A 64959-nucleotide genomic window follows, 5' to 3' on the forward strand; every position below is an offset into this window, starting at 1 on the left:
AAACATAAATTCAAAACTACATATTTATATTCAATTATTTGATCTGTACTTATTCAAAATTTTTTAAACAATGAATTAACTTCTTTCTTTTCTTGCTTGTCTTGACACACAGAGAGTTGAATTTAAACTGAGCTGGCAACTGATGTGTTCCTTCATTTTGTATAACTTACTGGACAATAGATGTGTAAATGGATATTTGCAAAAATAAGAACTATTTCTGGCTCAAATCTAAAAAAAGGACAGGGGGTTGGGACTCTACAGCTGAAGTTTGAGAACTGAATGCAAACATTTGTGGCTAAAAAAAATCTTGAAAAAAAAATGATTTGTAGTAGAAAATAATAGATTATACCTGTAACTTACGTCCTACTTGCATCATTTCCATTTAAATTTTGACCTTTCAAATGCTATTTTTGCACTCAAAAGCCAGGATCTGCATAAAAACTTGATTGAGTATTGAATAACATGAACGTCATGAAAGTCAAACCCTATCCCAAACAACCAACTGCTGAGCACCGCTGTACGTTCCAGAGAGTTTCGTTGTTTCTCCAATCACGAATCAACTTCAACTCATCCAAATTTCGCCCATCAGAAAATTCACGAATTCAGAACATTTTTTCTGGCCTGTACCAGGGCCTAATCGTCTGGCCATCCCCGCCCTCACTTTTGCCGCCTGACCGCCAACGATTCGCCCTGGCTCGCGAGGTTGCGAAGAATTCACTTTTCGTCAGGGAGAGCTCTTTTGACTTTGATTGGTAGTGATGACAACCACGTTAAAGCATCATTTAAGGTTGAGATTTTGATGGCCTCCAGTTTGATTGGTGTAGAGTGAATGTTCAGGTTTTCGAGCTTTCGTGAAAAAACGAGGTCTTTAATTTGATATTAGTGTAATCGAATTTACTGGTGCTTGCGACGTTCTGATTCACTTTTTTTCTGATAAGGCGTAACTTTGACGGATTGTTTGAATTTGGAAGTCTCGCAAAGATTTCGAAAACGTTGACAATTCTCAAACCACCAAGCTTCAAATGTGACAAAAGTAATCGCCGTTCGTGGTCGGTTACAGCCCTTGCCTTACGCGGGTTCTTAAATCTTAGGCAAATGGAGGGTACAGTATGTGCCGCCCTTAAGGGTACCTTTTTGGATCTTCAAAGTTCCGCTAAGGGTAGAAAAATCAGAAAATCAAAATTCAGTCCCACTAAGGGTCAAAGAAACAGGAAAGTTTCAACTTTTTACCCCTGGAAAGATCAAAATTTGGTCAAAACTGGTCAAGTTTTTCCCGATAAGGGTCGTAAAACTCACAAAATTTTCCTTTGTTTTCTTTCTCCTTTCTATTTAGTCCCGGTAAGGGTCCAACCAAGGTCAAAAGTCGTCAGCTCGCCCCCCTCCCGTCAGCTTGTACCCCTAGTACCCCCCCCGGATTTAACGGTAAATGCACAATACACTGACTGGGGGAAGGCTCTAGCATTCTCGAATAGAACTTTGAAATGGTTGATCCAATACACATAAATATATAATCGACTTTGAATTTGTCGGTTCTGGTTGTTGCACCCAAGTGACGTTTATATCATATTTCCAAAAGTTGGAAATATTTTGAAAATATGATATTTCAATGAATTTCAGATTTGGGATACGAGGGGACGAAGTTGGTGTGAACATCAAAATTCGAAACGTCAAAAAAGAAGATGTTACAAAGCAAAACAGATCGAAACAGTTTCGCTCCACCTTTTTCATCGGAGCCGAACTACTGGTTTCGCTGCGAAACGAAATGAATGAACGAGGGTTTGCTACTAGTTTTGAAAAGGCGACTTTTGTTACCATCTGGTCTCGATTACCCGTAGTGTTTTGGTTTAGAGACAAAAAGGAACCAGAAGAGCAAAACAAAAATCCAAACCTCAGGTTTAAATATTTCAGATATTTTGAAAACTTTTTTGGATAAAAAAGAGCTGGTAAATTCAAATTAAGTGGTTCATTGGTAAGTTTAATTATAAAATGGCTTTTAATAGCAGACCATCACCTATGCTTTTTAACTGTCCGTTTGTGCAGTTTCTAGAGTATAGACTTTGAAACTCCTCTATCCAGGAGGATGGCTGATTAAAAGGGGAGGATAGGACAGGAGGAGTCCTTTAAGGGGCTGCCGACAAACGACTTTCCTTTTTTTTAGCGGCCTGAGGCCGTTGAGGTTCAGACCCCCTCCCCCCTACGTCTTAGCGGCCAAAAAAATTCTTCAAAAGTAAATACTTTCACTGGTCCATGGCCGCCATGTTCTTTCGATTCGTAATCCTCAAAGTTCTTATTCTTTTCGCACGGAATGAACATGTGGTTTTGAGCCGTGACCTTTCAATTTTGAAACTCCAAGCCCCGTGGCAAGAGACCTTTTTTCAAAGAGGCCACCCTGTTGAATAATTATGTAGTCCAGCAGAAAAACAATGATAAAACCATGCATAATTATTACAATGTGCATGTTACAGTAATTATGCATGGATCTATCATTGTTTTTATGGCTGGACTACATAATTATTCAACAGGACGTCCTCTTTGAAAAAAGGTCTAGTCACGTGATCAGTCATTTTTCTTGTCGAAGCATTAATTGGTGATCAGGAATAAGGTGAATGTTGTGTGGTTTTTTTGGTCTAAGACTAAGCCTTTATTCTTCACAGGTTTAGTCCAGACCCAATCAATCGAACTTGTCGAACCAATCGAACAATCGAACTAATCAAACTCCATCGAACGATTGAAGTTTGATTAAAAAAATTAATTAACTCTAAGATTTTTTATAAGATTGTGAGTGTTCGATTAATTTCGATCAATGGGTTTCGGTTGGATCAGTTTGATAAACCAATTTTGTTCGACAAGTTTGTGCTGCTCCGCCACCGTATATTAACTTTTTTTCAAAGCCAATTTCGGAATGTAAATCGGGAAATTACTTCCGATAATAACTGATTACACTCTTTTCATCCTGTATCCTTTTAGCGCCAGAGGCGGTTTGGTGGGGCGTAGTATTCCGCCACTCAGCCGCGCGCAAAATCGCAACAGACAGTTACATCAATATGCCTTCTTACCTGTCTTTAAAAATATAAATAAAAGTAATCACGGAAAAGGAAGCGAAAAAAAAAAAACATAAGTGTGAGAACAGAGTAATCAAACTCGTTAGAAAAAGTACCATTAGAAGTCATAAAAAATCAACCTGAATAAATGCAATCGAAATTCCAGAGAACTTCATAATTCCCCAAACACCATTACATTACTATGTCAAACTCCCATCACATAAATTTTACAATTACGTCAGAGTAGACTACGCTCGCCACCGAAGAGGTTTATTTGGAAAGGGTAATTATATTTTATTGTTTGCTTCTTTCTTAAAGATTCGCCGGGTTGGAAAAGTATGAATTTCTTTGTACATATATTACCTACCCCAAATATTTAGGAGGCTGAGTTTTAAACGAATCGTCAAGTTGAAACGAACGATAAATGTATCAAGGTCTGTTTTATTTACCCCCTGGTGACTTAACAAAAGAGACTTAACTCAATGTTACAATCCAATTATTGAAAGTTTGTCTCAGCCTTTTTATAATAAGCGAGACATACGTTCTCTGATTACGCAATTTTCATATTGACATTTTCGAGGCATTTTGATGTAACTGACAGAGTGGCTACGGACTTTATTCCGGATAGAAAAATATCCAGGTACAATAAACGTCAAGCCGTTAAGTCCGGGAACTGTCGAAATGGCAATCGCATGCCATTTCCCATTTTTAAAAACTTTTTTATCGGCATAGACCTTTTTTTAAAGAGGCAGCCATGTTGAATAATTATGTACTCCAGCATAAAAACAATGATACAGCCATGCATAATTACTGTATCATGCTTATTCTAAAAATTATGCATGGCTGTATCATTGTTTTTATGCTGGAGTACATAATTATTTAACATGGCTGCCTCTTTAAAAAAAGGTCTCTTGCAGTGACCCCCTCCCACCCCTTACAGCCAAAAGCCGTTAAAAAAAAGGAAAATTGTTTGTCGACGGCCCCTAAAAAAGCTTAAACTCCTATATCTATCAGGATTAGAAAATATTTTGCCAAAACAATTGCACTAAACTTCAAAGTGGATCCATGGAAATGCGTTAATAAAAGATATACTGAACTCTAAAAATGTGCCTGAATACCGTCAACTGCTCCAACTCAGTCAGAGCCTCCTTGGTCTTTTTTAACATTAGTTCAGCTAGAATAAAAACATACCTGATCAACACAGCCACACCTTCTGTCTTGCGTTTACTCTTTCCTTCCCAACAACTTTCGTTTTTGGTTATGTAGGTTTTAAAATCCACAAGTGATGAACCTCTTGTAGCTTTATCTGAATAAATCTGGTTGAAAACCTTCTGTCAGGTTTCATTCCATACGTTTTTTATCCACGTGGTGAACCGGTTTCCCCGATTTCCCGATAATTAAAAATTGGAACTTTCCCGTGGGCGCAATTGGGCGTACCGCCATTGCGAAATATTTTTCGTAAAAATCTACTGTATTCTAACGCTAATATAATCTGGATAGGAAACAAATATTAAATTTGATCCTTTTTTTGTTCGTCTTTCTAAATTTCACGATAAAGAGAACTATTTACAGATTATTTTCTATAACAGGCGTTGAATCGACATTGACATATTTAATGATGTCATAATCAATGCAGTGCATTTTTGTCAGCGCCGTGCATATTTTGTCAACATCCTTTTCATTGGATAAATACCACTAAAATATACAAGATAAGTAAACATAAATTTATTTTTTAGTGCTCTATACGATGATCGGTATTTTTTTGGAATTCTATGTTTAGATTTTTCTACCCAGCCCCGTTGTTATGTACGCGCCTGCCCTGTTGCTACGACCTTTGTTTGAAATCAAAAGCAAAACCAAAATAATTTAGCACACACTGCCGTTTGCGTAATATCGATAAAGTGAAAGGAGGCCCTGACTGCTCCAACTTGGGACAAGTGTACACAACAACATGGGACTTTTCCAGACAATCTCAATCGAACGGAATCGACGATCGAACCAGTCTAACCAAATCAAACGCAATCGACCGATTGAAATTTGATTATCGGATACAATTGAACGTCAAAATTCTGGGTAATATTCGATTGGTTCGATTGTTGTTCGACTGGTTTGATTGTCGTTCGACTGCATTTGATTGTTTGGGTGAAACAAGGCATGTCCCAAATATATTTTGCGTGACGCGCACCGCTTCCCATTATTCCTTAACTTTCATATATAGCTCAAAAGAATTGAATCAACCAGAGGATTTCGAAAAGGGTCATTTTTTTAACAAAGATTAGTCACTCTAAGGGTCGGGTCCTAGTCGAACGCAATCGAACAGCAATCGAACAGCAATGGAACGCAATCGAATATCAATCAATTCTGAAAATTGTGATAATATTCGATTGAGATTCTATCGCGTTCGACAATCAAACTTCAATTGGTCGATGCGTTCGATTTGGTTGGACTGATTCGATCGTCGGTTCCGTTAAATTGAGATCGTCTGCGGACTTGTTGATATCTGGCCTGCCCTGTATTTTCACTTACTGTACCGTTAAATCTCTTTGACAACAAATTTTTTTTGATAACTCCACCAAGTTTATCAATCATACTTTCTGTCATTAATGACAACGTGTCACAATAACTTTCACTGGTACCGCACCACGTTATCCTCTAAACTCCCCCACCCCCCACAGATAATGTCAAGCGATGTACTGATGTATACCTAAAGTTGTAGCCATTTTTCATCAAAGTTTTCCCGTTCCGTCGCAAAGTCTGTACTTGGTTGTACCCGTGCGTGTATGTGTTCTTTTAACTAATGACCTTTATTTAAAAAGAAATTAAAAGCTCCACTTGGCGCTTGGCGCTAGGTCCGTGCCATGCTTTAGGCATACCACCTTCTTTGCCCACTTGTGTGATGTGGTTCGCTCGATCGTGCAAACAATGAAAATCTGATGTAATGATATCATAGCGCGAACCAATGGGATTATGTGAGCAGCAAATTTTCATGTACTTCATACACGAATATGTTTTCGAAAGCTTATAAAGTATAGTGTGGTTTGTGTTACAAATATCCGCGATTTTCACAAAAAGGTATACCTTTGATTTCTTATAATGTCAAACCTAACTTTTGAAAACCCCCCGCTCATAACGTCAATTTGACGTTTTGCGTTGTCAAATGAATATGGACGGCTCCCCTAAAATGGCCGGCCCAATAGAGAATTAGAGAACGCCCGCCGCCTATCCGCCTACCGCCCGATGAGATTAACAAATAGCGAGTGTGTAACTTGCCACGCAAGTGACGTCAAACGCTCACATTCGTGCGTGTTCCACTACATATTTTGATTTAAAAGCCAGTGCGAAAGAGAAATCGTGTATTTTTTAATATACGGTTCATTTAACTCAAATCAAATGACTTTGGAGGTTCTGTGAAATGGTGGTGGAATGGCCGTCCCATGTTGCGTAAGATAGTCCCAAGTTGGAGCAGTTGACGGTATGCCCTTGCCTACCTTGTTATATAAGACATTCCTTAAAAACTACAATGTATTTCCCTGGTAGGTGATATAAACAAAGGGCCATTCCAGAATTTATCTGTAACTGGGGGGCGGACGACACAGTCTGACAGGATTTCCTAGGGCCAAACCTTTCAACAAAATTCAAAATTTCCAAAATGAGAGAAGAAAATGTATGAATTTCCAAGGCAATTGAATTAAAAAAGAGTGGAATTTCCAATGCATTTTGCAAAACTACATGGATTTTGATCAGGATCGCTGATGACAACTAGAATTTTCCGACTATGACCTGAGCAGCGAGTTTCGACATTTAAAACAGGCCTTTTTGCAGTATTATTAAAATAAAAGGAAACACCATAACTCTAAATTTGAGTCAAAGAAAAAAAGATAAAAAAATTCACTCCATTAAGAATTAGTGAATAAGTGAATAAGTGAATAAGGAAATAAAAACTAAAAAGAACGGTAGATGCTGTGAAATCCGGCAAAGACAGCACAAAACAGGGTTGCGATCAACCTGGCACTCTCGACTCGAGAAGTGTGAAGTTCCTTGTTGGTGAAGAGGAGACCACTGGTTGATGACAAAAATAGTGCACATCCAACCAAACCTACGCATGATCATAGGATTGATTTCAGCTTTGGACCTAGGACCGGCTGCACATGACAGTGAACGCTGGGTTCCCATGTGCAGCTGAGCAGGTATCAATCTGTTATTTTATCTCCATCTATTCCTTCCTGTTGTTCCTTTCTTCCCTCTATCCTGTCCTGATGGCAACCACCAGAAAACTTAAATACCCATGTGGCTCCTGCAGCAAGGCTGTAAAAAACAACGATATGTCTATTGCATGTGATTCTTGTCTCCAATGGCACCATTTTCAATGCACAGGAATGAGTCCTCTTATTTTTAACATCTATGTAGAAAATGACGATCTTGAATGGTTGTGCTGCAAGTGTGGACTTCCAAATGTCAAGAACTCAATCTTTGACAACTCGTTATCGTCAACATCTTCGAACAGTGACGATGAAGAGGATGATGTACCACCAAAAAAGAAACGAAAATCCCTTCGAGTGGTGACATGCAATTTTCAAAGTATTTGGAATAAACAATCTGCTCTGAATAATTTCTTGCTAGACAACAAAATTGATGTTCTTATTGGATGTGAGTCTCATCTTTCATGTAATATAAAGAACTCTGAATTTCTTCACAAAGACTTTACAGCACATCGGAAGGATCGTTCTGATGGGTTTGGTGGAGCAATTATTATCTATAGAAAAGAACTCATGGCAGAACAAATCAACCACGAGAGTTGTGAAGTTGTTTCCCTGAAAATTGAAACTTTCCAAAAGCCAATAATAATTACTTCCTACTACAGAACACCTAGTAGGGAAATTGATATAAAAGGTATTGAAACATTGGCTTCAATTTGTAAGAAATATAAAGATAATCCTGTATGGATTGGGGGAGATTTTAATCTCCCAGACATTGATTGGGCATCCAATAGTATAGCTGATCACCAATATCCCAAGAAACTAAATGAAGCATACCTTGAATTATTTGATAAAGGTAACCTTGTGCAACTTGTTGATTTCACAACAAGGGAAAACGCTACTCTTGATATTCTCCTGACTAATCGTCCAACATTCCTTGAAAATTGTGAGCAGTTGGCTGGCTTTGGTGATCATGACACAGCAATTCTAACTGACATCATCTGTCATCCACAAAAGATCAAACCTGTCCAAAGAAAGGTATTTGTATGGAAAAGAGCTGACATTGCTTCCCTCCGCAAAGATATTACTGACAACCTTGCCAAGATAACCTCAACGGAAACTGTGGAAACACCCATCAATGAACTCTGGGAAAATTTCAGATTAATCCTTGACAATGCTCGAGATAAACATGTCCCATCAAAGTTCACATCTACCAGATATAGCCAGCCCTGGTTTAACACCGATTGCAAAAGAGCAGTTAAAAAGAAAAAGAGGCGTTATCGTGTGTACAAGAGGACCAAGCTTGAAAAAGACCGAGAGAAATATAAATCCGCTGAAAAGGAAGCTAGAACCAAATGCAAAGAGGCATATAACAACTACATCAAAGAAAACATTCTTGATAGTGATGGTGATTCAAAAAAGTTATTTGCCTTTATTAAATCTAAAAAGTCAGATGTCATTGGAGTCAGTCCCTTATTAGATGAAGGTATTATCCACACTAACGATAAAGATAATGCTGAAATTCTTAATAAACAGTTTGCTAGTGTCTTTTCAGTTGATGACGGAACTACCCCAGAAGTTAATGGACCAAAAAGCGCTGCAATCATGCAGATCCACATCACCAAAAATGGACTTCTCAAACTTCTCAACGATCTCAACCCATCCAAAGCCAGTGGTCCTGACAGTGTTTCGGCAAGAATCTTAAAAGAATGTGCCAATGAAGTAGCCGACGCTCTCATCTTAATCTTTTCAGCCTCGATGAAACAAGGCAAAATCCCTGATGAATGGAGGAAAGCAACCATTTCTCCTCTCTACAAAGGGGGTAACAAAAACAGAGCTAAGGCAGAAAACTACCGTCCAATCAGCCTCACTTCAACTACTTGTAAGGTTTTGGAGCACATAGTTCACAGCCATGTAATAAACCACTTGGAAAGTGAGAAAGTTCTCATTGAATCACAGCATGGCTTTAGAAAGCGCAGATCCTGTGAGACACAACTTCTGCAAACTGTACATAAACTTGCTAAAAGTATGAATGATAAAGAACAAGTTGATAGTGTATTGCTTGACTTTAGTAAGGCTTTTGATAAGGTGGTTCATAGAAAACTCATGATAAAGCTAAGACACTACGGTGTCTGTGGAAACATTCATGACTGGATATCAGACTTCCTTTCTAATCGCACCCAAACCGTCGTCGCCAGAGGAGCTACATCAAGCTGTAAAGCTGTGACATCAGGTGTTCCACAAGGTACTGTTCTGATGGGCCCACTGCTTTTTTTAGTATACATCAACGATATGCCCCATGTAACAAGCTCTAAACTTGCACTTTTTGCAGATGATTCTTATCTGTATCGCCCAATATCAACCAGTGCTGATGCAGAGGAGCTACAAAAAGACCTATCAAATCTAACAAAATGGGAAAACGATTGGCAGATGGAATTCCACCCAGACAAATGTAAGATCCTAACCTTCACTAACAAAAGACTCACTGTTGTAGAATCCTACAACATACACAATATCAACCTTGAACTGGTAGAGAAGGCTAAATACCTAGGAGTCACTCTAACTAAACGTCTTACTTGGAACTCTCACATTAATAATGTATGTGCAAAAGCCAACGCTGTTCGATTCTTCCTGCAAAGAAACCTTGTTAAAAGCAACTCCGAAACTCGCTTAAAGTGTTACAAAATCTTTATTCGCCCAATCTTAGAATATGCAAGCACAGTTTGGGACCCTTCCAATAATAATGCTCTACGAGATAAAATCGAAATGGTCCAACGAAAATCGCTGCGATGGATTTATAACTCCTGGGATTATGATGTCAGCCCCACATTACTAAGAATCAAATCTAAATTAAAGTCACTTGAGGATCGTAGGTCAATTGCCAAACTAAAGATGTTGCATTCCATTTATCACAGGACGAAAGAAATAGATCCATCCAGAAAATATCCCAAAACGTCAACGCTGCTCTACCTTACGATTCATCCAACCACACGGCAGAATACAAGTATATAGCTCATCATTCTTTCCAAGTTCAATTTGCTTATGGAACCGTCTACCTGATGATATTGTGAATATTGTAGAATGTGATAAATTTGAAGAGAAATTATTATCCATAAATTTTAACGAATTTTAAGAGTTACTTTATAGCCAAATTTAGGTCTTTTTCTTTCTTGTTTGAAATACTTTTAGTTTTTCTCGCCATGCATCGTTCTGTGCGTCTCTATTCTAATCCTTATTATTCTTTAGTCATAAATCTTAATCCTCTGATTTTTAGAACGAAGTTTTTACTAATACCAAGTTGTATATTTTTTATAAATATATATTTTATTTTATACCTTTTTCATATAATCTATACTTATTTATAGTATGCCTATAACAATTTATATCTTTAGTTAAATCCAGAGAAATCACATTCAGCTTCAATATACTACTAGACTTCTCGAATCTGCCTAAATCTAGCTCTTTTTTATCTTAGTCTTTTGATTTTAGAGTTTTTAATTATTGAATAAAGCATATTTTATTTTATTTTATTTATTTATTCATTATTCATTTACTACTTTTTATTCAATTTAATATTATCATTTTTATTGAATTGTACACTATAGTTGTTTTATAATCTGTAAATTACTTAATATTTTTTCATTTATTTATTTTTTGTTCCATTAGCGAAAATAGCTTGTAAAAAGTTCATGCTAATAAAGAAATAGAAATAGAAATAGATCGAAATTTCTGACCACCACTGGTACCGTAAGTTGGTCTAATATTGACATCCCTCATCTAATTCCGGCACCCTTCTTTAGAGACAGGAATAATATGAAAGCTTGAATCACTGATTGAAAATTGATTATTCCTCTGTGACCACTAAGCCAAGAAAAACAGTTTCAACCTTTCTATCAATTTCAGCTGATAAAAAGGGTGTTGAAATTAGAGGAGGGATGTCGACATTAGACCAAGTTACAGTAGGGGGTCAGTCGAAATTTCAAAATCATTTTCATAATGTCAAACCTAATTTAATGAAAAGCCCTTATCCTCAGAAAAAAATGAGGGGTCACTTATCTTTCAACCTTTAGTAGTTTTAAAAAAATCTGCGCGGGAAGTTTGGGGCGAGAGTGTTTTTCCGTATTGCGAGCCATAGAGACCGGGGTCACTATACCATTAAACTTCCCTTACAATGGAGCAGATATAGATACACAAAAGATAATTGCACAGTATGAAAGAGGAGAGGAGATGGGGAGAGGGGTCCTTGAGGAGAAGTACGTACGCTCATAATTTTTCTTAAACTGTCTTTTTTGAGAGAAAAAACGCAATATTTTCACATCAAAAAATTATTTTTGCGATTGTTATTTTTCATTTCTCCTTTGGTATTTTTATTTATCTTATAAGATTCTTTTAATTTCTTGAGACTTTATTATAAATACAATACACCTCATCAGAAATTCCACAAAAACAATCGCGCTAAAATGGATCCGTTGAAATTGGGAGGTAAACATAAAATGTTAGCGCAAGTAATTCCTGTGTAAAACAAGAACTCATTTGCTTATATCTGGCTTGTTTATATGTTCCTAAAAATACACCTCATTTCAGTGAATTTGAAAAAAACAACAAAAAAACGAAGCTTTCAAGATGCTAGCAGAAGCTATAAGAAAGAGAAAAACAACAACTTCGTTGGTTCTTCAGTTGATTTGGAGGCTCTTTTGGCATCAATATTTTGGGTGTTTTGTAAGGATTTTTGCCGGAAAACCGCGATATCGCGCAAGTGTAGCGTAGCAACAACGCAAGGAGGTGGAATTTCTGATGAGGTGTATTGGATACCTACATATTCTATTGTTACATGAGTTTAAAGTTTCAACTTTGGTTAGGGGGGTATACTAAAAAGCGTACATAAGCTGAAAAGGAGAGTAAAAAATTTGCCATTTTTGAGCGTACATACTTTTTGAATGGTCCCCCAGGGAAATGAATTTTGAAGTTTCTGTCGATTTAAAGATGGGGTATTTGTGTACTTTTTTTTTCAGCTATATAAATTACATTAAAGTTTTAAATTTCTTGGTTTTTGAATTAATGGTTTTCAATAGATGTTGACAGTCCTCTAAACATTTGTTCAGAGGAGAAATGGCTCATGCAAATAGTAATAGAATAAACAAAGTTTTTGTGCAGCGGGATTATTCTGAAGGAACAGCAGTTCAATTTCAAAAGAAATTCCCTTTGGAATTGGAGGGTAGAATCTCAAGGTCATCATTTGAACAGACAGTCCAAAAAATAAATCAATTTTTCACTGAAGCAGAAAAAACTGATGGAGCTTCTTTATGTAGGGGTTGTTGTGCCTGTTTAACAGGCTATTTGTTATATTTTTGTGTTGATACACACTATGAAAAATGTATGAAAAAGTTAGGGCAATTTATTCACGAACAAAATGAATCATTGTACAATCCTAAAGGATTGGCAATTGTTAGTCCAATGGAAAGAGGCTTGAGGGTTATCGAAATTGAAATTTTATGAAATTGTGGGCTCATTTTGTATTGTTTTACTTGGATTTGGATTTTAAATGGATGTAGTTGTTATCCAATCAGATCTTTGAATGGTTTGAATGAGAAAATGGGAAGTACCAGAGACGTTTTATTGGGAATGATTCATGACTAAATAAAAAAGTTACATCTTTTCTTTAGCAACTTTAAGCTACTCAAACTAAATTGTAAAAAAACAATATGCTTATAGCTTTATTGTAGTTTTTAGTAATTCTAATTGTATCTTTTTGTATGTAATTTATTTTAGAATTTCTTTCTTTCATTCTCTAGCTTTAAATGTTTTTCATTGACCCTGATTGTTGCCAATGAGATTGTGTGAATATTGTATTGCTTAATAAAGAACTGCTGTCACATTTTTTTTAAATGGTCTTAGATTGCAAGGAAGTCCAAATTTAAAAATTGGTTTACTCGTATAAATTATAAGACGTTTCTTAATGTGCTATGGCTTGCTGTATGGGCTAAATGTTGTTTCTGGAAAAGCTTCACCCCCCTTTTTTTTTTTGTACATCAGTTAGATGCAGGTATAACATACTTTTTTATTCACATATACTTGTATATTTTATTTGGAATATTATAGCTAGAATCTCTCTTTAAAATAATTGAAATTTGATAAATTTGCATCAAGTTGAAAGGTTTTATCAGTTTAGTTTCTTCTATTATCTCAAATTCCTATTATATTTTGTGTTCAAGCTGTTGGATTTATTTTCTGGAAATTCTAAAGCCAATCTCTAAGAAAATACCTTCTTTTTTATATATAAAACAATATACATGTAATAGTGTTTAATTTTAATTGTTATGTTTAGAATTTCATATACTCTCTCACTGTTTTTCCTGCTTATCCCATTGTCTTACTGATCCCTAACCTTGACAGGTGGAACTGCATTATAACAACGAAAGTGTATCCAAATTTTTAGAAAATAGTTTGCCTTGTTGTTTTCATTTCTGCTAAACAATTACGGTATTTGAATGTTTTGAAATTGAAACATTTGAAAATCTGACATAAAATAGAAATCAACGAGGCATACTAGTTAGTTCTCTATAAATTGAAAACACTTTCTCAGGTAATATACAGAGTTAGCCTATCTAGAGAATAAATGAATATGATATCTGTGATTATTTTACTATCAATGATTCTCTTTGTTTTGTGGTTTTTCAGTTTTTTTCATGACAATAAGATCATGATTTTTTGGTTTTATTAAGAAATGAAATTTTATGAAATATTGTATTTTTCATTTTTTTTTTCAAAATATTTTAAACATCAGTTCTTGATTTAGGTTTTGATATAAAATTTCTCTTGTTGAACACTTTACTCAATTCTGTTTATCTATTTTTTCTTTAGTTAAAATAGTCCCTATTTCAAACAAAAATGATAAATCAGCAAAATAAAATGATTACATAACTGGTGTATATTGATTGTGAATTTACTATCATCATCATGTCTGGAGACGATCAAAAGTTGATGTCAGACCCAAAATACAAGCAATTTATTCAACAGATTGATAAAGCATTGAAAATCTTTGAATCTTCAAGTGAATGGGCTGATCTTATTTCATGTCTTGGGAAATTGTCAAAGGTATGTTGAAAAAGGAGGTCTTCGTCTGTTATATTTTTTGTGAAAGATGTTGTGAAAAGAGGAACTTTGATATTGCAACACACTTGATTTTGTTTGGGTTCTCCAGAAATGCTATAGGTGCACTTTGTCTTTGTGGCCCCGGCGAGCCATTTTGAGTGAGGGGGCCAACATTTTTGAGATGACCATGACCATGGTTGGGCGACGAAGAAAATTTTTCACTATTTACACCCTCAAAACATCTTAAAACGATATATATTTGGGGAGAATAATAGTTTTTGTGGTTTGATTTGGTCTCAAACCAGCTTAAAATAGTAACTCTTAAAAACGTATGACATGGTCTTCCAAAAAGTGGGGGGCCATGGACCCCCAGCCCCCCTGTTGACGGGGCCCATGACATGCTCTTTCAAAAATACATAGAAACTTATAATAAAAGTATTAAATCTTCCTGCTTCTCATTTTCAGCCAAAGACTCCAAAAAAGCTATATAGTAAAAAGAGACTTTGCCAGAAATACAGTAAATAATTCGACGATTAAGTTTTTATTCATTCTGTCTTTGCATTTTCAGGTTATACAAACGTACAGTCAATTCTCAGTGTTACCAAGGAAGTTATTGATTGGTAAACGTTTAGCACAATGTTTACATCCAGCTTTACCAAGTGGTGTCCACCTCAAAGCATTGGAATGTTATAATTTGATCCTGACCCAAATTGGTACAGGGAGATTAGCACAAGATCTTTTCATATACTCTGTTGGTCTATTTCCACTGTTAAGTCAAGCCTCTATAGCTGTCCGTCCAATCTTGTTGAATTTGTACGAGACACATTTCCTGCCTTTGAAGAAAAAGTTGTACCCAGGACTATCTGGGTTCTTAGTGGCTTTATTACCTGGCATCGAAGAAGGATCAGAATTTACGGAAAGGTAAGTACTTTATTTCTTCCGTTTTTATGAAATTTAAGTTAAATCCTACCAGACCCTGAAAAGTCAGAACTTTAGACCTGAACTTGCGAAAATTGTCAAGCAGACTCTTCTCTTCCTAGTCTTGCCAAATATAAACTTTTCTATAATGTTTTTTCTGAATCGACTTCTTTATTTTATTTTTAACAGGACTACCAGTATCTTACAGAAACTATGTGACAGTATTTCAGAAGAGATCTTCTTCACCTGTTTATGGGACACCGTCTTACATTCTTCAATGACGAGATTGTCAGCTCTCCTATTTGCCATTGGTTACATTGCTAAGAAACCGGGTCAATTTAAAAATTCAATCGTTGGCAAAGAAGTCTCTCTTATGGTAAAGATGTTTATATTTTATAGCAGACAGCGCTCGACCTGCTGGCTATTTTATGGGCAAAACTTTGGACTTCATTCTCAATATTTCTCTGATGAATGAATGCTTTAAAAAATAAAGAAAATTTTTCATTTTTATATCTAATGTGATTCGACCATCAAATAAAATTAGCTGCAAATGCTATTTAATTTTATTTTTGTTTTTGAGCCGCTGCTAGTTGCATAGCTGTGAACTCAAAATTTACTAATAACCTTTCCCTTTCCTAGCATACAATTTTTTATCACTTTGTTGAGCTATATCGAGAAAAAGCTATGATCATCTTGTACAAGCAAGAGCCTTACCAGATCCTTTGGTGTTCCAATAGTCCTGGATTGTAAATAGAAATAAAAAGAAAAAATTGGTTGGTTAGAACCTTTGCACACTGGTTCTGTATTGGTCCTAGAACTATAATCCAATTAATTTTTAGAGGACTTTTGTTTTCGGATAGCCTATAATTTTTGTGCATCTTGTAATTTCTACGATATATTTTTAGTGTTTTTGATAAAAAATAGAGGTAAAGAGAGGAGGAAAATTTACATGAAATCAAAATTTTAATTCCCTTATAGTCTGTATTTTAGCTAGATCTTATAAATCAATAAGCAAAATTCTAATCCTAGTGCTCCATTTAAAAAATGGGGTCTCCATTCCGGTTGATTATACCTCTTGAATATAAAATCTAGCTAAAATACAGACTATAAAGGAGAAAAGCTTTTGATTTCATGTAAATTTTCCTCCCCTCTTTACCTATGTTTTTTATCAAAAACACTAAGATTAAAAATTCGCACATCTTTAATTTTCGCACAGCCGGCACGCGTGAAAATTAGTATTCATGATTTTAACTTAATGAATCCTCTCTCCACAGTATCGAGCTTTCTCTCAAAAATGATTATCCAAATACATAAATATAATGAATGTTTAAAATTTCTATTTTTCAGGTGAATGCATTATGTGCATCGTTGGACGATTCGAACGTTCTTGTACAACGTATCACACTCGATTTCGTCATTTCTTTCTTCCATTTCCATTCGTCGGTGTTGTCGGAAAAACACGTCGTCAAACTTCTGACGTACGCTTTAGGCGTTCTCCTCAGGAGAGATATGTCACTCAATCGACGTATCTTTCAATGGTTTTTGAACGTGAACAGCGATGGAAATCCGATCCATAAGATGGAGACAACAGATGATGAATCTGAGAGTGATACCAGTGGTAGTCGTGAAGAAAAATCCTATTTCGATTTATACGTGCATGAACCACTAACCATAGCTATTATCATCCTTTTTCAAAACATTTTGGAATCTTTGGAAGGAGCCTTTGAAGCGGATAGTCTAACGTCGAAACACAGACAAACACATTTGAAACCGTTCCGCATTTTAATCACTTTGCTAGATAAACCTGAAGTCGGGTCAGCCATTTTGAATGAAATCATGTTAGAAATTTTCCGTACTTTATACAAACATTCACAAGTTAGAAGCAAGTTGGTTGATATTAGTATACGAATCGGTAAAGATGTCAACTCTATGCATAATGAACTTATAAAAAATGCTAACCTCTTATTCAGCTCTTTAGAATCTTACTATATTTGGGAGTATTTAAGTAAAGTTCTGAGACGTTGTGTTATTGTTGACAAAGATGCTGAACATAACAAGACTTTGAAAGCGTGTACCAATGGTTTTTCATCACTGATTGATATTAAATTACCGACACATTTGGAGACTTTTCAGATCATCTCGTATTTATTGGATGTTGTATCGTTGGTAAGTCCCTTTCCATTCCTTTTTTCGGCTTACATTGAATATATCGCGTACCATTTTTATAATAGTGCAGTGGTAGAGCATCCTGCTACGGTGCGCAAGGTTGTGGGTTCAACCCCCAGCCAGGTCATACCAAAGGTTTCCAAAATGACTTTTTGATAAATAACGAGATTGCTCACGGGAATTTTTTGACCTGCATTCTGCGCGATCGTGTTTAATCGCCCACGCGTGTACGCTCTGTGAATTCTGTCTGCTGTGTACGGGTACTGTATACTAGAAAAAGCTCCTCTGCTCTCTTCATTCTTTTGAGAATTCAAGGAGATTGGAGAGTGTCCTAACCCCCCAGATGGAAATTCTATTTTAAAGGCACTAGCAGGGTTTACAACCCCTTTGCTGCAGTCCCACTAAAGATTAAAGAGTCCTGAAAATCTCGATGAGTTATCGGCTGCCGCATGTTGGAAATGATCTAAAATCACTTGTTTAAGAATTTAAATAAAATTATACAGGCCATGGCAAATAAAGAGATAATATTGTTAATCATTGTTCGATAATACCAACATCTTGAGTGGCCGAGTGGGTAAGGCGTTGATCTGTCAAATATACGTGAAAGTCATTTTTGAGAGTTCGAATCCTATACGGTGCGTTGAAGTTTGTGTTATTTTGTCAGCATTGACCAACCTTTTTCTGGTTTTATGAGCTTATGAGCTCTTATTGATATTTTTGGAAATTCCCGTTATATTTTTGAGAAACAAAAATTTTATAAGTAGTGTCACCTCAGTGCAGCTTGACGCAAGTACAGTATTTCAAAATGGAACAGGTTAGTTAGTGGGTGGAAAGTCAAGAGTTATGACTTTCCCTTCTCTTTAAAATCCAGTATTCCAAAATTTTGAACTAAAAAAAATGCGTAAAAATCGACTTTCGTCTTTTTTTATTATCTTGCAAACACTTTTTTCAAAACCACAAGTGAAAAGAAAAGCATGATTGGCAGGTCTAAAAAATGATTGACAGGTGCGGGTTTGCTCGCGCGGGTTAGAAATTCCCGTGAGCAATCTCGTTATTTATCAGCATGTCCAAAATGGTACTTGATGTCCTTCTGCTTGATGCTCAGCAATTAAGAGAAGGATCAAGGGTAAGTGGAGCCATACAGGGAGAAAGAGTGGCGCCCCGGGTAGATAGCTATCGGAAGAGGAGCCTTCGGGTCGCCTCCGACCTGAATTGAATTTTTAAATCTGTTACGGTGAATATGGAGACATAATTAAATTTACAATCTAAGAGAGGCGTTCAAAGTTGTTTTAAGAAAATCTTTAATATTTTTTATAAGAACCAGCAAATTTTGGCTAAGGCTTGGTTCTTTACTTTTCTTTCGTGATTTTTCAGTCTTAAACGTTTTTTAGATTGTCCTTTATCTACTTGGGGAAACGATACAATACTTTTCTTATAGTCATTTCTGAAATCTGGGGCCGTCGGGATTTTTCAATTTATTCCATAATTTACTCTATCATGTTTATAGTTAAAGCAGTCATTTTATTATCAGTCTACAAGTCTTTTCCCGTCTGAGCAAGGTACAAAAAGGGGGTTTCCATCTCGAATTTCATCAAAATTCTGCAAAAATCTTTATAAAAAAATCTCGACAAATTTGTTTAGTAAAATCAAATGCCCGTCTGAAACAAAAAAACTTTGCTTTGACCAATGTAATCATAATTCGTTCGATTTTTTTCTCCATAGGAAACTTCATTAGAAACGCAATCAGAACACTGGCCCAATTTACTGCGAACTGTCATCAAAGAACTGATTAAGAATTCGTCCAAACTTGATCTCAAAACAATGAGTGAAGGGATCTCATTGGTCTCGAAACTCTTCTCAAGACTTTCACCTATATTCAATCAACCGGAAATGCCGACATTCACCAGTACCGTTCTACAGCAATCACCTTCCAAAGATGGCTCTCTATCTCCAACATTGGATACTTCAGCTACCAGTTTCTTCGAGAAAGGCGGTATTAGTAGTTGTACTGACTTGTCTAAAACATTGTTTTGTCAATTTGTGAAAGAAACAATTTTCAAAAACAACTTGAACGCGCGTCTGTTGTTGGAAGACAGCGCTGGTGAATTAGATTTCAACACGTTGATTAATCAATCCAGCTCTAACAATGAGGTTGAGGAGAAGGGACTGGGATCGAAAGTAGCAGAAACCTTTCAAGTGTTTTGTCAGTATCTGGTCAAAGTATCGTGTTTCCCGTTATCGTCGACACCACTCCAAGGTTTGTGCATTTTTATTAAATTTCTTATATTGTCGTTTTTCACTTAAAACTGCTTGTTATATCTGTCGAAGAATTAAAAGGGATAATCAGATTGGTTGAGATCTTTTACATGCAGGTTTTTTCCGTGGTCTTGAGCTAAACCTGCTATTATTTTTAGTTTAATGCTTTTTCAAAGTTGAGATGGGACAAAAATCTCTAAAAATTGGTTTTCACAGACAATGTTGACAAAACAGAATGAAGATGAAAAACGAAAAAATGAAAATTTCCAACTTACTTCACCCCTCAGGACGCTATATTTACCTGAAAGAGAAAAATTAATGACTATAAAAAGGTTCTTTTAATGCTTTATTAATTAATATACTTTGAGCTTTTGTCTTTGAACTGAATATTAGAGGGCAACCCCTAGGGGACTCTTGCAACTTTCTTGGAACGCAACCTTTGTGGTTAGTCATATGTGATAGGATTTGGACAGATTTTCGAGCTTTAAGTGGCCGATCTGTAATGTCTAATGAGGTGCTTTTTGTGCCAGAAATGTATTTTTTCGATTCTTTGTTTGACTAGAGCTGAAGTCCTCTGGGGGACTTTATTACTTGAGCATGTCATTTCACCATTTTTAGACACCAAGCTAAGACACTTTTTAAAAGTCGTTCCAACGAGAAATAAAGCCTTTCTACTGAATAAACGCGAAGTCTAACATTATTTTGTGCTTAAAACTTCGGTGGTGCAAAAGGCGTAACAGCAAGTTTAGGAACGTTAAAGGGATAATCAGATGGTTTGAGATATTTGGCCTGTAGTAACCTTCTACAGTCCTAAGTAAAACCTCCAAGTATTTTGGCCTAACTATTTTCTTAAGTCGTGATATCACAATTTTTGAAATTTATACTGAAAGTGGGCTCGTACACGGTTCTTTTGTTGTAATTCTTACTAAGTAAAGAACCTTGTAACTAATTTATCTCGACTTTAGGAAGATAGTTTAGGCAAAAATATTTTGAGGTTTTACTCGGGACCGTACAAGGTTACTACAGGCCAAATATAGTAAACCATCGATGATTATCCCTTTAAAAAGAAGAAATAAAGTCTTCCCATTGGTTGATTCTGGGACGAACGTCATTTCCATCAAAAAACAATTAGCCCTTATTGATGGTGCGAAAGGTGTAACACATTTTACAATCAAAGTTGAAAACCCTGTCATTAAATAATATAATAATATATAACCTGATACGAACTCTTTTATGAGGGTACACTCTTTTTTTATAAGAACAATAAGGCTCAAAAATGCCAAAATAAAAAAAAAGTGTAAAAACACGGGTGAGCCTGGAATAGAAGAATATTATGCAAATAGAGGTTCAATTACTTAAAACAAGGTACCAAACTTGAAATAGTTTCGACCTAAAAATAAGAACATAAAAAAAGAAAATAATTTTAAATGCCAGAAAAAATAAGAACAGTCGAGCATTTATGAAAGAATTTACTGGTTCTTATTATAAAAAACTGTAATAAAGTATAATTATAACTGTTCCATCAAATTCAAACAGAATAACAGATGAAAGACTTTTATTAAATTCGGTATAAAAATGAATATAAAAGTAATGTTTTTTAGGACTTTTCAAACAGAAACAAAACGGTCTAGCAAATAGAATATAGCGTTAGCAACAAAAATGAGGTTTTCTTAAGCTTCAGAAAAGATGACGGTTGCATCACAACAAAACTATACGGCTGACTTTTTAACAAGCACTAATAATTTCGCATTAAACTTTTGCACGGCCCGAAAACAGCGGTTTGTTGATATAAGTCACCTAGGACGAGTGATAGGATTATCTTTGATTATCACGCTTGCAGTACTTGGGATAATGGTCAATATTTCTCTTAATATTCTTCTTTACATCACCAATCAATTGGAAAATCGTTCATTTAGGTAAGTTTCCTGATTTTTCTATTTTTTTTTAGGGTTTAAACTTTCAGCGATAGAGTTGGAACACCACCTAGGTAAATAGGTACAACGCAAAAGGTGACCTTGCTACAAAGTAAAATTAGTTGGGGATCCGGCCCACAGCGTCCCGGTAAGGAGCTAACCGTGGTTTCACCCGATCAACTCGCACAATATTTTAAAGAGATTTTATAAGACCTTTTTCGCTCTTATGATTTATTTTATCCGGTAGGGGTTAACTATGAATATAGTGTGTTATTGATTAAATTTCAGGTTGATATTCTATGCAACAATAGCCGAAATACTGATGAACGTTTCAAGTCTCCCGAAAAGTTTATTGATCGCTTTCCCAGAAAATCTACCATGCGCCTACCTGATAGCAGATGCCATGTTCTCTTTGTTCTCTTCGTACGGTACGCGATGCATGACGTGTGTTCTAGTTGTCGACCGATACATGCGTATAAAGCATCTACAGGAATACCACGTCAAATTCAGTACGTTTTGGTATCGGGTGACGGTAGGAAGTTACTTAACGTCTGTGTTTTGTGTAAGTTTATGTCACTTTTTGTCGAATATGTTCAATCAACTGCAATGGATCCCAAGGCTAATTACACCGTTAAACGTTATCGCTGTGATCATCTTTCTAACTTTGTACACCAAATTTACATCAAACTAAAACAGCACGTGGAAGCAAGCCGTAATCTATCTACCACAAACCAAGATCTCACCAAAATCACCAAATTCTACTTGATCTTATACCTGATCAGTAATCTTCTGATCATGTGCATTTCTTTTGCAAGCAGTCTTACCAAATCTCAAAATGAAAAACCAATGAAACAAGACACATCTAAACTTTCAACATATATCAACAGTGTTCGACGTCATTTACGACCAAATCAATAGAATCATGAGTTCTTCCACATATCTAAAAGCACGTTCACACGTTACAGTTGCCCTTTGCATTGATCGTTATCGTCAAGCTGTTCTGAAGACCTGCAGTAGACATAGGCTATTAACTATAGAAGTTGTCTCGTATCCGATTAAGTATACGCCTAGAAACTAAGCTTGAGTGCAACAAAGTACAAAGACAGTTGACAGTGCAAGCTGTTTCTTCCTGGAGAGAATGAACTTTCAAAACTCCATGTCAGAATTGAAAGTGTTCACTCAGACCCAATCTCCCTGCAAGGAGATCAAAGATTAAATGCACTGTGGGAGCAGTAGATCAAGATAGTATACATACTGTTAGAAGATGACATGAAAGCTATATAAATAAACCAAGAGGAAAGGTTTCTTTTTTAACTAAGAGTAATAGAGGCTGCTTACTCATTAGTTTTGATTCACAAGCTTTTTCCCATTGAATTGACACGGATGTGGAGCAAGATCGGTCAGAAAGAGGAAAAGAAAAACATTTTTTCACATCAGCATAATATAACAATAGGCAGAGATTGTCCTGATATGAAACATATGTCTGATATGAAACGAGAAATACTTATGTAAAAATAAAACCTTTAACAAAGTCAAAAGGTCAAAAACAAAGTCAGCAAAATAACAATCAAAAATGATGAAGTTCTGAGAGAGTTTTTTCCGAGACCAATTTGATTAGCTGTTTTACGGGCCCGACCGACCCTGAAATTCGTAAAAAAAAAAAAAATAAAAATAAAGTTGAGTTTGGTATTACATTTTTATTTTCATTGCTTTACAGACTGTCAAATTTTCAAAATTGTGGTAGTTTTTCCAAGGTTTTGAGAATTTTATGTTCAATTTTTCTATGAATTCAAGCTTTTTCAGTTTTTTTATTTTCTATTTCGCATTTTTGTCAAGATGTAGTAGTTTTTGCTGTATTTTTAGGAGATTTTTATAGGTAAAATTCTACATCTATTTTTATTTTTCCGACCCTCTTTTTTTGGGTTGTACTTGTACTCTTTTTTTGTATATACTTGTAACGTATCCTCATACATACAAGATAGACATACATCGTGTCCGATGGCATCAATCATGTAATAGAAATCGACTTTCAAAAAACATCAATTTTTAACCCATTTTCGGGGTTAGGAGTTTTGCCTGTAACTGTTGAAATCATTTTCTTTTTTAAAATATATTTTCTAGTAGGGAACCAGCCCTTAGGAACCGTGGCATCTTTTTTCATGATACTCTTTTTGCCATAAGATGTTTTGCCTGGCCTAACTCACGGTCCCCCTCTCAAAAAGTCACATGTGCTTTTGAACCGACCATATGCAGTTGCGTACCTACGAAAAAAGATCCACGGTTTTTAAGTGTTGGTTCCCTACTAGAAAATGTATTTCAAAAAAGAAAAAGATTTCAACAGTAAGGATATCCTAAGATCAAATAATAAAGGTGGGTAATAACTCCTGTAAAAATAAAGGTCAAAGATTGATTTTTTCATCTTTTTTTCCCGATTGTTTAATTTTGTCGTGATATTTCCACAGATATCTGATATAAAACGCTTAGATGGAGCTCTCTCCTCCCTAGCTGAAGCAAAAAAGCCCGCTATCTTTGCTGAAAGTAGACCACCGTAGACGAGAGTTCGGTACCTGCAATTTGATCGATCATGACCATTCTCGGGTTATACATTGAACAAATCATGCCGGTACCAAACTGTTGTCTACTTTCAGCAAAGGTGGTGGGTTATTTTGCATTAACTGCCGTTGCTTTGGATATGTAGATATGTCATTCCTGAATTTCTTTCAACGAGGATAAAAGCTTTTTTTATTTTTGATGTAAAGTATTTTGTTTGAGACAGACTTAAGTTAGGCTTTGTTTTCGTGTTTAGATTAAAATGACAGTTATTACATATGAGGGATATAACGTAGTCAGAGATAACAAATCATCTTTCAGAATGAATATTTCGGCCAACTGGCCTTTTTCAACATAAAAATGGATTTATTTGACAAGGTTTATATACTAATTCTATATACACAAGGGAAAAAAAGTGAGGGATATAAGGGATATAATATATTCTAAGGTATAAGGATGTTTTGTTTGATTCTTCTTTTTCATAGGTGTTCGTAATACAGAGAAGTCCTTTTAAATCGAACCTCTATAACTCGAATGTCTCCTCAATTCGAACAAGTTTTATGATCTCATTAGTTAACAATGCCTTTTAAATCTTACTCTATAACTCGAAATTTGTATTCCCCGTTGGTGCTCGAGTTATAGCGACTCCACCGTATAATTAAATTGATTCAGCTTCTGAAGTGATGCGATACTTCGAATAATCTCTGTTCGTTGAAATAACGTCTTGTATTTTTGTGCGATTGGAAAAGAATAACATAACATTTCTTGCCATACAAAAATAGCACGTACACAACACAATTACTTGCAACAATCAAACAATATAGAAAATCTTTATCCCCGATTCCCCGAAAATATCCGATCGGGTAACTAACCAGTAATGTCATTGTTGTCACCATGGTTGCATAAACAAGAGACATTGCGTCATTCATCGGTCCCGGTAAATTTCGCCCTCGAAACGATTGAACCAAACAAGCCATTTGGAAAAGAACCAAAGACCCGATAATAACTCTTAAGTGGAAACCAGTATTAGCAATATGATATCTGACCTGGTTCTCTTCATCTAAAAGAACATTGATCCCAGGTTTTTCAATAATCGTTGTCACATACAAAACACTGTTATTGAATAGTAAAAATATTACTACTGTGAAAATTTGTACCGCCAAAGTTCTCTTAGCCTCACCCCCGGTGATTTGAACTGTTGAGTGGAAAGCGTCTATCAACTTTTGTGATTTTGTGTAAACAAAAGCGATATTAGCGGTATAGAAGACAGATAGATTGATGCACTTGGCAATAGTTATATCGATGGTGTAGTTGTCAACAACTCCAATAAACACCAGACAGTTGAATAAAATTGCAATACAAATGGTGATCAAGTGTAGATATGAAAAGACCACGTCTGAGACTTTCACTGTCGGTGTATCACGATATCTTATGAAAATGACCAAAGTGGCGAGTGTTATTAAAACTCCAAAAGATGTCAAAGATATTATAATTATTGTTTGATTCTTGTTCAACGAAGGGTATTTGTTGGTATAAGGGTCGATACATTTTGTTCTGTAGCCATTGTCTATGTTCTGGTTACCGGAACAAGGTACACAAGGGGTGTTACCGTATTCCCGTTTGATGTAATTCACAGGACATAATACACATTTCATGCCGTGCTCTGATTTGATACTAATTGCAATATTCGATATCTTTCCATATATTTGCCGGTAGCCTGGTGTACAGTTTAAAGGTTCCATTGGAATTGTGTGTGGATAGTTATTGATTAATAATTCGGAAGTTTCGGGTGCATTGAAGAAATCCCAACGTTTACTTTCATTCCCGGATCGATATCTTCCAATTTCTGTGAGCGGGATGGTGTAATCTTTATAGTATCTATTAAGGAAAACGAACCTTTTTGACTGTTCGAGGATGCTAAGTTTCATACCACTGGTAAAAACTTGTAATCCGGGAAAATTTGAAATCATTTTTGCTAATTGATCAATATTTCCGATTAAAGTGAATACATTTGTGATAGCTAGAAAATCGCTCAGTGCTACTGGAAAATCGTCATCTATGTCTCCATTGTATTGCCGTAGTTTCAGCCGCTGATGGTTCTCTAAGCTTAGCCAATGTTTTTGGGGTGTAGTTGTTAAGTTGGGGTATCCTCTCAGATGTTTTTGTTCATGCGTTATTAAGAATGTTTGATTTTTTGATACTCCAACGAGTTGATCTAAATTAGATAGTATTAAAGACTGGAAAGGTCCGAAGAGGATTATCGCAGATTGGCCTTTGGTCCAAGATCCTAAAAGAGGAATAAGATCTTTTTCGAGAGATGAATTTCTGACATCGATTTCAATTTTCTTGAGATGGAGTTTTTCAGTTTTCATCAATTTTTGATACGTCTTCTCAAAATAGTTATGAAACATGATCGGTTTGCCAAAATGTATTGATATGAAAATTAGGTTTCTCCAATTCAGTGATGTTACAACGTGGTTAAGATAATTTGAATAATCATCAATTTGGATTTTTGTTTCTGGTAAAGTGACAACCAGGAACGGCTCGTGTTGTAAAATGTTCTTCAAAATTTTTGCAATCGTTTCATTCCCAGTGTAGCTTATAAAATATGCTAAGTTTGGTTGCGTGCAATTGTTTTGTTCGCCAGATCTATGTTTGCCATCATCACAAGACATTTGAAATTGTTCACCAAGCAAAACGTCCAATGTTCGATGTAACAGATCATCTAGGTTTTGACACTTGAATGTTAAATTGTTGTGTGTTATCTTAATGTTTTGATTTCTGGTTGACACTGACTTCAAGAAAGACCATAGATGGGGCTCAGCACAATCGGGAAATATACCAACAGCTTGATATGTTGGTATTTGACCAGAACTGATCATAGTAAAAACCATGCAGAGACAGGTCAAAAACCAAATTGTTCGTTCCATAACCACATACACCGTGTATAAAAAGACTGGTGAAAAAATTCTGAATATTACACCGTTTGCCCTATACTCAATAACCTAAAGGGAGAACGGCAAAACTTGGTTAGATTACTTTTAACGGATTTAAAAGAACAACTAATTAAAATTGGAAGCAAATATTCCTTATTATCTTCTATTATGTTTTTTAATTTTGATTATTTGAAATCAATGATAGACCATTGAAGCTTTTTTAATTTTTTCTTTGCACTTGCTAAGGCGCTAATTAAAACCATCTGAGATTCGGATGAGATTAATTTGTTGTTAGGTTTTGCCCAAATTACAGCCTCATGTTATTATCAGAGAAAAAAATTCATTGGGTGAATTTTCCCATTGAAAGTACAAGATGCAAGAAGTAGACTATTCTGCCCTAAGAGGAATGGAAGGTTTCTTGTCACCCTCATATTCGAGGATCATCTTTCCTTGATATCCGGTCCTTCCCCCCAAATATCTTATGTAAAACACTACTCTGTATTTCTCAAGCCACGGCAGTTGAAGAAAGGTAAAGGTTCCTTTCTCCTGGGGATATAATCTACCGGTTTTTTGCGGGAGGGCTGGAACCTTTTAGTGTTTGTATTCGTGCCATTACTTGAAAAAAAAAAGTAATGCACCATCTTTGCTGGGGTAGACCACAGTTCGATACCGGCAATTTGTTCAATCAAAACAAACAACCTACATGGCGAGAAGCGGATTATTTTGCTTCAGCTAGTTGCGAGGAAGATCCATCTAGTGTTTTTATCTATAGCCCTTCCTCGTAAAATTCCTCATGAAAAACGTATAAAAAAGACCATTGTTCAATATTCCGCTTGTAGGTGAGGAAGAAAACAACTCGATTCCTGATTGGTTGTTAGCGTTATTAGCTTGTTGTTGTTTCAACGATTGTTTTGATATCCAGTCTTCAGCTCTATCAACTGTATTGGATTTGATTAACGTGACGCTAACCACTAGTCAAACTAAGAAGACAGAGTCGTATAGTAAGATCACTCCACTGATATCACCAAGTAATTTAGAATGGATTCAAAAATCAAATCTGTTCAAGGTAAGACTTCTCAAATTTAGGTTTCTTTAGCTTCAAACAAGGGCTAGATGGCGTGCTCTGAGTTACAGCAAAAAAAAGTGAATAAGAAGAAAAGTATTGTTGCTATTGTTTTCTAAAACCCCCGAAGATTCTGATTGGTCAAGCGCTGAAATTCTTTTGCAATTGTTACGTGACCTAGGTAGGATTTCCTACCGAACCACGGCACACCTTTCAGCCAATACACGTTATCTAGCTCAGGTGGTTCTAAAGATCTCGTTAGACTAGATACTACTTCAGATTGTGCTTTGCTTTCTGATGATTTTGACGAGGCTGCTTCCAGTGAAGCAGACTTTAGGATACGGCAATCAGGTCTTTTTATGAATGGCCCCCGGGCTAAGCTCTCGTTGCATGATTTTCTATCTAGATTGAAAAAAGATTTCATTTCGTATTAGCCAGTACCTTCCCACAAACCAAATTTTTTCTATGTTTTATGGTCAGTTACACTTTGAAGTGTTTGTCGAGTTATCGAACTGCGCACTGTCAAATCGCGATAAAAAAGCGGTTTTCGTCGAACAGGCTAATTTAGTATCGGATATAGTGAGGGTTATTTAGCGTGTTAAATCGATCAGCTCGGTTAAACCGAGAACACTTCGTTAATTCATTTTAACAAACTGGTGGTAAATTGGTAATCTTCTGATGTGGTAATCAAAGTTTTATGCTAATTCCGGACATTGACTATACATGATATTCAGAAATAAATATCCCTATTCAATATTTCCAACTAAAATTCTGAAATTAAAGAACCTGGGCTAATAAGCTATGTACAGTCTTTTCCAAACTTAACTTTGACCACTGTAGGTGATCGCCAACAATTTGTGGAGTCGATTATTACCGAACAGATGTCAACACCAACAAGGAGCCGTCCAACTCTTCTTGCAGCTTCATAACATTTCACCTTCGTCTGGTGTCTGTGAAGATGTCATCAACAATGCTCTCGTCTCTTTCGATATTGTAAGTTTTGCACTTACCTTTATATTGGAACTAATTTTCGCGGGAATTAATGTTAGCGTTTTTCGCGGATTTTTGACGAAACCGCGAAAATTTGAACCCACAATATACATTTTTTCCAATTCTATCGCAAAAATTTCCCTAGGAAAATGAAGTAAATTTGTCCAAATAAGGGCAAAACTGTGAAAATTAAAACCTGCGAAATGCTATTTTTTCGATTATTTTTTCCAACCACGAATATATTAGTTCCCGCGAAAATTAGTTCCAATAAGAGGTAAGTTGGTGAAGTTTGAGTTAGCATATCAGTATAAAATCAGAATTCAACAATATTTCATGCTTTTGTCACCATTCGCTACGGCCTGACATGACACTGTCAGGAACGAAAAGTATTTGGTCGTGGACACCTGTCATTCCTCGTGTACAGTCTATCCGTTCGTCACAAATACTTTCCGAGGGACTTTCTTTCAAAGCGTTCTTTACAAACGCTCTCTAGATTTAGACTGATTTGCAACGATTTGTAGCTTCTTCTAAACAAGAATTTTAGTCCAGCCTAAAGTTATAAATCTGACATTGACTGCAAGTGCAACCTATACAATTACTACACGGTTTTTCATGCTGGCGCACTTTTTATGCAATGCAGTGTATTGTAGATTTTATTTCATTCTAATCTAATATAATCACTTTCTAGCATGAAAGGGAATTATCACACTGGCGTTTTACGACATTATGGCATCTGTCACGTGATTTTTACAAAGACGATAACAACAAAGCGAACACGGGAACAAGAACTATTGATAAGTAAGTCTGCATGTAAAAGACTATGTTCAGAACAGTCTCAATAACTCGAACCTGCACGAGGAACATAAATTTGTTCGAGTTAAGGAAATTTCGAGTTATGAAGATTCGTTTATAAGGTTTTGTTAACTGAAGAGACAAGAAAACTTGTTCGTGTTAAGGAGTCATTCGAGAGATTTGAGTTAAAGAGAATTTACTGTATTTCTTTCATTTGAACGTAGTATTCCTATTTTTAGGCCAGTAAAAAGCCAGGGGCTCTCTACTGTGCTTGCTTCCTTTAAATTGCAAAAAGGCAAAAATTTTAATCTCTAGATTGGGTACTTAGTCTCGGCGTTCAGTTATGATGTACCTGAATGGGAAAAGACCAAGAAACGGAGTGTGAAATGCCGGTTTTTGGTGAGGTACTCGCTAGGAAAAGTCACAAATTAGCACAAATTTGTGTCTCGAACTGGCTCAACTGGGTTTGTTAGTATAACTCGACATGGTTCCTTTATTGTTTAAACGATTTCGTACTTCTTCGATTCGCACTACAAAATCGCCATTAAATATTGTCTTGTTTTTCCAGGTGTATGTTCTTGATAATCAACAGTCTACGATCAGAAAACCTTCGTGTAAGGTAAGTTTTCCTTTGAGAGCTCGTCATTATTTTTATTCAGAACCCTACACTTCTAGTTCGGTCCTGAAAATCAGCCTCTGCTTGATTTCTGTGTGGCATTTTCGTTACTGGGTTTAATCATCGGCAAAATAAGTGCCATCTTGCATTATCTAAATTTAACTGGTAAAAAATTGGCTTTTGATCGTCTCTACCGACGAGTCAATAGCGAGTTTATGTATTTGCACTTTGGAGGACGGTAGAGTGACTGAAGCGATTTGGAATAACCCGCAGTTCTGACCTGTAAAATCGTCCTCCTCAGCTGGTCAGGAATCTAGACAAAATCAGAAGCTAACCGTCGTCGTCCAAGAAAAATACACATACATAAACTCGGTAATCAAACTCCAAGGGAACTTTCGAGAAAAACTTTGTATTACAATCGAATCTCTTTGTAATTCGGATAAATTAGACTTCGCTTTAGAATTCGAATTAGCAAGAATTAAGGGCTCTGACCATAGTCAAAAATCAGTATTTCAGTTTAATGTCGATATTTTGGCTGAAGGTTCCTTTTAGGAACTAGCAAAAAACTGCGTTTACAGAATTGTGAAATATTAATTCCTTCGTCAGATATTTAGTATCGAACTTTGTGTATCTAAAACCTCATCTTTTAAAATCAAAACTCTCTATAAAGTATGCATCAAGCTAATTACGGGAGAATAATTACAAGCCAAGCCAAGCCAAGACGCAAAATGTTTTTGTAAATAGCTCATCGCTTACACATTGTATTTCGAAGTTAAACAGTGTTCACCATTAATAAAACTAAATTCCCATAATAGCAATGAATCATTTATTACTTTCATGATCATAAAATTAATTAATTTATGCAATGGTGTCATTAAGAATAATTATAGTTTAAATCTAAAATTGTTAAAACCTTTTGCACAATTGAAGAATCATGTCATTTATTTTTAAATAGCTAAGTTTCAATGGGTAATTAACCTTTTTGTTTCAAAATTTCTTTACACTGTCCGCAAAGAATTGAACTATTTTAAATTTTGCGGAAAATTTTTCTAAAAAGATGTGTCAAAAGTTATGACTGTTTATTTAAGCAAAATCCAGATGAAAAATTGATGAAAAACCACTATTTCGAAGATTTCGAGACAAAGAAGCATTTACAAAAATTTTCCGCAAAAATGTTTATTGTTCTGTAAAAGATACACCATCTACTGCGAAAATTTTTTCAAAATGTTTTTTCTTCGCCGAAACTAAGCTCTTCAAAGTTGAAATACGCTTCCTCGCAAAAGTCTTCATTTTCTTCTTCATCAAATTTTTTCAATGCAATTTTTGAATTTTCAGATTCAGGAATAGTTTGTCTAACAGAAAATGTATAACATGCCATAGTTTTGTTGGTTACATCAGTCAGAAAACACATTTTAAACACGGCAATTATGAAAAATTCACTATGGTCAGAGCCCTTAAATGACATCACTTAACGTATCTACTATCCGTATGCTTGGACAACGTAAACAAAAGAAAGGACAAATTTCTACCCCTCCCGATGCCACGCAAGCACAAATTTTGAGAAATTCTTTTTTTCTGCATCGTCAGCAATTTCTTTCTATATCATTAAAAAGAATTTCTTTAACTGTACTTTTCCAGAGAGATTGCCCAACAATGGCTCCAGCATTCGGTCAATTTCGGTGATATTGGACGTATTTTGGAGACCATTCTCTTGGTGCTACTGGAACCATCCACGTCACGCATTGCTATTCATTATGTACCACTATTGAAGAATAAAAAAGAGAAGAATAAGACTGGACGAGGGTCATCCATTACTTCTGTTGCAAAGAAAGGTTCGGGTGCGAACAGCAATAAACTTGAAGAAATCGATGAGAAAATTCAGTCAGAAGATGACGACACCAGAGAAGGTTTGTCAATGAGAGATATTTTTAACGTCACATTGTATATATTTTCCTAACCTTTGACTAATTTTTTTGCTCTGAAAAAACACCGCGCAACCGCTCATAGTCTTTTGAGATCATAGTACAACCGTCAGTCTGGTAAATGTCGTTCAACACATCAAAGAGTGACTTCACTGCATCTCCAATGGGCTGATTACCCCCCCTCTCTCCTCTCCTTTCAGAACTTGAGTGTGTATATGACTCAACAATATGAATGCAATAATGGCCACATATAATAATGTCAGTGATGGATTTGAAGGCTGTTAACTCAAACACGAATGGGGAACTAAAATTTGCTCGAGTTATAGATTTTTACAGTTATGGAGACTAGTTTATAAGGAGACTGTTTAGTAGAGGGACAAGAAAACTTGCTCGGAGACATTTGAGTAATAGAGATTCGAGTTCTTGAGACTCAACTGCACTACAGTAAACTCTCGCTTATTCGAACTTCTATTATTTGAATCTTTCTATAACGCGAACTTATATTCGTAGTCCTCGTCAAGGAGAACCTCTTTCTATATACTTTCCATAATTCGAATCTCTCTGTAATTCGAACATAAAGTATACCCCGTTCAAGTTCGAATTAGGGAGACTCAACTGTAGTGTTCTTCTTTTTCACAGTAACGAAATCGCGTACACATTCTGAATTGAGTAGCGGTGGTTTTGCTGACGATGAAGATGAAGAACTTGATGACGACATGGATGAACTAGCTGAAAGTTTGAACAGTCTCAGTAACAAGAAGCAAGGTAGTAAGGCTTACATTAGCCATGATAATGTCCGAAGAGTTTTTTTTTATATTCGATATGTAAAAGTTTTTTAAGCAAAATGTTTCTTCCAAAAAATAAAGAGCAAATTTTCTGCAAATCTGTTCTGTTCTTTTTTTGAAGGACTTTTTATACATCTATAGATCCTGAAAACCATAATAAGAATTTCAAGAAGATGGGAGATTTTTTCCACTGCAATTTTTTCCATTGCAAAAGTCGCATTAAAGTCCACCTAAGATATGACTTTAGTTCACACTCAAAATAAATGGGACCTTGAGACTTTCGCTCTCCTTCAAGTAACACAAATCAACTTTATCTTCTTCATAGAAACGTCTACAAACAGCAAGACCAGCAAATCAAACGCCCAACAACGTGGTGGTAAAACAACGCCTACACACCCTCTTCTCATTCACAAACTCTTATACACTCAACGCTACGATCATCAACAATGCTTACACATTTTAAGTCATATTGGGTCCGTCCTTGACAATGAAGGCCGCGCGTTCATCTGTTCGGCCGCGACAACAAGTATGAGCGTATGCAACACACCACACCAATCGTTATTACGTGAGCTGTTGATCAGACATCGAAGAGCTCTCTCGGGAAACCAGTTCTATGGATCTCTAGCTGATGGTAAGAAAAAGATTTTTTCATCTTATACTTGACGTGTACTCATTTAGAACGCAGTTACTCAAGCTGGACTATCTTAAAGCTTTTTATGCGCCTGGTTTTTAATATGACAAAATTTGTATGAAATTAGAATTTATGATAATGTGAAATGATTAAGCTCTGGCAGTCTCCGGTTCGCTCTGGATGTTGTCAAAAAACTTTCTTACATTTTCTCTAATTATTATTTTCAGCTCACCAACTCCTGATCCGTGCCAGCACCGCTAAATACCTGGAAATTCTCCTCTCAGTGTGCCTATACTTCATCCGTTCCGATTATCAACAAGAAGCGCGCGCAAGCCAAGCGGATTTAGAAGGTAATTTCACTGTACAACAGGCCAGTGCTAAAGTCCTTACACAAATCGCGTATCTTTTGCTGGAGATTGCGCGTGATAGTGGTAAAGGCTTCTCCGTCTACGTCAATGATTTGTTATCGCGAAGTAAAATCCAACGTATCGCGTTACACTGCTTATTATCGACCGTTTATGCCGTGACCGGAGATTATAGAGAGTCCAGTGAAGTAGGATACTACAGTATGGTGGAATATCCCAACCTGCTGGAGACCGCGGATCTTCAAAATGGAAAGCAACGCAACCATATCGATTTACAAGTTAGCTTGTTGAAATTTATTGAAAGCTTAATCCATTTGGAATCGTGTATCGGAACAGATAATCCGGCACATGTTAACCCGACTGAGAAGAAAAGTAAACGGGATAAATCGGGGAGTATCGGAAAAACACCGCCGTTTGAATATGTGGCTTTTAAACCGATCGTGTCGCAACCAATGTTCATATCTGCATCCTTAACAGTATGTATTGTACTTCATTATTGTTACTTGTCTACCAAGACCATATAAGCGTAATTAGACTCCAATTCGAATACTCTAATTCGAACTAAAATATTACACCCCTCAGCTGGGGAGTGGTATAAGTTACTCTATGTAATTGAATCTCTTTCTAGTTCGAAGAAGATCGAATTAGAGAGGGTCAACTGTAACTCGCTTTAAATCAATTTCTTTTCTATTCCAGGTGCTCCGTGAGAAACGTTGGGTCCACCTACATGCTGATTGGATAAAACTCCTCATCTCCTGTCTACCTAAATTCTCAAACGATATGTCCAAAGCTATCGTACCCGTTGTCTATCAATTATGCGCTAACCTGAAGACAGTCACTAAAATCTTTAAAGAATCATACAGCGGTGAGCGAGAAGAAGAGAGCTCTGTACAAATCCCGCCCGATTACATGTTGGTGTTATTAAACGGTTTGACGTCCTTCTGTCATTATTGTTTGATCAGCACAACTACTGGAGGGACATTGAGTTCAACGGCTGGTCGCGTGAGTAGTAAAAGCAAAACAAGTGTTGACGAGTCTTCATCGCTGTTTTCGAACCTGGTACAGGTGTTCTCCAATACGTCCGCAACACCTTCTAAAGTGACAACCAGTGAAGAAGGTTGGTTAATTCTTTTTATTACAGACAAAGACAGTTGACATGACTGTAACGCCCTGAAACAAATTTCACGCATGTTGATGGTTAATTCCTTTTATTGCACACTCTTCAAAAGGAGAATAAGGCCCAAACATAGCAATTTCACATTCAGTCAATTCCTTTTGTTATGTGTCAATATTCTTATCAATCGACCCTTATTATAGTGGTAAGAGACTGGATTCGAATTTACCAGGTAGAGTTTACGCCAAGTTTCTGAATTGGTTGGATTCATTTTCTCAGAATTTCGACCTCATCATTCCGTGTTAAACTCGGCCTTATCCTTTATAGCATTTAGGGCTACTAGGTGTATTATAGTATAACTAGCCGGTACCCGGCGTCGCACGCCGGTTTGGCTGTTGCTGAACGCATTTTAAAGTCCTTTGGATGTTGGGAAGCTGGCTTAAAATACGATGAAGTCAAAACTAAAGAGAAAAATTATCTTCAAAGTTTGACTCTGTCCCTCCCAGGTCACGTATCTTTTAACCATATTTTGAAAAAGATTTTTAAATTGTTGCAAAAATGATCAGAAAGGGCGTTATTCAAACTATACCATACCGGCGACCTGCGACGTCCGAAAAGGCTTTGCAATTAGATTTTTTTCTCGCTTCGCTCGCTTTACATTTGCCGTACTTGTTGATGATTAGGAAAACTTTGATGTCAAGATAAGAGGAGTGAAATTATAGACATGACACGAGATTCGTCGAAAAAAGGCAGCCCGTGGGTACTTAGGCAAGAGAAGGATACGGGCATGAGCCATTCTTAAGGATGCCTTTTTAAAAATGGCAGTCACTGTAAGGGTTGGAAAAATCAGAAAATCAAACTTCAGTCCTACTAAGAGTCGGTAAAAATAGGGAAAAAAATTCAACTTTTTACCCCCAGAAAGATAGAAATTTAATCAAATTAGTCCCAATAAGGGAAGTAAACTTCACAAAATTTCGCTTATTTCTTCTTCTCTCTAGTCTCGCTAAGGGTCCAAGGGCCAAAAGTCAGGCAGCTAGGCACCTTCGTCATAACTTTTCGAATTCAACAATGAATGACTTAGATTTACAGCAATATAATTATCGACATAGATGTTTATAAGTCCCTTTTTACGAAGAAAGATCTCTTGTTTTTACCGCCTTATGAAAGTATTGTTAATGTTGCTGTTTAGTTGTTCCAACAAACTTGTCTTGTGATTCTTATGTTTTAAATGTTTTAAATTTGTTCTTTTCTAAAACAGATTTTGTTTGAAAGATTTTCTTTTGTTAATTTCGCATAGCGAAAGTATTACGATCGTCTTTCTATGTGTGTGTGTGTGTGGCGAGAAAATTTTTGGGGCGCAAATTATGGCGTGGGCGTTTGGCTGCGGGCGTACTACGGCCAATGTTCTAAAAGTGGACTCACTCACAAAGATAAAAAACAGCGCTTTTCTTAATAATTAAAATACGCTAGTGCAAGAAGTGTAACCAAGCCTTTGTAAACATTTATCTTCATCATGAGAATTTTTTAATGGCTGCTTGATTGTTGCACGTATGCTTTTGCCTATTTGAAACTTGACCTGTATAAATTTTTATCATGTTTTCTGGTCTTTTGTAGAGTATTTAGAGGTTTATTATTCGTTTACTACTAAGTATTTTATGTTTGTGTAGTTAGTGAATGCACCAATAAATTGATAATGCTCAGTACGTAGTACAAAAAGAGTTAATTTGACACACAACAACACTCACACATAAAACCCACTAGAACCCTCTTCTTTACTGAAACTACAAACAGCACAGGTATGATCTTTTTTCCCTTTTTTCACCAGATAGTTATGTGTTAAATATTAACCAGTTGTGACAAACAGTCTGGTTTAGCAAGTTTTTCCCATTTCCCTGACCATGGTATTTCCTAGAAATCATGTCAATTGAAATTCAGCAATTATTTTCATAATCGAACTGTCGAGCTATCCAACAAAATCAAACGATTTAGCTCTTCGATTAATGAGCCTAATTTGTGAGACAATTTTTTGATTAGTTTGATTATATAAGTTTGATGACAGTTTTTTATCTGATGAAGTTTCGATGAGTTTGGTTTAAGTAAAGGTTCCAGCTTTTCCTCCCCGATGCCAGGCGATGATCAACCGAACCCTATCAAACCGATTTTGGTAATTGAACTATTTCATCAAACGAAATTGAACGATAGGTGTTCGATTTATATCGAACCTTATCTAGCAGTAATCAAACTTTGCCGGAAAATCTTCAGTTTGATGTTTGATTAAAAAGTTTGATTACTTACATTGCAGTTCGATTAAGTTTGACCAGTGTTTTTGTACCTCAAATGATTCCAGCTATTGCTAGCGCAACCAGCTCAATCAAACACATCGTACATCAATCAAACTAACCGGAATTTCTTGGTTCGATGACTGTTGGATTTGGTTCGGTAATCACACAGTTCGATTGACATCGCTTGGCTGATGGGATGATAGATATTGGCCTGCTCTTTCAGCTTTAGCGTTCGTGTCTAATAATAAGCCATCAGAGTGTGACAAGAATGGGCAACCAAGGTAATAAATCAAACTAATTGAGCTTCAATCAAACTTCAACGATCTTGATACCTCTTTTGCTAATCAGAATTTTCATTTTGAATCATTAAAAACTCCAGTGGTACCGTTGTTTGTATGAGATTCCCATTTCCGCACTAAGGTTCTTGATACTTTTCTGGAATCTCTCCCCTATATATATATTTTACGGGATAACCAGCAAGAGATTGGGTTTGTTTTAATGGGATGCAGTTAGAGCATAAAGGATTCTTTGTTGTTATTTTCTAGAAGGGCCATTAATCAATTACGTATAATATTGATTCTTTTACTGTTTTTAGCACTTACTACTTTCACTGGTGTGTAAACATTTATTTTATGATTTTGAAAGATTTACGGTCAAGCTAGAAATAATTAATTTTAAAGGTCTATTATAGCATCAGAAAATAATTGCATCACTTTTAGTGAGGTTTAGTCAATTAGGGAATTAGTATGTGGTGGGAAAATTGTAGTGACAGGTGGTAAATAAATCCCCATATTCTATCTTGACCGAAGTCTGTATCCTTAAGTTAATATATTTTTATATGGATTTTTGTGTTGAAATTTGGGAAAATTTTAATCTCAAGGAGTATTATTTCTTTAAAGCTTCAAGTTGGCTAGATTTTATCCTGTCATTCTCTAGTTCAGAAGCTTGAGCTCAACTACTCAACTGCTTTTTGCCTTTAATGGCCTCTTCCAGAAAATACATGGGGGGGGGGGGTGGTGGAGAATATAGTGTCCAGGGGGGGGTTAGTGAAAAATCTACAAAATTTGCCTCGTCCGGTGGGTGGGTAAACTTGCTCTGTTTGGGGTAATTTTGTTCTGTTTTAGGGTAGTTTTGATTGTCCATGGAGTCAACTGATGCTTGTCAGAGGGTTAGACCTGCTGTACGGGGGGTTAGACCTGCTGTACGGGGGGTTAGACCTGCTGTCTGTGGGTCAAAAGTCACAGGGTAAATTTCAAAAAAATGTTATATCCTCCAACCCCCCCTACAATATTCTGCAATATTCAAATTTTTTCTGGAAAAGCCCAATAATTTTGATGGTGGTGCGCCATCATTCATATCAGAAAGCGAAGATAGTATACAACAGATTTTTCTGACTACTGTAGCTATTTTCTCAATTTTAGAAAATTCTTTTGGTTATAGAAAGAAGTTGATATAAACTTTGCGCAAGTGAAAGAATTAAGTCTTATCACAAGTGACTTGTTATCACGTTATCAAAGCACAAAATGAAGTTTCTGCCATCAAAGAATGGAAAGTTCTTTTTTTTTCTTCATTTTCAAAAAATTTTAAAATTATTTTTCTCAAGTATATTGCAGTTCTCTGATTTATTCTGAACCCAATTAAAAGATCTTTTTTACGCTTATAAAAAGGAATTTTTTAGTCGCATGTTTTAGGAATCTTTTTGTTTTTAATGTATTGAGATTTTTCATAAGAAACGACCTTTGTGTACAATAAAATGTGTATATTTTGTGTAACGCTTCATTCAAAATCCACAATGCTGCAGGAGTCACGTTTCACGCGTCTTCCGTCGTTGATCGTTGATGTTCAAATATTATGCGAAATTTTCGACTTTAAGTCGTCTTGTTTTGTTTTGAAACGAATTCGAATGTCTCAAATCAAATAAGGTCGTTAATTACATTCAAAAACATAAAACAAAAGAATAGAGAGAAAAAGAAGAAAAAAACATAAGAGGCGGGCTCGGGCACGTCTGGGCAGATATTATAATCTATCAATCAAAACAAACTTATCGAACAACTCAAAGTCTTTATAAAACGGCGCGAATCTGATTTAACACATTTGTGGAGCAAGAAGCAAAAGTCATCTTTTAAAAGAACAAAACATTGCTTGCGAAAACGAAAGTGACACACAAACAAAATGACATACAGGCTATTAATATATAGATGAAATCGTATTATGAAACATTCAATATAATTCTTTGGAGTATAGCCAGGATTCTACGTTATTCATCTATACACCGAGAATCTGCTTTTAACCAAGAATTCATTTCTATAGGTTTTTCTCGCTCCGGCTATACATGACTTTATACTTTCATGGTGAACTCTCGCCTGCTAAAAACTTGTCTGTACTAAATACGTTGGAAATAAGTTTTTAGGAACCGGCAATATTTTGGCTCATGATTTAAAAAAATTCTTTCCAATAGCCGGCTCCTGTCATTGATACACTTTCTACCTGCCATTTTGTTTTCGATTGCTATACTTTTTTCACAACAGCTAAATCAGGATTCTCTTTGTAACTTTTTCTTACTTTAAGGTTCACCGGCATTAAACGAGACACGTGACGGGTTGTTAGGTATCCTTCCCGCCATCATCACTGCAATTTCTTCTGTATGGAAAGTATGGGATGCCAACAAAATATCCACACAAAATCTACCCTCTAAAACTCCACTAGCTATTGGACAAACGAAGGTATATATTGGCTATTTATGAGCATGTTCACAATTTTTAGAGAGGAAAAGCTGCGGAAGTAGTGCTGGTTACCGTATGACATAAGAAAGTAAAATGCCACTGTGGTGGGGGCCTAGGAAATGGTAGGTTTTATCACACTGACGAAAAGTGATACATGAATCATTTTATCCTCCTAGTATTACCCTAGTGTATTTACACGAGAGAGCTTGGACACACATTATGTTTTTGGGGGTTTTCCAAATTCTCTCCATCGTGTTTTCTCTTTTTTTACTTTAATATATGATCCTGTTTGTATTATATAGCCAAATGGGAAGATCTAAGGTCTAATTTATTCTTTGTTTATTTTTTTTCCCGACGCACAGGCCGTCCGTCTATCCATCCTCCAACTGATCACACCCATCGCCATGAATCATACAGTAGTCTTCTTAGCATCTCTGGCAGACGTCTGGTGTTTGTACAGAGATTCTTCGTTCATCAAACCACATCCTAACCTTCATAGTAAAGAATGGTTGCATTTGAGTAATAAGAAATACATACCTTCCATCACTGAAGATCAGAGTGTGCTGCTAGAAATTATTCAAGCTATCAAGGTTTGTTCTTCTTTCTACCCTAATTGACAATCAAGTCAGTTAATTGAATATTTCAAAAGACATGTTTCGGACCGTTCAAATTAATACTGTGCGCTAAGGACCGTTAATTATTAGGTGCCAACTTTCTCAGTACATACGATTAGGTGGCCAAAAGCATAAAATCACTCGAACAATTTGCACTGTCTATAAATAGAGAATAATCTGAATTATCGTCCACCTCTAGGCAAAACGCACTGTCGAATATTTTTAGATATCCGATAGCAAAATATCTCTTCTGTAGCAGCGAGCATAAAGAAAATAGTTTTTTGATCAAATAATTATTTAAATCTCACATATATAAAAACAGATAAAAAAGAAAGTTCTTTTAAACAAAAGAGAAAGAAAATTCGAACGTTTTGTAATAAGAGAAAAAAACAATGAAATTGACATCTTTAAATAAGACATACTCTGTACCAGAGTGTATCTCGCGATTATCTACGGCAATGAATTTTGAAATTAGCCGTAGATATTGGGTTTGTGTACAGACAAAATAAGACAGTAAAACGTTCGAAAATGTCATAAAAAGAGAGAAAGACTGAATGCGAAATAGGAAAAAATTAAAATGCTTTTCTGCTAATTGGTGAACGATAAACCATATATTCAACGTGAAAAATCGGATATCGAATCGATATCCGATTTTTCTTGTCGAATATCTGCTTAATGTTGGGATGGTTTTATTATTTGGTTCTATGCTTTTTAATGATATTTGCCTTTTCTTCGACATAGGAGGTTTGATTGTATGTGACTTTCAAAGTGATGAACAAAGTTAGTTCTTGCTTTGCATATGCTTGCAGCCAAATTCTTGTTGTTGCTAAAAGGCCAATCTTTTTTATCCGATAAATCAGTAATTTTCAAACCAAAAATATCTAAAGCTCTTCTATATCTGTTATATTTTGGGAGAGGGAGATTACATCAATTTGAGTGGCCATTCATGTTCTCATTCTTTTATATCAGATTTCATTTTGTTTGATATTAATAACAGGCTTTAACACTGGATACAATCGTGGACACCAGCAAACAAGTGTTGCGTCAACTAATCGCAATGAAAGAACGAAACCAGCCCGTTCCTTTGGAAGTTTGCATGCTTCAATTCCTATACGAATTACTCTCTAAAGGCTCTGATGATTTAGATAGCATCAAAACCACTTTGATGGCGTTACTAAAAGACGCCCATTCGTTGAATATGACGCCACCCGCCCTGTTCGTTTTGATGGCCATTTTGAATATCTACGTACAAAAGATACCGGTGTCTGAAGAGAGGAGGTCAAGGCGTGAAATTCAAGTAAATTTAATCCTTAATAACGTAATTTAGGCCATTTGAGCTGAAGATTTGTCCATTCCATATAATCAACCCTGTGAACATAAGATTTGAAAACTTTTCATTCATAATTAGTTCAATAAGCTCATTGAGCCAAAGATTTCAAAAATTGAGTCCGAGGCCTTCCTGGACTACGACGTACTTTTTCGTGCTTTTTAGAGAATCTTTTTAACCTCTTTAACTTAATCACGTTGTCGGTAAGCTCTAACTTGTCTAATGAGGTTTCGTTAAGTATCTGATGACTGAAAGTCGTTGGTTCGTGCCCAAAGCAAATTTGACCTCGTAGTAGAGCTAATTTTCGTGTCGCCTATCACCCCAAAGTCCAGAATTATGAGTTTAGACCTTGATTATAAATTGTTTTTGAATCTTTTAGGATTTGGTCACGAAATTTCTCGAAAGTCTGAACGCCATTGCCGCTTCATCATTAGAAGGATCAGCCTGGTTCCGTCGTTCATTACAAGTGGTGACACAGCAAGACCAGTCTAGTGATTTGGAAGAATCTACTGCAACTACTCTCTCCGATAAATCTTCGTTTCCAGAGAATCTACCACCTCCTACACCTAATGTTGTGAACAGTAAAACATCACAATATAGTGTGCCGGCTATTCTCATTTTAGCCGAGGTAAGGTTACATAGTTAAAACCTTTAAAACTGATTAAGTTAAGTCGATTAATACTCTTCCATGACGAACAACTCGTTATACTTCTTTCGTCATCTGCAATAAGTATACCAACCGTCAAACCATTAAAATGCTGCCTACTCTGTATCTCGTGTTTATCGTTTCGGGGTACACTCTGTGCGCATTTACTGTCTGATAAAAAAGTTCCCGTACGGAAACCTCTGCCATGAAGTATGTATGATTTTCAAATAGCAACGACTTCTCTCGTCGTCTATCCTCTCTCACCCATACTCCATCGCAGTGGTCGGTTCGAAAAATCTCAAATCAGAAAAGACAATGACAACAGACCCTCTACGACAATGCATTTTGAATTTAGCAGTAGATATCGGGTTTGTGTACAGACTGAATGCGGCCCTAATGCCATACTTTAGGTTTCTTTGTCCCTTTCACCCAAAAAATCTGGAATTTGACCCCTATTTTGGAGATTTTTAGTAACATACAGGGTCAAATTTTTAAAACATCTTTTCGAAAAATGGCGTAGTCTTAACTTACGCATATCAAGAATACTAGTAAGACTTTGTTATGGAGATACATATTTTCCATTTTTTCAGTACATCGCGCCGATGATGGATTTAGTGTACGTCAGTGAAGAAAAAGACAAGATCGCGTCCGCCCTCGTCTACCTCATTTATAACATCATACCGTATTTGAAAAACCACAGGTAAAAATTATCTTGAAAGGATACAGTTTGCAGCGGAAGCTCTGACTTTTGATACCCGAAAGCACTATATTCAATGTTGTTATTTTCTGGTGATCAAGAAAAAATGAGCTTATTTTCTACTGGAGTTATAGCTTCCATTTTCACGCCAGTCCTAGCTCTATCCTAGGCAAGACCTTTGTAAAATTTCAAGGCAAATCAGCGATTCCTTCAGAAGACATGGGCTGACAAGTTGACGATTTAGGTCAGGAGGGACTTGGCACCCTCTCTATATACAAGAGTAGACATCATCCAAACTTTTTTAGCCTTTGTTATTTAAAAGATTTTTATGCTCTAGCCTTCCCTGTAAAAAGGTCATTTCCGTAAATGTTTTTTTTTTCTGATCTTATAGTACTCAAAACAACACTGGTTATCGAGCGTCAAGTGCTCTTCTAGCAGCCATCAGTGACTACCAATACACGTTAAGAGCATGGCGAAAAGACGTCTACGAGCTTTTTTTGGATTCTGATTTCTTCCAAATGGATTTGCTATCGTTTGGTTTCTGGAGAATCATTATTGACCGTTTGATCACATACGATAATAGCGTGTTCAAAGACTTGATGCAGAAAATAGTGCTATCTCAATCGGGCGCCATTAACATCTTTGCAAATAGGGAACAGGTAAATAATAGTGTACAAGTTTGAATTGAGAAATATTTTCTTTGTAATTTCTTTATAACTTTCGAGCGGCTGAACCAATTTTATGTACAAAAGTTCAAATTTCAAGTCAGCCTGTGGTATTTCCAATACTGTTTAAATTTATACCATTGGGCTCTTCCAGAAAATATTCGTACATTAGGGGTAGTGAAAAATCTAACAAAATTTTCCTTGTCCGGGGGGTTAACTTGCTCTGTTTGAGGGTAACTTTGAATGTTCAGGTGGTCAACTGATGCTTGTACAGAGGGTTAGACCTGCTGTCCAGGGGTCAAAAGTCACTTTGTCCGGGGGTAAATATCCAAAAAATGTTATATTCTCCACCCTCCATATTCCATTTTCTGGAAAAGCCCATTATTAGTTTTAAATATTTTGCATAAAGTATTAAATGTATAAAATTTAGATACTCTGTAAATACCTATTTTTAAAAATTCTGTCAATTAATTCAAACCCAGTGATTCACGGTGATTCACGGTGATGTGCTTTTAATCCAATCATATGAGAAAAATTTGTTTTAAATAGGCAAAAAAGTAGATCATATAAATTTGACCACCAACCATACGAATTTGGTGTGAGGATGAGGGTTCATACCTCTCTGAACTGTATCTGCCTGCTGTTAAGGTTTATGCCTCTACTCCAGGCCACCATTGAAGAGTGATTTTCATATTTTTGCTCTTACATATTTTCTTCATCACTTTCTTTCAATTAGGAAATGGAACAACGTGCCCAGCTGTTAAAGCGTTTATCATTCGTTATTTTTTGTGGTGACCTCGACCAATATCATCAATACATTCCCGATATCCAGGAACGTCTCGCCGAAAGCATTCGTCAATTGCAGGTACATGCTATTCCAATCACTAATTACCTTGTAAAACATAAAGATCTAAGTGAAATTGTACCATCGGTAGATTTTTGTCAGCAGATTGACGCTTTGTAGAAAACTGTAAAAGTTGTTTTAATCATGAAAATATTTTGAATAAAGTTGCGAGTGTTAAGAAAGAACACATTGGGGTTAGTCTTTTGAGTTCTGATAAAGGCGCTAGAAATTCAACTGCACAATGAACATAGCAAGCTGAATGTTCTTTGCTATTCGCGATAACAAGCATGCTAATTGAGATCGTTTGAGATCCCTATGCAGAATTTGTTTTTTAATTTTGACCTTTCTGTTGGTTTTAGCCGTTTCTTTGAGAAACGAGAAAATCTATCCCTTTTTCCCGCGAAATATCGCTTCTCAGTGCCTTATTTTCCGATAGAATCGATCTTTTTTTAATTCTTATGGCCAATTTGTAATTCCTTGACCTCAGCGTTGCGTTGATCTTCCAAATAATGAATTATACTTACTCTTAGGTGCCAAATAAACGGGGGAGTTCGAATAAACGGGGGGGGGGGGTTGGAAAAATTTTTCAAATTAAATAAACGGGGGGGACCTAATTACCGGGGGGTTGGAAAATAGACCTTAAAAACCCTAAAAAGGGTCAAAATAGACTAAATTTAGGCTTTTTAGAGTAAAACAAGGAACTTTCCTTTTGGTAGCTGGGAATTTTTTCAAAAATTAATAAACGGGGGGGGGTCCTAATAAGGTCCGGGGGGATTTGGAAAAAAATCGAAAAATTAACAAGCGGGGGGCCCGTTTATTTGGCACCTAAGAGTACCAACTTTGGTTCAAATTATAGAAAATATTTTATTATAGAGACTTTGACTGCAATTATTAATCATGTATACTTTTTTTTTCAGGGTCCCTTCCTTCATGAGCAGGTATTCTTATGTTTTCGTTTACTCTTGGTGCGCATGTCACCCAATCATTTAATTTCATTTTGGCCGCCTATCCTCGCTGAGCTGGTCCTCGTTTTCGTGCACATGGAACACGAGCTAATTAACGGAGGAAAACCTAAGAACAAAACCAAAGTTGCCGTACTTGAATCATTCCTCGGGATAAACGGATATTTTAAAGACCCGACGAAATGGTTACGTTTATACTTGGCGGTCTGTAAATTGTTAGACTTTTTGTTGATTCTACCAAGCGAATCATTGCCGCATTATCAAGTGTATAAATGGGCGTTTACAGAAACGCCCGGTGTTTATTGCACCCCGAATCTAGATGAAATTACTGATGAGGAACTGTCTGACAAACCGGCGACCGAATCTCCCAAGGATAAAGGACATGACTCAAAAGTGCGTTCTAAGAAGGAACAACATAATGGCGGTAAAGTGGGAAAAGTCGAAGAAGTATCTAAAATGGCAGTTTTGAATTCGCCTATATCTGAACAAAAACGATTGGCGTCAAAAGAAAAACTACTGAAAGCGAAATCGCGAGAAAGTATTAAACATCGGCATATAAGTGCAGTGTTTTTCCCGTACATCACACGCATCGTTCGGATTTTACAGCAAAAGAACTTAGGCGAAGACAGTTGGCATACACCGCTTCGCGTGCCAGGCGAACTTATTTTACTACAGAAAAAGATTCAAAGCATTTACGATTTGTTACCATTTTTCATTTCGGTGACCGGAGATTTAGTCAAACAAGACGTTGACGTCACCAAATTTGCTCGTTTCAAAATGCAATTGGTTGAAGAATTGATTGAAAAAGATTTCATAGAACACTCGTCTTCTTTAACATAATATGAATGGCTGTAATGCTCATGAATATTTCTAACAATATCTTTACCTAGCTGGAGTATTATTACCTTAAGGGTACAAATTTTCGCGGGGATTATATTTCGCGAATTTTCGCAAATTTCACCTTACTCGCGAAATATAATCCCTCGCGAAACTTTTCAAACTCTCATCTCTCGCTAAATTCGCGAAATTTAATCGTCGCGATAAATTAAGTTTTTTACACTAAAAATTCTTTCAGCTAAGAAACTCTCTTAAACGAGTCTCCATTACTCGAATGTCTCTGTAATTCCAATAAATTGTCATTCCTCGTAGCCGTTCGAGTTATGGAGACTCTACTGTACACATAAAATCTCGTAATCAAACTAACGAAAAATGTGAAAATCTGAAAAAATTCGCGAATTTAAATCCTCGCGAAAATTTACAGTTGAAGTTAGTCGCGAAAATAAGTCCCGCGAAAATTAAATTATTTCGCGAGGGAAGCTGTCTCGCGAAAATTAGTATTAGAAGGTATTCCAAAAATGTAATTGACATCCATACAAGTTACGCAAGTGAATTACTTTCTTTTTAACCCTTTAACTGCCGATGTCGGCAAAGGTCGCACCTTCATTTCATTCCGTGGCAAATATGTCGAACCTTAAAAAAATACGCACGGATGTTAAAGGGTTAAGAACCAGTAGATTTTGCTTTAAGCTCGGCTGTTTTTATTTCTTATAAATCTTTTGAGGCTAAAACTGTTGTTGTTTTCTCTCTTTCTTTGGCTTAAAAGGGCCATTAATTCAGTATAACGACTTTTTCCTGGAGATTGAATTAAATATCATCAAAATTTACCCTCGTGCGCTTACGCGAGTCTTCTCTATTAAAAAAGCGTGTCCTTGCAATTTTCGAAAAATTTTCATACATTTCTTTTAGTCTTATTTATTTTCTGTTTTTTAATTTTGATATTTAAGGCGCCGAGACCAATTTAATTTGTTGTTCTACGGGCCCGACCGACCCTATTTTCGCTAAAATCAAAAAAATAATAATATTGAATTTCCACTACAATATATTTTACACACTACTTATTTGTAAGAATCAAATTTGAATAAAGCTGAAAATTAATTCAAGAAATTGAAAAATTTACAAAATCAAGCATTCCATACACTAAGATTTTATTATGATCTTGATCGAAGATAAAAAAAGTGAATTTTTGAATTAGATATTTTTTGGAAAACATTTTCGGTACTTTGCCAACCCTGATAAATGAAACATTTATTCTTATTTTACCGACCGACCGACCCATATTTTGCTAAAGATCTGCCCGTAGAACAACAAATTAAATTGGTCTCGCCTAAAGTAATTTCTTCAAGTTTGTATTTGATCCGGGGATCCAGAACCTTTTGGACATTTTAGCTAAAAAAAAATCCATCCAAAAATTTTTTATCGTCTAGGTAGAAAGGGAGAAACGATTATTTACTGCTCTTGTAATTTCTGAATTAAAACACATCATTGTTTCAATCTTCTTTATCAAACATTGGGCTATTCTATGTCGAGGTGGTCTTTTTTGGGAAAGGGTAACCTCCTGAATTTCTTTTTAATTTTCCGGATCCCCTTGGATTTTTTTTACTGATCATAGGGGTACAAACTATTTCTGGAATAGCCCATTACTTTGAGGCTAGAAACTGGACATTACGATTAGGAATATTTCGATGGATTTTACTTTCAAATTGGTGTGTTTTTTTATATAAAAAACAGCACGGGTAACGCGTTTCGGATGGGAAATAAGTTTGGTTTCTGGGCTTCAAACTAAATGGTCAAAAGCTATCTAGCGGGAAGGGATGAAGTCGGGTAGAGATGAGATCCTGAGAATTCTGAGTTGAAGAGCTCAAAAAATTAATTAGTAGAGGGCTTTTTAATAGGTACCCAAGAGTTTTCGGAATAGCGTTAGGGTAATGAATTTATAGATAAAATAGAATTTTATATAGGTATCATATTTATTATTGGAGTAAAAAATATGGAAATAAATATAATTAAATTGTTTTTGGGAGTAAAATATAAATGGTAAAAGATGAAATTTATACATTAAGTTTTGTAGTTTATTTCTTTAGCTACCTATAGTGTATAAATTTTAACGTGTACATACTTAGATTGCGATTTTTGGCGAGTATTTAATTTGGTGGGTTGCTTAATTTCTTTGCACTTAGAAACTTGAAATCTGTTTAAAATCTGTTACAATCGGGACTTTAGGCTCAGATTGTTCTTAATTTGTTCTTAAATTTTGGCTAATTTTCAGCCTCATGTCCTTACAATATTGTTCTAATAAAAAATACTGTATAGTCCGCATATATAAAAGAGCTGCGTAATATCTTTGTTGAGATTTGGTTTGTTGCACATATAGAAATAGTATTAGTGGAGTCAGTTAGGTATGAAAAACATAACAATTATGCAAATTGTGACAAAATCGTGAAATTTTTGCACAGTGGCTCAAATTTGTCTATTTATGAAAATTTTCAAGGGAGACAAGTGTCAAATGTCACCTGTCACTCCCTGTCAGCATTTTTGTCAGCACAAAAATGTCACTCCAAATAACATGTCATATTATACATCGTTGGAAAGATAATTAAAATCTGAACAACTTTTTTGCTTACACTAACTTCCGAAAATATACTCAATAAGAGTAAAATCAAAATAAAGTTGGAAAAATGACGTCATCATTTGAAATAAAATTTTGTCAAAACCGAATATGTTTCAAACTCCTATATATTATATATCGTTGGAAAGATCATTAAAATGGGAACAACTTTCCTGTATACAAAAATTACTGAAAATATACTCAATGAGAGTAAAAATACAAATAAGTTAAAAATTTGACGTCATCATTCTTGGTATAATTTGTTAAATTAACTGGTGTCTTGAGTTTGTAGATGTTGATTTAAAAGTGTTTAATAGTCTTACTGACAAGGATTTCCCTATTTATTCGACTTCAATGTAAAAAATTCTGTATTTGGACTTTCTAGAAGCAGAGGAATGTAAAGAGATGGAAAACAGCTTCTTGAAAACAATGGAAAAACGGCTCGTCATATACCAGGTCTCTTGCCCTTAAGGGAGTTTATGTCGAGTAAATAGGTTTCTTTTGTTGTCGCTATAAAAAATCTGCATAATTAGCGTGTTGTGATAAAATTCTTTTGTTTCAAGCCTGATTATGCGCAAACTTTTAGGGCTTATATTTTGGGTACACCTCTCCTATACGAAAAGGTACCTATATCTTCTTGCTCAGAATTTCCTAGAGATTCTATTGATATAACCGCATTATGACCGCATCATTATATGGAAAGCTAGAGCGCGAGAAAATTATAACTTCATCTTGACTTTACTCGACTTCTGACAGTTTTACAAGAACCAATTTAATATCATTGCGTTAAGAATTTCTTTTGCTATACATTAGTAAAAATATTGCTCCTTATTCTTAAAATTGAACTAGTAATTGGCAAAAAAGGAAAAACAAATTTTCATTTTTATCGTCAAATCATGTAGAAACCGTCCGATTTGTATGGCGAGCCGTCTTTTCTGGACTTTCATTTAATGACCTAATCAACGTTTTTACAATAGAATTTTTAATAGAAGTGATCGTTGAACTTTGAGTAATCAGAAAAGCTGTTTTTCCATCTCTTTACATTCCTCTGCTAGAAGTGAATAAATTGATTGCAAGACAAAGAAACCAAGAAGAAAGATCGTTTTTAACTAGAAACTGTCATAATAGAGAAAGATTTCCAACATCGGCACAACAAAAGGCTATCATCCTAAAATGATGGTAATGTAGGATTTAAGCCTCCGAAAATCGACCCCTGCTATTATTGGATCAGCATAGTTATGATGTATTTGGGGGGGGATATCATAAACATGTTGGCAGGGCTTTATTTCTATATTGAGATTTACATTGTAGCTGTTGATTTTAGCGAGATGTCCGGTTCCGTTATGGACGTAAGTAAGAGGATTCGTCTTATTAGAATAGCCTACGCGATGGTTTTCTACCTCGTATCTTTTGAAATACCAACATAATGTTTGGATTAGGTGCTTTTAACTATCGTGAACTATTTAGATCGGCACACTCTCGGGGCTCATTTACAACTTTATTTACATTTAGATATTTTCCAAAGTCGCCTAAAATTACTACTTGGGCGAAATGGATATCGGGTATGTGCGAGCCATATAAGGATCCCTTCTCGAAAGTCTCTAAAAGGGGTACAAAAAACGATAAATTAGCAATTGGTTCTCTGAAACCCTGAAAGGGTCCTAAACTTACGAAATATCAAAAATCGAGTCCTTCAAAGGGTCATAAAATCTAATCATTTGAGCTAAATATTGGAAAAATAGTCTTCAAAGGGTCGCAAAAACGTCGAAATCAGTCTATCAAAGAGTTCAATGGGTCGATTTTTGAACTTTGGCTCGGACGTACCCTTTACCTCGCAAACCTAGTACCCTCCAGGTAGCTACAATACTATTGCAACTAATTCTACACCCCTTTCTCGCAGACCCGGTGGAAAAATTGGCTGAATATCGTCTCCCAGCAGCTCCCAGCCATAAAAAGCAATTATTGATCCTCATCGAGTTTCAGTCCCTTATTTTAAAGCCCATTGGCTGAAAAATATCCTAACATGCCTGTGAGAAGGGGATGTAATTATATTACTGACTAAGTCTAAAAGCACTATCGGGACATCGTCAGCCTTAGAACTCCCAATAGTAAAATTGACAAACATTTGTTTAGGGAGAGCCAAGAAGATTTATTAGCGCAATGAAATTTCGTCACTCATAAATTTATCTTGATTTCAGAAATTTTTGTTAGATATTGAGTTGAAACTCGAGAAAGTTGATGAAAAATAGCGAAAGAAAAGCATATTTTACAGGAAAAGACGACCATAAGGCTTCTTGAAGATGTTGCAGACTAGCAGTTAGTCTGAATCACAGAATCTAAAGATGTCAGTAGCATTTTGATGCAGGTAAGTATACTCTAGTCGGCTAAAAATACCATACTTAAAACCTGAGGATTTGGTGCAGTTTTTCAGAGAAGTTTGTAAAGAGTACATTTTTAACATAAAATAAATTCACTTACTGATTGAAGTGTAAGACTATTAGCTTATGTTGAGAAACTTTCTCTATCATGGACAGTCGGGGTCAGGGGCTAAGGTTTGACAAATCATGGTGTTATCTGTTTAAATTGGGGTACAAACCTTTCTTAAGGCTCTGGCAGTTTTTATCCGTATTTTCAAAATTTCCTTTCTATTGTTCAAAATAACAAATTTTTGACTCAAAAAGAGAAAAAATATCTGAAACAATTTGCTGTACTCCCCGCTCCTCATAGAGAAAAAAAACAATATTTCTCCTAAAAATAATTGAAGACATGTCAACTAATTCCCATGAATGCGTGGCCCGGGGGGGGCATTCAAGGTAAATGACCTACCAGACGTTCGGCCCTTAAGGGTAGGTTTTTCATAGCTCAGCTAAAAACTGCACTGAACTGCACTGTAAGGGTAGGAAATTGTGATAAAAGGCCAATTTTTTGGTAAAATTGGCACAAAATTGGTCAATTTTGGAGGAAAAATTCCACATTTTCTTGGAAAATTGCAAAAATTTTCACCTTACGGGCGAGAAATTTTGAAAAAGCGCACTGTAATGGTATGATTTTTCATGGAAATTCACTGCACTGTAAGGGTCCGATTTTAGAAGCCAAATTTTGGGCCGAACGTATGGTCGTTTTCAGATCGAGTGCCCCCCCCCCTCCCGGGATGCGTGGTATCAAGTAGTGCACACTTTAGATTGTAAACTCCTTACTTATATAAATTATTATTTACGACTCAAAACACCTGCCAATTTAACAGATTATACCTAGAATGATGACGTCAATTTTTTAACTTATTTTTGTTTTTACTCTTAATGAGTATATTTTCGGAAGTTAGTGTAAGCAAAAAAGTTGTTCAGATTTTAATTATCTTTCCAACGATGTATAATAAGACATGTTTTGGAGTGACATTTTTGTGCTGACAGGAAGTGACGGGTGACATTTGACACTTGTCTCCCTTGAAAATTTTCATAAATAGACAAATTTGAGCCACTGTGCAAAATTTCATGATTTTGTCACGATTTGCATAATTGTTATGCTAATTGACTCCACTATAATAATAGTATATAATAATTGTGGCTCGCGTGAAGTAAAAAAAGTACAATAAGTTTTTTGATAACATTGACTCTTTTAAAAACAGAACTTTAAACACAAAATAGTTTTCTTTCTCTATGTATTATGGTATAACTTTTTGTGTTCTCTTTTTGTGTTCTCTTATTTTATGAAGTATTGCTACCAGTGGATACCCCTTAAAACCACATACCCCTTAAAACCCACAATGTTGCATTTTTGGCTTTCATAACTACCAGATTTAATTTTATGTGGTATGTTTCACTTTTTTACAACCTCTTATAAATGTTCTTTCATAAAATACCAAATTTTAAGGATTTTAAAGATGCTAAAGTATCTTAAAATTCGAAGTTATTCAAAATTTTATCAAAAATCCCTTCAAAAAATCAGGTTTTTTGGACCTAGAAATTACACAATTGAATTTAAGGTCATAAAACCTATACTTTTTAGATACCTATACTTATGGTAGGTATGAAAAAATCATTTTCATCTTCGTGAATAGACCCCAACGAAAATGACAGGCCCTTAAAATTCTACTTTAAAGCACTTTTATGGTGATGATCAATAAAATCTGAAAATCGACTTTCTCAAAACCTGGTCATGTTGCATACCAAAATGTCACAAATTTGATGGAGATTTAGAAAAACATTAGAACCATAGGTCAAAAATGAAGCGAATGAAGGTTTTGGCCTTTCGTAGCCGTTTTTGACTAAAAAACCACACACAATTGCATTATGGGCATGAAATCCTGAAAAATAAAAATATTGTTGTGGGAATGAATTTCTAGCAAGTCTTTGAACCATTGAATCACGAAGCAACACCAAATTTGTATCCATCAGCTTGAGTATCCCGTTAGCAAGGGTCGGACTTTGTGGTTTTTAGCCTTATTTTTGTAGGTTTTAAGGGGTATTTTGATTTTAACACATATTTTTTAGATCATTTAGGTACTAATGGTATATTCATAACATTGATAACTTTACAGTGAATCACTGTTCAAAATTTGAGGTCAAAAGAACTTTTTTGTAAAAAGTTATTCGAGAAAAACCATTTTGTAGGTTTTAAGGGGTAAATAGCTAAAACTGCACTTTTTCACTTCCTCGTGAAAAACTGAAAACTGTTTTCTACAAAACATCACTGCTAGGGAAGACAATCATAGACAACGTACTTTCAACACAAAAAGTTTCAGCCTTACACTCCAACTAAACAATGAGATAGAGGGTACCACTTTTTATTGTGGGTTTTAAGGGGTATCCACTGGTAGTTCTGTTGGTTTCATTCATAAACTAACGCACCCTTTTATCAAATAACTACTTTTGATTACGGTTGTGATTATACACTTGTGTTTGGCACTGTTTCGACCTAATTGCAGTAATTTCAGCTTTTTTCAGCGTTTTTTCTTCTTTTTTAGTAATGTCTTGTCATACTTTTTTTGCAACTTTGTGTGTTTGTGAGGACTATTCTTGTAAAGCAATTTTTGGTCTTGTACTTGTCGAACGGTATGGCTTGCAGCAGTAGAGAGCGTGCATTGGAAACTTTAATTCTTACAAACATTTTCTCGCAAAATTTAGCCTCAGTCTGCGCACTAGTCTTACTTTCCATGGGTTTTTTAAATTTTTTCCCCTTCGTTTCTATATATTCTGGGTGCAGTACTTTTATATATTTTTTAAGCTTACAATCAGTATCAGTGCCATAATATATTGGCACTTTTGGCTAATTTACCATTTTTCGAAAATTGAAGTTCGAGCGAGAATGTCAATTTCAGGCCTTCAACTTGATTTCATCGATTATTTCGATCTGGGAGGATCTATTATTTTACTATTCTATTAAGCATGCCAACGTCCTTAATTCTGCCATAGCAACGATATGATGCCATGGTCCAATTATTTAGATTTTTTAATTGATCTCTAATCGCTCTTTTTGTCTGTTTAGCTTTCAAATAATTAGTCATCATAACAGATGCAAGCTGCAAGAGATGATTGCTATAGGTGAGTTTTGATCAAGAATATTTCAGTTCATTTAAAAAGGACCTTTTTTGCAGCGTTTTGAAATTACAGTCGAATCTCTAATTCGAATGATTCGAACCTCTATTATTCGAATCTTTCTGTAATTCTAACTAAATTATTGCTCACATCAGCTTCAAAGTGGTTTAAATTACTCTCTGTAATTCGAACCTTTCTCTAATCTGAAGAAATGTTTTGGTCCCTTGAAGATCGAGTTATAGAGAGTCAACTGTATGGACTTACTGCAAATTTGTTTATGTCTTAACGTGAACATGATTAAACTGTGTACACTTTGTTTGTTTGTTTTTCTTGTTTATTGAAAACGGTCTATTTCAAGCAAAATCTCGCTTGTTGGGGATGAGTTTAAAGCCCCGAAGGGGCTAGAATAGAAATTTTTGGATGTGAAATGAAGCTACTTAATTTCCCAACCAGAACAGCCACGCGTGGTGTTTAGACAAACGCCGAATTGGAAGTAAAATCTATCGCTAGATTTAAAAAGTACAGTCTTCAAAAACAAAGGAACCGCTACATACAATCCGTCGTCATGATTGCGGTGCATTCTGGGCGCGTTCTGGATGGGAAATAGGTGGCTTCACTTTTTCTAGGTTAGAGATTCTATTCAAGTCCTTCGGGCTTTGAACTCGATGGGAAATTCTCTGTCCAGGATGATTCTAGCCCTAGGTAGAAAATCAATAAGTCCATGGAGGGAAGCTGTGGAATTAAGAAACGCAAAATAAGTTGTTCAAAATAAGAAGTTCGAAAATCGAGGAAGTGCTGACCATATTTACCGTCGCACTCAGTCATTCAGGATCTACACAAATCAAAAGCTAACTGTCTCCATCGCAGAAAAACAAAGATACATAAACTCGCTAGTATTTCTACAACATAAGTGCTTAAAAAACTGGTTCAACCGGTTTGCGACTGAATTACTGCATCAAACCATGTATGAATATCACCGATTATCTATTTTATTTTATTAGTAGAACGCATTATAAAAGAAACATCTTATTCTTATGTAGCGATTGCCCTGTAGGGGCTTTTGTTGCTTCACGTAGCAGGCTTGTTGTGATGTTGATGTTTCTTCTGATTCTGAGCGGGCCGCTGCGGTTAAAAAATGTTCGCGCGCAACTATTGCTTTATAAGAACCAAGTCAATAACTCTTGATACACGGTGATATACTTTTCGGTAATTAGTTCTTGTAAAGGAATATGAAGATATTTTACTGTATACGCAGTGCCGTAGGAAGCATTTTCATATTGAGGAGGGGGCTGAAGTTTGGTGACACCGCGAGGGCCAACCATTTGGCCCGAGGGGGGAAATTTTGAAAATTTGAGCTCTAGATGCACTCAAAACATGCACATAAAAGACAATTATGACAAATTAAAATAGAAAACCTTTGCATTTTGCAAAAAAAACATTTTTTAAAAAATTATTGGGGGGGCATAGCCCCCCCCCCCTTGCCCCCCCCCCAAGTTGCTAGGCACTGATACGCCAAGCTGTACACCTCATTTCTTTTTTTTATCAGCAAACCAATTTGTTTTTTCGTGTGTAAAAATATTTTCGATATTGTGCTGCGCATATAATGGTTTCAAAGGAACGAGACAAGCGCTCAGGGAATAGAAATATCTAGCTGTGCGTTTTTTGGATGGCGTTCCAATAAAACGATCTGGTGGAATGCGGCCTTTAAACTTTCGCTCATTCTCGATTATGAATGCGTTGGCGGGGCATTCATAGCGACAGCTACTTGCTAGTATGAAAACAAGGGGTGGAAAAAACCCCGCTGTATTGCACGAGACCTGGTTTTCAATTTTCTTTTAAATGTTGAATGTTTTTATAAAAATTTTTTTTTGGAAAACGAAATTTGCTTCTGTATCAACTGAAAGTTACGAGTCTATTCTTTTTCATAATGGTACTATGTATGATATTCTAACGTACGAATGGATCATTAAGATAATTAAAATAATGCGGTCTTTTCAAGAATAACCCATACAATTTTTCCTAATTAAAAAAATATGTATTGAACTGCAAAAGGGTGGTATCAAGATAGAATGATAATGCTCTTTGCTTGATCAATTTTTATCGTTTGCTATAAAAGACATTTGAGTGGTAAGGAATTGGTCAATTTATGAAAGTAATTGAGTTTTTGAGAAAACAAGTTTGGTTAAGTTGGTGGAATGCTTGTGATGTGTTCAAGAAATTAATTTTTCTACAGTATATGTTTTCAAATTCACCATAGAGTACCTTGAAGGTACTATTTGGAGAACTTTTTGGATAGGAAATGAGAAACCACTTTGCATGACTTGCGTCGGTTTGGAATGGGAAGTAAAATCTATCGTCAAAATTTGAAAATGTACAATTCGAAAACAAAGCAGTGCAAATAGCAGTGCAAATCTTAATGCTATACTTTTTCCCGGAAAAAGATTCTCCTTCTCTAGCCCTTTGTGTTTGAAATTTCAATTTCTTCAGGCAAAATATCTCAAACCATCTGATTATCCCTTAAAATGAATTCAATTTCTTCATTTTAGTGTTGAATGGATGTTAGGGTAATTACCAATATATCCATTCACTCAAAATCGTCAAATTGTGTAAGAAAAAACCATGGACAAAAAATGGCTTCAAAATCGCCGTCAAACGACCTCAACATTCATTCTCATGAACATTTCTCTTGGAATTGAACAGTCAATCACATTCGCTTCATTATTCATCTACCTCAAAGATGTCTTACACGTCTCTGGTAATCGTTTGACCACATTCTACAGCGCTATATCGGGAATTTATTTCCTATCTCAAATCATATCGTCATTGGCGTTAACCAGAATCTTTGATAAATATCGTCGACTTAAGTTAACTTTCTTCATTGTTAACAACTTCACCATTGCTGGTAATGCACTGTACACACTTCCATATTCACCCTGGTGTTTACTGGCTGGTCGTCTCATCTCTGGTGTTGCAGGATGCATCAAACCAATCATGGTATCCGAATTGACCAGATCATTTCCTAAAGATGAGCTTTTACCACAAATATCTAGATTCGCATTTGCTTTTTCAGTTGGTTTCACTTTAGGACCTTTTGTTAATTTTGTATTCCTCAAAGCTGATTTCCGATTCTTAGGTATACCAATCACTTATGCTAATGGTGCTGGTTTATTGATAACTTTCTTATTCATCTTGATGCAGATTCTAACTGTGTTTTTCGTTACCGACTTGTCAAGAGAATTCGACCTAAAAAAATCGCATAAAGAAAGTCAAATACTGGAGAAAGAAAGACTTTTAGAAACACAATCACTAAATGAAAAAGAAAAGATTGATCTAGATTTAGGGAATTCAGGATTCGATTCCAAGGAGGAACTAACCCTTATTGAGGATACTTCTGATGGTCAGCCCTGTCAACCGACACTAGATCTGGATAATGAGAATCATGATGACGGATCTGCACCAATGTTACCAAGCGAACCAGACAAGAGTATCCGAAATTCACTATGGACATTATTTACAAGCATAGATGTTGTGCTCATTTTTATATTTTCATTTTTTGTTTTCTTTGAATTGATAACTTATGATTCTTGGACTCCAATGTTATGTACAGAAATTTTACATTGGGGAATTGTAGAGATTAACTTAATCTTTCTTGGTAATAGTATCGCTGTTGGTATCATTTATCTTGCGTGTTATTTCAGACCACCAGCAAAAGAACAGTTCTATACTCTGGCTGTATATTCGTTTGTAGCTGGTGTTTGTCTGTATGCAATCTTTTTGTATTTCTCCCTTGGTATCAAAATTACTTGGTTAAATATCTTGTTTTGGTTTCTTTACATTTTGTTTTTTGCTGTTATGATTGTACTGGAGAGATTGTTCCTGGTGAACACTTTAATACAAATGGTACCGTCCGAAATTCAAGCTTTTACTGAAGGTATCCGTTCATCGTTTTCTCGGACAGGAGCCGCTGTAGGGCTGTTTACTGCAGCTTTTTCTTTTGGGATTTTGTCTTATTTTTGTGCTGTTTGTATGCTGGTAACTATGGTTTTGTTGGCACTTCTAATATGGAGAAAGAAACATTTTCAGAATCCTAAAATGATTAATTTTTATAAAATAGTGTGATTATCAACGTATTTTTCTTTTCGTAAAAAGGAACAATCAAACTTCTTTGAAAAAAGAATAGTTGTTTTGGTTCATGCCCAGGTCGCAGTATTTTACACTGTCTACCCTATCAACGCCACACAAATTTAATTTGAAAATTTAATTCGCTATATAAAGTGTATACTGAGTTTATCGTTCTACATCTGCGATCTTGAGCTTTATTAAGCTCATTTGATGTCAATCGATACATTTGTATACTTTGATCAGCAGTCGGTTTGAGAGGGAGAGAGTGGTATATCAGTGAAAAAAGGCAGGATGTTAGGGAAGTATAAGGTGATAGACTCTTCTAAAAGGCTTGTTTATTGGTCTATTATTTCTTTAATTCCTCAAATTTTGTTGAACTTTGACATTCCAATGATATTTTTCAAAGACAAAGTTCTTCCACGTTGTATAGACGACAAAAATTGGGATATGTTTTGGTATATCACCAATGAATCATGAATTCGGTCGGTTTATGTAATTGGAAATAAAATCTATATACAGATTTTGATAATGTACCATTCCAAAACAAAGCACTAGTAAACACTAGATAGCGGCGCAAATACGCTTTTCCTCGGAAAAGATTGAAAATCCTCCTCCTCCAGCCCTTTGGGTTATGAACTGTATGAATAATACCTTAAGTGAATTCAATTATTTTTTCATTTTAGTGTTGAATGGATACAAAGAAAATTATTAATATATTCATCCACTCAAGATCGTCAAATTGTGTAAGAAAAAACCATGGACAAAAACTGGCTTCAAAATCGCCGTCAAACGACTTCAACATTTATTCTCATGAACATTTCTCTTGGAATTGAACAGTCAATCACATTCGCTTCATTATTCATCTACCTCAAAGATGTCTTACACGTCTCTGGTAATCGTTTGACCACATTCTACAGCGCTATATCGGGAATTTATTTCCTATCTCAAATCATATCGTCATTGGCGTTAACCAGAATCTTTGATAAATATCGTCGACTTAAGTTAACGTTCTTTATTGTTAACACCTTCACCATTGTTGGTAATGCACTGTACACACTTCCATATTCACCCTGGTGTTTACTGGCTGGTCGTCTCATCTCTGGTGTTGCAGGATGCATCAAACCAATCATGGTATCCGAATTGACCAGATCATTCCCAAAAGATGAGCTTTTACCACAAATATCTAGATTCGCATTTGCTTTTTCAGTTGGTTTCACTTTAGGACCTTTTGTTAATTTTGTATTCCTCAAAGCTGATTTCCAATTCTTAGGTATACCAATCACTTATGCTAATGGTGCTGGTTTATTGATAACTTTCTTATTCATCTTGATGCAGATTCTAACTGTGTTTTTCGTTACCGACTTGTCAAGAGAATTCGACCTAAAAAAATCGCATAAAGAAAGTCAAATACTGGAGAAAGAAAGACTTTTAGAAACACAATCACTAAATGAAAAAGAAAAGATTGATCTAGATTTAGGGAATTCAGGATTCGATTCCAAGGAGGAACTAACCCTAATTGAGGATACTTCTGATGGTCAGCCCTGTCAACCGACACTAGATCTGGATAATGAGAATCATGATGATGTATCTGCACCAATGTTACCAAGGGAACCAGACAAGAGTATCCAAAATTCATTATGGACATTATTTACAAGCATAGATGTTGTGCTCATTTTTATATTTTCATTTTTTGTTTTCTTTGAATTGATAACTTATGATTCTTGGATTCCAATGTTATGTACAGAAATTTTACATTGGGGAATTGTAGAGATTAACTTAATCTTTCTTGGTAATGGCATCGCTGTTGGTATCATTTATCTTGCATGTTATTTCAGACCACCAGCAAAAGAACAGTTCTATACTCTGGCTGTATATTCGTTTGTAGCTGGTGTTTGTCTGTACGCAGTCTTCTTATATTTCTCCCTTGGTATCGAAATTACTTGGTTGAATGTCTTATTATGGTTTGTTTATATTTTCCTAGTTGCTGTTATGATTGTACTTGAAAGATTGTTTTTGATGAACACTCTAGTACAAATGGTACCGTCCGAAATTCAAGCTTTTACTGAAGGTATCCGATTATCGTTTTCTCGGACAGGAGCTGCAATAGGGCTGTTTACTGCAGCTTTTTCTTTTGGGATTTTGTTTTATTTTTGTGCTGTTTGTATGCTGGTAACTATGGTTTTGTTGGCACTTCTAATATGGAGAAAGAAACATTTTCAGAATCCTAAAATGATTAATTTTTATAAAATAGTGTAATTATCAACGTAGTTTTCTTTTTATAAATTAGAAACATAAAAATAACTTGTTTTGGTCCAGTTAATCTTTTTTTGTATTTTTCCCTACCAATGCTGCATAAATTTAATTTAACACGTTTGCTGTTGGGTCCATGATGTAGTCAAAAGACATTGCACTGCAGTGGTGCACATCATGTAGATCAGTGAAAAAAGGCAAGGGTGCTAGGGAAGCATAAGGCGATAAGGGGAGAGACTCCTCTACTTAAGGCTTGTTCATTGGTCTATTATTTTCTCTAATTGCACGATGGGTCATTTTTTCTTATTTGGCATGCCCTCAAAGAGAGCAATTAATCGTTAATCACACTCTCCAATGCAGCGCCAATGTTTATAAAATTGATTTTAATGTTTTTTCTTACATTTTTTTTGCATCGAACGTTTTAATTTCATTCGAAATTTATCTTGTGAGAAAGAAAATCAATAAACAACAATAAAAGAAAGACATAAAGAGAAGAGAAAAACATAATACTCTCAGTTTAGTTTCTATGTAATTTACTTTCCTAACTCGGAAAAAGTAGTGAAAGCCATTGTGCGATTAGCTCCGTAATCACATAATAATTCGTACAATTCGAAAATTGCACTTGTGATTATTTTGTTTCGAATTTTCCTCGTCCTTTTGGACATTCCAATGATATTGTCAAAGACAAATTTTTTCCACGTGATATAGACGACAAAGATTTGGATATGTTTTGGTATATCACCTATGAATACAATGAATCATGTTTTCTCTAAGAGGAGAGAAAAAAATCATAGTGATAGATGACCCCGGGGGGTACTTAGGCAAATGGAGGGTACGGTATGTGCAGCTCTTAAGGGTACCTTCTTTGGACTTCCAAAGTCCCACTAAGGGTCGGAAAAATCTGAAAATCATATTTCAGTCCCACTAAGGATCGGAAAAATAGGAAAATTTCAACTTTTTACCACATGAAAGATGGAAATTTGGTCAAATTTGTCCTGCTAAGGGTCGTAAAATTCCCAAAATGGTCCTTTTTATTTTTTTCTCCTTTTTAGTCCCGGTAAGGGTCCAAAGTTCGAAAGTCGGGCGGCACCCCCCGTCACCTCGCAACTAACCACCGTAGTACCCCCCCCCCCTGGAGATGACCTTTTAAATGGGAAAATATTGTGGATTTTAGTTAGAACATTCAAGTGAGGGGGGTGTACGGGACTTCGTTATACCGATATACCGATCACTTTTTCACGCTCAAAAACCGATCGATTTCAATAACTTGTACCAGTATTCATATGTAGAATTTCTGAAAAATGGGCCATTCCCTTTGGAAGGATGATAGGCCCCAGTGGATCCAATTGCTGGGTCTATGAGTTATTTCAAAAAAATTTTATTACCTATATTGAGGAGCGAGCATCTTTTTTGGGAAAGGTAAAATTACTCGGGTGAGTTAGGGCGTGTCTAGATTTTTAAAAATCACAAATCCCGAATCCGCGACCAATAGCACTCATTCTCAGGGATTCACTTAGGGATTTTTAAATGACCTATACCATAAGGTTTCAGGACCTGGTTGTTACGTAATTAAATATCAACCTAAAAATTAATTAAAATTATTAAAGAAAGTGTGAAATATGACGTCATCAAATTATGACGTCATAAATAGTAAATTAGTTCTAACTCTATAACTATAAGTACATGTCGAATTTTTGTCAAATTTTGACCAAAGATGCAACTTAATGGTGCCGAACTTTTCAATGGAATTTTTTTTGAAAATTTTGATGACGTCAGTAAAAAATGCAAAAAATCGAAAGATACAATTTTTTGCTGACGTCATAATTTTTTTTAAAAGTTAAGTTAAATTTTAGTTAGATTCATCTTTGATTCAAATTTGGGAAAGATTGGACATGTATTTTTAATATTATAGCGTTTATACGATTCATGACGTCACCGAATTCGATCAAATTACTGAAATTATGGCGTCATGATTACAATTTCTTTAATTATAGATTTTTGGGGTGATATTTAATTACGTAACAACCTGGTTTAAAACTTAAAGGTATAGAGGTACTTTAGGACCCTAAGTGGATCTCTGAATCTGGCTGCTATTGGTAGCGAAAACTTAGGTTAGGGTAAATAAACTGTTAGGTTTTTGAGACTTCCCCCTAAGATGTAAGAAGTCACTCGAGTAATACCCCTGGATTTTTTTCAATTTTGCAGGACCCCCTTGTTTTTTTAAATTATTTATAAGATTTATTTGGCCACCCTGGATTTTCGACCCCATTTTACTAACCATCCTGAATTTTCAACCTCATTTTACTGACCTCCCTGGTTCTTTTACGCTCGAGGGGACATGAAGCCCCCCTCAGTCATCTTTCGAATTAGACGATGCTATCCAACCTCGTCCCCGTGTAGTTTAGGTATAAACTTATTTCTTTTTTTATGATTTTTGTTGGCGAAAACGTTTAGAACATCCCACCGTTCTGCTCGCTATAATATAGCGAGTTGAACCTGATTGGTCGAAAAAAGTTGTGAAATATTTGTAATAATTATCGGAGCTGCGAACAATTATGCGCAATTATTATTATTTAGCCGCGGCTTTTTTATCTTAGTAAGAGTAACCACGGTAAAACATATCAAAATCAAAACATTCAAATCAAATCCTTGATTCAATAAGTAGTAGACCTTTCTCAAAGCTATTCACAATTGCCTGTGTGTTATTTAAAGCTTTTGCAATCCTTGTAGTTCTTTTCATTCAAATGTCCTGGTAATGATCTTAAAAACTTAAATATCCACTAAAATGCTCCAAATAAAAATCATAAGTTATGTTTCGACCGATGAGTCCACGGGTATTGATGAAACAGCCCGATATAAGTCGAAATGCATCATTTTTATAACCTAGCTTAATTTGGTTGAAAAGCTTGATCAATTCATGAGAGTAATTGGTAAGATCAGTTGCTTTGAAATAAAGAAGTATGCTATCATTAATATTTCGCAGAATCATGTTGATTGATAACAAACCCAACAAAGCCCCCTTTCAAGCTCTCTTCTTTGATATCCTTGCAAACCTTTCAGTTCGTGATTGAGAGAGTGAGATATTTTTTCTACTTCTGTTTAGTTGATATAAAAGGTCTGCCAAACGCTTCACCGGAGAGTCTTTAAATTGTGAGCTTTCCTTCAAACTTTAAAAAGGATAGAGAGAGAACAGAGAGTGTATTCTCCTCGCTCTGAGCTAATGGTTTGTTTGCTCTTTCCATTGTTAGCCAATTACCTTACGAATGGTTTATGTAAATCTAATAGCAAGAGATTGATCTCTCGCGTTCTCTTTCTCTTCAAAAACATGTAAAAAACCTAACAAATCGACACCCTGGACACACACACTGCTACTCTGGATTCTAAGAGATTCTACGTTCTGTAAAATGCAAAGAAAAATAAAAACATAACAGTAATGATTGCGGTCAAAGTAGTGATATAAACTTTCAGATTAAAAACATTGCTGTAGGGCTGTATTTTTAGG

General features: G+C 35.7%; 3 protein-coding genes across 3 annotated transcripts in view; all 3 read left to right on the forward strand.

The window, feature by feature from the left end:
• The first annotated feature begins 14096 nt into the window (after window positions 1–14096).
• On the forward strand, window positions 14097–46990 carry LOC136817870 (protein dopey-1-like). The gene is made up of 22 exons (XM_067074202.1): window positions 14097–14332; window positions 14898–15250; window positions 15437–15623; window positions 16595–17413; window positions 19136–19670; window positions 27908–28134; window positions 28972–29124; window positions 29810–29919; window positions 30482–30532; window positions 32168–32436; window positions 33091–33216; window positions 33562–33867; window positions 34095–34708; window positions 34929–35349; window positions 40197–40351; window positions 40714–40941; window positions 41963–42262; window positions 42672–42920; window positions 43529–43638; window positions 44027–44294; window positions 45037–45165; window positions 46062–46990. The coding sequence occupies exons 1-22, from the start codon at window positions 14195–14197 to the stop codon at window positions 46944–46946; spliced, it is 6633 nt and encodes a 2210-aa protein (XP_066930303.1). The 5' UTR covers window positions 14097–14194; the 3' UTR covers window positions 46947–46990.
• Window positions 46991–55030: 8040 nt separating this feature from the next.
• LOC136817872 (uncharacterized) lies at window positions 55031–59251 on the forward strand. The gene is made up of 2 exons (XM_067074205.1): window positions 55031–55091; window positions 57632–59251. The coding sequence occupies exon 2, from the start codon at window positions 57705–57707 to the stop codon at window positions 59202–59204; it is 1500 nt and encodes a 499-aa protein (XP_066930306.1). The 5' UTR covers window positions 55031–55091; window positions 57632–57704; the 3' UTR covers window positions 59205–59251.
• Window positions 59252–59963: 712 nt separating this feature from the next.
• Window positions 59964–64959, forward strand: part of LOC136817868 (uncharacterized) — a 7462-nt gene continuing 2466 nt past the window's right edge. The window contains exon 1 of the mRNA XM_067074200.1: window positions 59964–61275. Within this exon, the coding sequence (XP_066930301.1) occupies window positions 59964–61275 (1312 nt within the window). The remainder of the gene's footprint in view (window positions 61276–64959) is intronic.

The sequence above is a fragment of the Clytia hemisphaerica genome, unplaced genomic scaffold (genome assembly GCF_902728285.1).
Source record: "Clytia hemisphaerica strain Z4C2 unplaced genomic scaffold, Clytia hemisphaerica genome assembly, whole genome shotgun sequence".
Taxonomy (NCBI): Eukaryota; Metazoa; Cnidaria; class Hydrozoa; order Leptothecata; family Clytiidae; genus Clytia; species Clytia hemisphaerica.

Excerpts from the sequence above, each read along its gene's own strand:
- LOC136817870 (XM_067074202.1), top strand. The coding sequence starts at position 14,195 with ATGTCTGGAGACGATCAAAAGTTGATGTCAGACCCAAAATACAAGCAA. Across the intron at positions 28,135-28,971 it reads AAAAATCAAATCTGTTCAAG|GTGATCGCCAACAATTTGTG; the intron begins GTAAGACTTCTC and ends TGACCACTGTAG. Across the intron at positions 29,125-29,809 it reads CTCTCGTCTCTTTCGATATT|CATGAAAGGGAATTATCACA; the intron begins GTAAGTTTTGCA and ends ATCACTTTCTAG.
- LOC136817872 (XM_067074205.1), top strand. The coding sequence starts at position 57,705 with ATGGACAAAAAATGGCTTCAAAATCGCCGTCAAACGACCTCAACATTC.